Source organism: Vicia villosa, linkage group LG4 (genome assembly GCF_029867415.1).
Source record: "Vicia villosa cultivar HV-30 ecotype Madison, WI linkage group LG4, Vvil1.0, whole genome shotgun sequence".
NCBI lineage: Eukaryota > Viridiplantae > Streptophyta > Magnoliopsida > Fabales > Fabaceae > Vicia > Vicia villosa.
In genome coordinates, this window is record NC_081183.1 from 168,981,785 (window position 1) to 169,053,873 (window position 72,089).

The 72,089-nt window shown below is 33.7% G+C and overlaps 3 protein-coding genes and 1 long non-coding RNA gene across 4 annotated transcripts; 3 read left to right on the forward strand and 1 right to left on the reverse strand.

Annotated features, from left to right (window-relative positions):
• The first annotated feature begins 3,185 nt into the window (after positions 1 to 3,185).
• On the forward strand, positions 3,186 to 6,901 carry LOC131595854 (transcription initiation factor TFIID subunit 11-like). Its single transcript, XM_058868357.1, has 4 exons — positions 3,186 to 3,602; positions 3,693 to 3,780; positions 6,092 to 6,191; positions 6,355 to 6,901. Exons 1-4 carry the CDS (start codon positions 3,292 to 3,294, stop codon positions 6,480 to 6,482), a joined length of 627 nt encoding a protein of 208 aa, XP_058724340.1. The 5' UTR covers positions 3,186 to 3,291; the 3' UTR covers positions 6,483 to 6,901.
• Positions 6,902 to 16,612: 9,711 nt separating this feature from the next.
• On the reverse strand, positions 16,613 to 20,762 carry LOC131595855 (3-ketoacyl-CoA thiolase 2, peroxisomal-like). The gene is made up of 14 exons (XM_058868358.1): positions 20,583 to 20,762; positions 20,245 to 20,321; positions 19,717 to 19,801; positions 19,490 to 19,616; positions 19,306 to 19,404; positions 19,157 to 19,224; positions 18,919 to 19,026; positions 18,577 to 18,654; positions 18,368 to 18,500; positions 18,179 to 18,275; positions 17,729 to 17,852; positions 17,546 to 17,654; positions 17,023 to 17,106; positions 16,613 to 16,934 (listed from the first exon to the last, which is right to left on the reverse strand). Exons 1-14 carry the CDS (start codon positions 20,679 to 20,681, stop codon positions 16,828 to 16,830), a joined length of 1,395 nt encoding a protein of 464 aa, XP_058724341.1. The 5' UTR covers positions 20,682 to 20,762; the 3' UTR covers positions 16,613 to 16,827.
• Positions 20,763 to 27,016: 6,254 nt separating this feature from the next.
• LOC131595856 (probable voltage-gated potassium channel subunit beta) lies at positions 27,017 to 31,288 on the forward strand. Its single transcript, XM_058868359.1, has 4 exons — positions 27,017 to 27,783; positions 27,871 to 28,014; positions 28,614 to 28,778; positions 30,894 to 31,288. Exons 1-4 carry the CDS (start codon positions 27,220 to 27,222, stop codon positions 31,005 to 31,007), a joined length of 987 nt encoding a protein of 328 aa, XP_058724342.1. The 5' UTR covers positions 27,017 to 27,219; the 3' UTR covers positions 31,008 to 31,288.
• A 7,263-nt stretch (positions 31,289 to 38,551) lies between these two features.
• LOC131600231 (uncharacterized) lies at positions 38,552 to 40,597 on the forward strand. The gene is made up of 3 exons (XR_009283072.1): positions 38,552 to 38,877; positions 39,641 to 39,728; positions 40,186 to 40,597. It is a non-coding gene; the product is annotated as an uncharacterized LOC131600231 (long non-coding RNA).
• Positions 40,598 to 72,089: the final 31,492 nt, after the last annotated feature.

Below are 72,089 nucleotides of genomic sequence, written 5' to 3' on the forward strand. Positions count from 1 at the left end.
GTGACCTTTTTGACTCTTTTATATTAATAAATTAACTATAGATTGATTGTTTGGATGCTAAATCTGTCTCATTAGATGAAGATGAAAATTCAACTCAGAATCCGTCAGTTAAATTGTTGCCGGAGATAAATGTTGAGTTGAATCCAGATCCGTCAATAAATATAGTTAGACATGGAAAGCATCTTATCATTGCTAAGCATGAAAAAGTAAGCAAACAATAGTAATGGTAATTCTAAGGTTCTATATAGAGGAATATTGGTGTGTATGCAATATTGATTTTTTTTAAAAGGCAACTTTTATTATTCTCAAACTAATAAAAAAACACAAGTACATAGATAATAGATTGTCCCACAGTGTCATACATATCTATCTTAAGCACGTACAGTCTGCGACACTTAAAAAAGAAATATTATAGTTCAGCTACTCACTACACAACAAAAACAAATTACAAAACTGAGATAATGCAAATCAAGTCAAAGTCTAGACTTCACATACCTCAAATCCTCATAAGCTGCACTGTCTAAAGAAACTCATATGACTAAACACACGTGACAATGACATCGTTTCAGATAATTGTCTCTACTCTCTAGATTCAAACCAGTACAACCTTAACTTTTGTTTTTCAGTTAAATGTGTATAGCTCTCATCTTTTTACTTTTTTTTTTTTTTAAAGAAGTGAAATTCAACCATATTTATTTGAATATCATTTAATAAACTCCATGGTCAGATAAAAATTTGTCCAATGCAACAACAAAATTCTCCGCTCCGTTAAGCCAACTCAGTTGATAGCTGTGAAGGATATCTAGTGTAAGAAAATAAGTTCGAATCCATGATATTTCACTTGTTTGTTATTAAGGGTGAATTTCAAATACTAGGCTACTTAACAAAAAAAAAAAGTCGAACATGATTTTTGTCTCTAAAAAATTTATCACACCTACAAAATTTTAAAATTTCATAATTTTACAAATTTATTCTTTAAATTTAAATTATAAACATAGTCATCTCACAATACAAAGTAAAACAAAGTAAAAAATCAAATTAAATTATAAATATAATTATCACACACAACAAAATAGTATAAATTAAAAATCCAAACACACAACAAAATAGTACAAATTAAAAATCTAAATAAATATTGAACAAAGTATAATTGTAACAAAAATTAAATAATAAAATAATTGCAGTGTCTAATAAATTATTTTTAAGAAGGAAAAATTATTCAAAATAAGATTTGAATAAAGTTTACTTATATTTTAATATAATTTTTTTAAAAATTATCAAAATAGTGTTGTTGTGTGTTAGAAAAAATAAAGCAAGCATTTAACCCGATCGCTTTTATTGGTTTTGGTTTGTTCTGACCGATTTTCACTGATTCAATAGTATATCTGATTTAGTAATCAGACTTGACCAATGAACCTTAGAATTTTCGGTTAGACCGGCTGGTTTTGTCCAGTTTTTAAAACACTATTTATTACTTTGTTTGAAGGATTGAATGAAAAAATAAAAGAGAGATGATGATAATGTCTCTTAGTGACAAATTTAGGATTTTATTGACCGAATCTTAGATTCACTCGTGAATAACGCGAGTTTTAAATATAAAATTTTATCATCTTTATGCGACAGATTTATGAATCAAACTATCCGTCTTTGTTTAATCTATTAATATAAAATAGTAAAAAAAAAAATTAAGTTAAAATATCATATATTTAAAGGATGATAAACTTATTTAACCATTCTTTTTCCTTCTATTAGACACTTTTAAACACATTTACTTGGAAATTAAAAAAAAAATCTCTCTAAATCCTTAATTATAAAACTCATTTTTTTATAATATATTTTACAATTTTTCACCAATGTTAATAACTTTTTGAGTGAAGACCCATTTTGGCCCCTCACAAATATTACACGAGTCAAATTAGTTCTTCACAATAAAGTAGACCCAATTTAATCCCTTATAAAATTTAACCGGATCATATTAGTCCTTTTGTTAATATTTTTTTTAAACCGGTTTTTTCCTAGTTTTAAACCGTGACTGGACTGCCACATTGGATTTTATTTATTTTTCATTTTTTAAATATTAAATTGATTTTTATTTTTAATTTTATTTTTAAACAATTATAAATTAATAATATAAAAAAGTCAAAATTGTTTCTTATAATGAGTTGAACTCAGGCCCATGTGGTTAATCTTAAATAATTCTAAATTTAAAATACAAAATACAAAATTTGTATCAATATGGTCTCGAAGTTAAGTCTCTTCAGATTAAATGACAGTCAATTTAATACAATAGAAATTGATTTGTCTATTTATAAATGATAGTCACTTTACTAACAATAGAAATTGATTTGTCTAGTGGTTATTGATAGTCACTTTCCTAATTGTAGAAATTGATTTGTCTAATTGTAAATGATAATCACTTTATTAACAATAGAAATTGATTTATCTAGTTGTAAATGATAGTCACTTTACTAACAATAGAAATTGATTTGTCTAGTTGTAAATGATAGTCACTTTATTAAAAATAAAAATTAATTTATCTTGTTGTAAATAATACTTTACTAACAATTGAAATTGATTTTTTTAGTTGTAAATGATAGTCACTTTATTAACGATAGAAATTGATTTGTCTAGTTGTAAAGTGAAAATCATTTAACTTGAAGGGACTTGGATTTGAGACCTCATACGTAAAAATGTATGTATAGAATTTTTTTTTTAATGTTAGTAGAAATCATGAAAATTACTTGTTTAAAAATTACTTTATAAGAACAATTTTGGCTTTTTTGATATTATTCATTGATAATCGTTTAAAAATAAAATTAAAAATAAAAATTAATTTAGTATTTAAAAAATAAAAAATAAAAAAATCCAACGTGTCAGTCAAGTCACGGTTTAAAAGTATGAAAAGAACCGGTTTAGAAGTAGTAAAAAATGATTTGAGAAAAATATTAGTAGAAGGACTAATATGATCCGGTTAAATTTTGTAAGAGATTAAGTTGAGTCAATTTTTTTGTGAGGGACTAATTTAACTCGTGTAATATTTGTGAGGTACCAAAATGGGGCTTCACTCTAACTTTTTTTTAATAATACCCCTGTTAGATTTTTATTTTTAAAATATATTTGTTTACTATATTTTTAATTATAAAATTAAATACATAAAAATAAACAAATTCATCATTACAAGGGAACAAACGAAGTGAACACGTGCGAGATCCATCACCATTGTGTAGCTCTAAACTAGCAACAATTTCGCTACAACTTCCTACAACATCCAAACCTTACCATACCGATCTTATGAGTTCAAACAGAATGAAGCAATCAAAAGATCCATTCGAAGCAGCCTTCGAGGAATCGCCACCAGAATCCCCAATCGAAACCGAACAAGACCCAGACGCAGACACTGAAAATCCACCTTCCAATTCCTTGATTTCACAATCCACACACACTCACGAAGAAGACAACCAATTCAAAAACACCAACTCCAGTAACAACGCCGCAATCGCCAAGAATAAAGACGAAGACGATGATGAAGAAGAAGATAACATGGATGTGGAGCTCGCTAAGTTTCCTACTGCTGGTGATCCTCACAAAATGGCTAAGATGCAGTCAGTAACTTCGTTTTTTCTTTCTTTATGACATTTCGTTTTTTATAAACCCTAATTTTTCTTCTGTTATTTTTGTTTGTGAATTTTTAGGGCTATTTTGTCGCAGTTCACTGAAGAGCAAATGAGTAGATATGAGTCGTTTCGTAGAGCTGGATTCCAGAAAGCTAATATGAAACGGGTATTTCTTTCACTTTTTTATAAATCATTAATTTTGTGACTAGAATATCACCCATTTTCAATCTAGTACTTAAACTATTTCAATGGGTAACTAGTCTCTCAAATATATTAAATATGTCAATTTAGAGTTTATTATTGGGATGTTATCAGTGGGTTTTAAAAAACAATCCGTAACCGCGAAAACGGCCGTGACAAATTTACTTGCCGATATTAATACCGTTATTTACCGTTTTTATGTTAAAATACAAATTGTAGTTAATTCACACGGCGACAATTGCAATCAATGTCACGACACTTGTGTCTTGTACCGACCAAAATTGCGAAAATCTTTGCGTGTCAGCAACGCGACTACCTCTTTTAAAACTTGAAATATTATTGAGATTATTTATTATGTTTATATAGTTTATTTAGAGACTCAATTGGATAGAGTGATATTTTAGGAACCAAATGAATGATTTATTTTTTCACTTTTACTCTTCAACTGAAAATTTTATGGGACTGTGTAAAATCTGTTATGTTGTACGGGACAAAATAAAAATCAACACAAGAATAAAGTATGTTGCATTTAATGTGTAGTAAGACTCACAAGATAACATTAGAAATGACAATATTAGAGAGAGTGTTGATGTAAGACATATAGTAGAAAAGATGGTGAAAAATAGACTTAAGTGGTTTGGGCATGTAGAGAGAAGACAGGTAGATTTTGTAGCAAGGAAAGTAGATTAGATGAAGAAGAGTCATACAACTAGAGGTAAAGGAAAACCTAGAAAAACTTTGAGAGAAGTTATTAAAAAAAAATTCGAGATTAACGATTTGGATATAAACATGATCTTAGATATAACATTATGACAGAAGTTGATTCATGTACCCGACCTCACTTAAGTGGGACAAGGCTTGGTTGGTTTTTGTTGTTGTACTCTTTTTTCTTCTTAATTTTTTTGCTATTGCTTCTTCCTCACCACGGAACAAAGTTCTTATTTTTAATCTGGATACACGTTAAGGGGAATACTAACAACCCTCACTTTAGTACTCTCTTTCTTAGGGTGTGTTTGAATTGGCGGTGAACATAATTGATTCTAGCAAAATTGAGTTTTGTAGAATTGATTTTAACAGAATTGAGTTTAGCAGAATTGATTTATGTTTGGATACATTTATGTAAAAGTGAGTTGAACAATAAATTTCAGTATAAAAATCACCCAGAATCAATTCTGGAGGTAGAAGCTACAAATTCTAACTTCAAGTAGAATCAATTCTGGAGGCAGAATCAATTCTACTTTTGATAAAACAAACATCTCAAAATTACCCAAAATTAATTCTACACTTCTAGAATTGATTCTAGATCTTCCAAAAGCCAATCCAAACATGCTTGTAGATACCATCATTTTGAAAATGGGTCTCCTATAAAATGGTGGGACTTACGTCAATTTCACTTAATAGAAGAGAGAGTGTTAGAGTCTGCCCCTCTACAATGAGTGAGTGGATAGTAAAGTAATAAAATCAAGGGGTGTTACTTCTGCAAGCTTGTGATTTATTTTGATGTGTCTCTAATATTAACTATTGATATGTTCATCAATGGTTAATATTGTTTTACTTCAACTTTAAAGTGAGATGCTCAATATGGAAGTGTCGGATGTTTATTTTACATTCTGTTATGGGTTCTTGGACAGTGAATGAGTCAGTGAGTGACCTCCAACTTCTTCCCAGAATATCAAACAAAAACAGCATTAGCTTATTAATTCATGTTTAAGTTATTTATTTCTTGATGCTAGGCTAGGCTGATATTGTATCCTTGAACATAAATCGACCTTCAGCTTTCTGTTTTCCTTCATCCCGAACTGATTGGGTAATTTCTATTTCTAATTGCAAGACTCTTAAATGATCAAACTATACCACCATAAACACATGACATTGTTGAATAGAAATTTTTTAAACTGTTGAGTTCGGATTATTTATAGTAGCTACAATTGGTTTGATCCTCTCTGGTTTTGGAATAATAGGATATTGTCCTGTAAGAGAGAATAATACAATATTTTTTGCATAGTTGATTGGATGTTTGTAGGGTAGGGTCCACTAGTTCTAATCCAATGCTTATAGTCAGTTGAGCTAACCTAACTCCGACTCATTCTTTCTGTGTATATTATTCAACAATGGTTTCTGTCATATTCGGCTGTGCATCGATGCTTCTTTTGAACTCATGTTCTTCTACAAAAAGTTTTAGAATGCCATTTTTGCATTGGTAATTTATATTATAGTAAATCAAGATTGCTCACGACACTCAAGTGACCCCTTCTCTATTGGTTGCCTGAAAGCAGTTATTAGCAAGCATCACTGGGTCTCAGAAAATCTCTATACCAATTACAATTGCAGTATCAGGGATTGCAAAGGTGTTTGTGGGTGAAGTTGTGGAAACAGGTATTAGTTTTCTTTTACAAACATAACATGCTTCCTTTTAATATAATTAGTAATAGAAAAAGGCAAATGAATAACATAGTGACCAGTCCTGCACATAGTGTGTTTCCAAGGTAAAAATGTTGCAGTGTATTATTTCCATTAATCAGGTACTCTATCTTTGCAGCTAGAATGGTTATGAAGGAGAGGAAAGAATCTGGACCAATCCGGCCATGTCACCTGAGAGAAGCACATAGACGACTAAAGCTTGAAGGAAAAGTCTTCAAGAGAACAACCTCGAGGCTATTTCGGTAATGAAACGACTATGATCCTTGGTATCATATGTTTGGTTACAACAGTAGCATGCAGGCAGGAAAAATATTTAATCCAGCCTATCCAGTCAAGTGGAATGAGTGAATCAATGTTGGTAGGTAAAATGGGCAAGTCTTCTGCAAAATAAAATATGTTATGGACTTGGCAACATAATTTATTTCTAATTGTGTCAAATACTAATAATCAATGCTTTTATTGTATTACTACCTTTTCCTCCATCAACTAGTAACCCTAGCAAGTAGAATTTTGCTATTTGGTGTTTAACAATGAAGATCATTGTGCAAGGATTCAAAGGAGTAATTTGTGTCTTGTGTATCCTTGTTTGTACATAATTCTTAAAAAGGAGTAATTTGTGTGAATATTTGCCTCTAAAATAGTTTGATGCTAGTCAGTTTATGGCTTATAGATGAATCAACAGGAAATGGCAATTGGTACACTTCCAAATTCAATTTTTGTTACATATTAAAGTTTAACAAATTTTTCAACTAGGAATTTTGTGGTCATCAAATTAATAGAGTTCATGAACAGAGAAAATTTAAATACATTTTCTCTGTGATTTTTATTATTTTTAAATGAAAATATGACAAGTGTATAATTTTCTTCTATACATGTCTAATTTTCTCCTATTTTTACTTTCTAAGCTATTTAAATACACTTATCATATTTTTAATAATAAAAATCACATTTAAAAAATTGTATCTAAGTTTCCTCCTTCACAAAATAGAAGCAGATAAAAAAATACATTCAATCCACTCCGCCAAGCATTGAAGATGTATGTTTTGACAAAATTAATCACAAATAGTATGCATTAACAAATTGCCAAAGTATAATAGACCAATTATTTAAAGGCCAATGGTTTAATATTTTCCTTGGAAATTGTTAATTATGTCCTATACTATTACTCACTCAAATAAAAAGTAAAAAATATCTATCTCATGCCAATCAAATTTTTAAAACCTGAACGTACCACACTACAAACCCAATATCAACATCATGCCAAAGGCGAGTAAATGGATTGAGATTATACAATTCGAATGTAACATAGGGACATTAAAATTCTGACGTTACCATTTAAGGTGTGCAAAAAACCTTTCCCTCTCCGTTTTTCCCTTGCAAAACAATTTCTCTCAAGAACACCACAGCTCTCACAAGTTTGGGTTCAACATTTTCTTTCAATATTACTCCTAATCATTCATACCAAACATTTTCATCAACTATTACTCCTCCCCATTCAGGACAGACTGATTCATCTCTCACATTTAATAAGTTTCTCATTCATTTTTACTATGTATGCTTTTGATGCATACAATACAATTCCTTAAATGATTCTAGTTAAAATTCACTAGGTTACATCCAATACACACTACTTATGCTACATAGATTACAACCTTCATTTGAATCAACCGAGAAAATCCAAATTTCAAAATTTGTACCCACCCCTATGAAAATCCTGATATCAAAATCCGAATGCTAATACAGATTAAAAAATTTAAATTTTAATGCTTGTTATTCTTTTTGTTACTCTGTTTGCATTTCCTAATGATATGTCTTGTGTTATATGAAAGAAAAATGGCTGACAAGCAATCAAGGTACTGACATGGTTGGTTGAGTCAACAAGCTTTAGTATGTAGGGAGAGAGTCAAATCGTTGTGAGTTGCTGAAGAAATATCTTGGGCTACTGAGGGATCGTCTTTCGTGGTCATGTATCTTCGACTCATGACGAAGCACGTGTTGCCCCTTTTATGCTCCTGATGTTGCTGTACATGTATATGACCCACATCCTACAGTCGAACTTGTTGCTGCCACACCGGTGGTTTTTCTGGAGGTCCAAATGGCATGATTCAAATTTATGTACACCATAATGCTAGGCATGTGTGAGAATGAGATGTAGCTAAATATTTAATTTTTTTAAAAACTTCTATTGTATACAAACTGTATTTTCTGACGTTGATTCTAATTTTTTGCAGTATCGTGACACACTAAATGTATAAATCAAGCCAAGAAGATAGCAAATTTTCCCGAGTCAGATGAACCTTGATTTCATAACGTATTGGAGCTATCTCGTATGAAATACTTCTTATGTAGGACAAAATATGGTTATATTCATCATAGTCTTTTGTTTGCATTTGTTGAGAGATGATACACAGACGTCATCATTTTATCTTCCCATTAGTGAGATGAGCATCACCATTAATAATGTATCGTGTCTCCTCCATCTTTCGAGAAAATTGTTAGACCACTCCAACATTCATAGACTTGAGGCACTGGACCTAATGGTGCCAAAAACAAGAGTTGGTACGCGTGAGACCCTAAAGGAGATAGAAGACACCAAAAGGTGTCATGCTAAATTTTCATTCCTAATAGAAAAATATATCGACTATTTGAATGCAGGTGTAAATGTTATGGGTGATGATGCACAAGTTGCCTACCATAGACAATATATGTTGCAGACATACTTTCTGATTTTGGTTGGCTTGAGCATATTTGTAGACAAAGTGAGACCTGTGTCGATATTTTCTACCTTAGATACTTCTTTGACTTGGAGTGGATTCACGTATATAATTGGGGGAAACTTGTTTGGTTTAACTGTACTCTGAATTAGCTTAAAGTAGTAAATGAAAGACAAGACAGATGAGTGGATGCAACTGTCTATTTTAGGCCATTAATTTACAAATCATTTATTAATTTCATACTAGTTCTACATTCTTACTGATATTTCATCTGAACTATTTTCACTCATGGATCCTTTAACACTTTCCAAGTATTGTCGATTGAGTGTCGTAACTTATATGACACCAGTTCTAGAAGAAGATCCCTTGGGCCAATTCATCAAAAATTATTAGAAGAGAAACAAACACAGACTAACCATGCCGTGGATGTATTATATATAAGTCATTGTATTGTTGCACTTGAAAGAGATGCCATAGTTAGAGGAAAGTTTCGCAAAGACACTCCTAAGAAAGTTATTTTGGATGTGATATTATCAAAGACACGATTTGCATTGCAATATAGGAGACATATGAAGAACAACATTAGATATACTCCATAGTTATATTTTAATTTTTATTTTGATGTAATTATTTTAAATTACTATTATAAATTATGTATGACTTATGATATTCATAATTGTCACTGTAATTTATACCAATAATATTCTCCAAGAGTTGCATGCAAAGATTAGAATCTGAATTCCTCTCTTGTTATAAATATACCAGGAAATAGACCAATGATAATGTCTCCAAAGTGTAAATGTAGATTAGAACCCGAAGTTACTCCTCTATTATCAAATATACCAAGAAGTAAATAGTGTCCTAAAGATGTATCCGGAGAGTGGAATCTAAAATCATCGATTTATGAATTTTTTTTAGATAATCAAGTATTGAAAAAATACACAAATAACCATGTTTCGGTCAAATTTACGCAAATAACCAGATTTCTGGAAAAGGTATAAAGGAGACGCCAATTGAATTGGCTCCTCCTCTTTAAATTTACATGTAGGTGCCAAATGAATTGGCTTTACCATTCTGACTTTTTTCCCACGTCAAATCAGATGGCGCCACCTCATATATGTTGCATGTAGGCGCCAATTCATTTGGCTCTTATGTGTTTTCGTGATTTCTATAAATAAAACATCATTGTCTCCCACATTCATCACACTTTCTCACCTTCTCTTCTCTTCTCACTCTCCTTATTTTGTGTCATGACATCTCCCATAATTTTGACGAGAGACGGGTACGTTATTTTCTCGGCCACCAAACCTCCGATGAAAATGAAATTTTGGAACATTCATTCCATGGAGCGTCTAAAGAGAGAATTAATGCGATGGTTAGAGGGAGACATCGAAGATGGTGAACAAATTAGAAGGATCCAGAGAATAAGGACAACCACTTCACTTGCAACTGGAAAACCTCATTGTTGGTTGGAGGAAGTCAAAACAGACAGAGACGTAATCTCGCTGATGCACGGATTTGATGAAATTGTTTTGACGGTTGTAATTTCTTAGCTATGTTGTTGTGTTGTTGCTTATATGTGGCATATTGTGTTCTTATTTTAGTCTTTATGACATTTAATGTCTTGTTTGTGTTTGATATGTTGTAACAAATGTTCTTAACCTTGCATCATGGCGGTTTGGTAAATACAAAGGCACGCTACTCATAGTGGTTGCACAGAATGGTAACAATAACATTTTTCCAATTGCGTTTGCTCTTGTCGAGGGAGAGACTGGTGGTGGTTGGAGTTTCTTTCTCAAGAATCTCCGAAGGCACGTGGCTCCGCAACATGGTCAATGATTGATCTCCGACAGACATGCCTCTATTGAGAGTGCATACAATAATCCTGCTAATGGTTGGCATGACCCCCCTTCAACGCATGTCTACTGCGTTAGACATATCGTACAAAATTTCATGCGGGAGATTAAAGACAGAGCACTCAGAAAATCAGTTATGAATGCGGGGTATGCATTAACACAACCTTCGTTCCAACACAATGGCACGGAGATCAGATTGTCAAATCCAGAGGCATGTAGGTGGATTGATAATATCCCAGTGGAAAAATGGACAAGGTCATACGATAATGGACAACGATGGGGCCACATGACAACAAATCTTATTGAATCAATGAATGTTGTCTTTAAAGGCATACGAAACCTCCCAGTAACCGCTTTGGTCCAATCAACATATTTTAGGATGGCTTCATTGTTTGCAAAAAGAGGTGAAATGCGGAATGCGGTATTACAATTAGGACAACTATGGAGTGAAAGCAGCTTGAAATTTATCAAGGTAGAAAGTACCAAAAGCACACACTCATCATGTGACAAGATTCGACCGACATAACCACAACTTCATTGTCAAAGAGACAATTGACCTCAACGAGGGGCTGCCAAGACAAGAGTATAGGGTTATGCTACCATCTCGTTGGTGCAATTGCGGAAGGTTTCAAGCCTTTCGTATGCCTTGCTCTCGTGTCATTGCGGCATGTACGTATGCTCATCTAGATGCACTACTACTTCTATCACCCATTTACAAGGCAGAGACTTTGCTCAACATGTATAACAACGGCTTTCCAGTTGTAGCGAAACCAGATTATTGGCATGTGTACGAAGGAGACATAGTTTGACACAACGAGCAAATGCGAAGGAATAAAAAGGGTCGTCCCAAAAGCAAGTGTATCGCAACTGAAATGGACTCCCTTGACAAGCTAGAAAGAAAGTGTGGTTTGTGTCGTCAGGTCGGACACAACCGAAAAAATTGTCTCACTCGTGCTACTAGTTCGACAACATAAAAACTGTATTCACATTATTTGCACCTTTTTTTTAATGTCAGCAAAATATTTTTCATTAAGAACATTTGTTACAACATGTCAAACACAAATAAGACATTAAGTTCCAAAAAGACTAAAACAAGAACACAATATGCCACATATAAGCAACAACACAACAACATAGTTAAGAAATTACAACCGTCAAAACAATTTCATCGAATTCGTGCATCAGCGAGATTACGTCTCTGTCCGTTTTGACTTCCTCCAACCAACAATGAGGTTTTCTAGTTGCAAGTGAAGTGGTTGTCCTTCTTCTCTGGATCCTTCTAATTTGTTCACCATCTTCACTGTCTCCCTCTAACCATCGCATCAATTCTCTCTTCAGACGCTCCATGGAATGAATGTTCCAAAATTTCATTTTTATCGGAGGTTTGGTGGCCGAGAAAATAACGTACCCGTCTCTCGTCAAAATTATGGGAGATGTCATGACACAAAATAAGGAGAATGAGAAGAGAAGATGAGAAAGTGTGATGAATGTGGGAGACAATAATGTTTTATTTATAGAAATCACGAAAACACATAAGAGCCAAATGAATTGGCGCCTACATCCAACATATATGAGATGGCGCCATCTGATTTGGCGTGAAAAAAAAGTCAGAATGGTAAAGCCAATTCATTTAGCGCCTAGATGTAAATTTAAAGAGGAGGAGTCAATTCAATTGGCGCCTCCTTTATACTTTTTCCAGAAACCTGATTATTTGCGTAAATTTGACCGAAACATGGTTATTTGTGCATTTTTTTTAATACCTAGCTATCTAAAATTTTTTTTCCCTATTTATTACCAAATATACAAAGAAATGTGTCAAACATATTGTCCGATGAATGTATCCGAAGAATAAAATTAAAATTCACCCATTTGTTATCACATATACACATAAATGTGACAAAAATAGTATTCCAATAGTGTATCCAGATACTAAAATCCAGATTACCTTATGCATATATATACCTAATAAACATCTAATATATTTAGATTTTTGTATTTTGGTGCATTCGAATTTTAATATGAAAATTTCTTTACCCACCTCCCTATGGGGGGTCACCCCCAGCGAAATTCCCAAACTACCCCTGCTTCGGAAATGAACTTCCGAAGCGCTTTTTTTAAAAAAAATTTCCTTGATTCGGAAGTTCATCTCCGAAAACACCTCATGGGGGGGTGCGTTCGGAGATGAACATCCGAAAACACCTCATGGGGGGTGAATTCGGAAGTTCATTTCCGAATTATGCAGAAACTGTGTTTTTTTTTATGTTTTTTCTTAAACGCAACCGCATTTTAATTAAACGTTACCGGCAAATAAAATAAACAATAGATAGACTGAAAACACTAATATGATAAATAAACAAAAAAAAATACTAATATGAAAATATTATATACAAACCGAAATAAATAAAAATAGTGTGCTAAATATACAATCCAAAATCAAAAAATGAATAAACCCCACCACTACTGGGTGTGCCTAACCCGCTCACCCTGGGCCCTCCTCTGCCGCCTGTACCCCGCCGCACGGCCCGCATCAGTGACAATGATCTCCATCACGGCGACTGCCTCTGGTCCGCCCTGATGAATGACACCTCGATGCAACGCGTCCCGCCCAAGCATCTCTATCCGCTGGCAGATCGGAAGGAGATCAATGGTGTGGTCATCCTCCGCCTGCCGGTTCTCCAGGATCTCCTCGTGTGCTGGCCTAGGAGCGCCGGGAACGTCGGGTCTCAAGAGAGGATGGGACACCCGGTAGAACCATGTGACGTACTCCTCCACACTGTGCCAGTCCTGGGTGACCCGCATGCGACGGTACTCCTCCGGTACCACATGATGCTGCCACTCCTCCCATATGGCAGTGAGTTGCACTCTAGTCACTGTGTCAGGAGCAGCCTCGAAGGGTGACCTGGGTATGATCTGCACGAACCCAAACTGCCGCATGCACCGCTCCGGGAGATACCGGACCATGATGCCGGTCCCGCATGCCAACCAGCCTGAATATAGAGCAACCCCGTCGAAGGGGACAACCTGAGCATAGTCGGCGAACGGCCTCCAGGTGACGTCGTCGTGCATCGTGCGGTCCAGGTACAGGCGGTATGGTCCCACCGCATCGTTCCCCCTCTGGAGGGCGTATCTGGCGGCCCTGGGCATGGCGTCAACGTACGCAGGATCGATGTGGAAGCCGTGGATGCGGGAGAAGTAGGAGATGATCCAGCTCTGAAACACAAATACGATAATGTATTAAAAATAAATACGAAACATAAATAAATAAATAAATACGAGAATGTGTTAAAATCAAACGTACCGTAAGCAGAGTGCAGGATCCGACCAGCTGCCTCGTCCTCCAGTTGGAGGCCTCATTCAGCTTCTGGTAGAGATATGCCAGAGTAGCTGCCCCCCAGTTCCACTGGTGAACGGTATCCAGGTCCATGAAATAGCGGAGGTAGGCCACGTCGACGTACCTGGCGCTCTTGTCCACAAAGCATGCAGCGCCTACCACATGCATGTACCAGCACCGAAGAGCGCAGCCGCGGTGGTACTCCCTGAATAGGTCGTTACCCTCCTGCTCGGCCTCGACCGCCGCGTCCAGGTGGAACTCAAAATAGAGGCTCAGTGTGTTGAACCGGACATGAGGCCCAGAAGTCGAGACGCACTCCAGGTGAGCAACCTCGTGCGGCAGGCCCAAATAGTGCATCATCCACTCAATGGCCTCGACGCTCTGGATCCTGGAGTGGTCCAACAGGGGCCCCCTAATAGGCAGGTGGAGAAGACACTGGACGTCATGCAAGGTGATAGTCAACTCCCCCACCGGCAAGTGGAAAGAAGACGTCTCCTTGTGCCAGCGCTCCACAAATGCCCCCTGCATGCCGGTGCTGATGGTGGTGTACCCGGTCATGCAAAGCCCGCAAAGCCCTAAACCTCGCACATGGTCGTTAAACCACTGAGCTGCTGGTTTAAACAGACCGAAAATCTTCCTGGAGTGGTTCACCATTTTCAATGGCTCTCTCTCCTGTTACAAAAAAAAACAAATAAGCGAGAAATAAGCGGTAAAATTATAAAAAATGGTGACAAATAAACGGCTAAGTTAAAAAAAATACCTCTCCCTCCCAGATCCGCCGAGCGACGTGATCCTGGTAGTGAATCAGCAGGGAAGTGTCAAAAGGCCCTCCCGGAAAGCTATCCACCTCCTGCTCCTCCTGCTCCTCCTCCTCCCCGACTGGAGGGTCAACATCCGGTATGACCTCCTCCTCCTCCTCATCCTCATCCTCCTCCTCTCGCTGGCGGGAAGAAGATACCCGAGCCAGCCTACTCCTAGAGCCTGAAGCAGATGAACTCTCCACCAAGTCCTGTGGAACGCGGACACGGCGTCCCCGTCCCTGCCCCCGTCCCTGGGTCGACGCCAGATGCGCCGCCGCCCGCTCGCTTCTAGCCGACGCAGTCTGGGACTCTCTCCCCTGTCTGATGCGTGCTGGCTGGTCTGACATGATCCTGTAAACAATCGAAATCGATTAATATGCGAGACAAATGAAAAAACAAAAAAAAATGAACTTCTGGTACAGTTCGGAAGTTCATTTCCGAAAACTGGGATGGAGGTGTTTTCGGAAATGAACTTCCGAAACACCCCCACCCAGAGCTTCTCTGCAACCTCCAATGGCAGACCCAAAAACCTAAACCAAATCCATTTTTTTGCCTACTAAACATCCTAATATCAGTACTAAGCTATCTTAATGTCATTTTTTCAGATTCTTAACACCCTAATATAGTTTAATCAAATAGATCTAAAACTTGAAAAAACAATGATAAACTTACCAATTAGTGTTTAATGATGAGTTTGGTTGAGTTTGGAAGAAGAGTTTGGCTACTTCACACTTGCTTCTGCAGAAAATTCGCCTATGGAAGTGTTTGATGATGATTTGGGTAAATGATTTGGGGGAGGGGGAGAGTTCTGCTTAATCTGCAGAACGCGTTTTATTTCAGAAGTTCATTTCCGAAATTGTAGTTTCGGAAATGAACTTTCGAAATAAGACATTTTTTTCAAAAAAAAAGGCGCTTTCGGAGATGAACTTCCGAAAACACCTTTTTCGTGCATTTCGAAAGTTCATTTCCGAAGTCAGGGGTATAATGGGGTTTTCACCAGAGGTGGACTAGAAGATAGGGGGGTGGCCAAAGAATTTCTCTTTTAATATTCGGACAATGCTAAAGGTTATTTTGAATTTCTATAAGATTTAAAAGAGGTAGGTAAGATGTAGTGAACGATTCCCTTTTCTCTTCTTGAGCATGTTAGTTTGGATCATTCATACTAGACTGTCTCTATGTTATCAATATAATGGCCACTTGTTCTATTTATTTCTTAATGGTTTTATCACATTTTCATCTTCATTTCAATTAATTCTGTAAAGATTATGGTTTTTAAGCACCCACAATTAATCTTCTTCACACTTGCTAATATTCTTGGTCACAGTTTCACATTACAGAACTCAAACTCAAGTCGTTTCAAGTTACAAACAAACCCAATATTTACCAAACAGACCGATCTACGTTTGCTTTACATATTAGCTTTAATATATTATAAAAATTCTGACTTCAAAAATAATTAAAATAAAACTAAAATTACATGCTCCAAATGATAATTACATTTTTCGTTTGCATATAATTTGTAGCATTCGACAATAAACATATTTTCTTCTTTATTATTTTGCATAAACTTCTATAAACTAAATAATAACCAATCCTTGTTCAAATCCAGTATACTGTCACTCTGATGTAAAAGGGTAAAATGAAGTGATTACGTTATTCAGAAAAACATTTCTCATTGAAGAAACGTGATAAAATATGCTATTGCATTATTAGTTTTTCCTTTCATACAATAAAATTTTACCAAACCCAGACTCTACTGGTAAGGTCAAAACAAAAAGCTTATAGAAATCATAGAATTATTGACCAGTGATTGACACAGAACAAAGCTTTTATTCTAATTTCTTAGTAGATAATATTGACCAACTAGAAACGAGTACTGCTTAACTAATTCTAGCGAGCATCCTTAGTTAAGTAAAGGTTGTCTCCTACGCGGGCGTTGCGAAGCTCATCAACAGAATCACCTCTCTCAAAAACAGCAGCTGCTCCCATTCCAGTACCTGTTCAAAATTTAAAACAACCAATATTAACTATGATGTTTTCCAAATCATTCAGTCCGTACACACACAGTGAGAATGTGGAGTGTACCAATGCACATAGATATTACTCCAAATCGACAGTCCTTGCCACGTTTCTTCATTTCATGTAAAAGAGTTGCTACACATCGAGCACCTACATCCCAAAAAATATAAATTAAATAAATAGAAATGCATTTGTACGCTGTATTAGTTTACGACATTATAGCTCAATTCCGAGTTCTTACATTTCATAGCTCTATGTTCAAGGGCACATTAAAGTTTTGTTTGAAAACAAATAAAACTATTTGGTTATTTTAGCTATAGGTGAGATCTTATGCGGCACCAACACTTTAGATACAAGTATATTATGATAAAGCTTAAGTATCATATACTTCTATTTTCTTAAATTATTACTGGTATGTTCATGTCAGTGTTGTGTGTTAGCATCAGTGCTTCATAGGTGAGATCTATCTCGCAAATATACTGGTAACTTTCAAAACAACTGATACAAGTATATGATAAAGCTTAATTAATCAGCTATGATGTTGTAGCTTTTGGAGCGTGAAAATAAAGGCCATTGACTTGTGGTATACCTGTTGCTCCCAAAGGATGCCCAATTGCCATTGCACCTCCATTAACATTGATCTTTTGTGAATCAAGTCCTAGCTTGTTACGGCAATATACGAACTGGGAAGCAAAAGCCTGAATATATATAAATCATTGAAGTTAGTACATAAACAAATGGTGAGAAAAAAAAGGAAAATAAATATAAATACCTCATTTATTTCAAATAGATCGATATCATCAAGCTGTAGGCCCGCAGCCTTCACAGCAACTGGAATTGCAGCAGCTGGACCAACCCCCATGATGGCAGGGTCGACACCAACTGCGACAAAACTCCTATATATGATAACCAACAAATAATATTCTTCAGATTATAATAAAGAATTTTCCATAACAATTTTGCAATGCCATGGAAAAGTATAGAAAACTAGATGCTTTTTTATTTGTTTAGGAAAGTAGATGAAATAAGGCCGAAATAGGAAGGAAATAGATATAGGAAATTTAATCAGGTGAAGTATATAATCACATTGTTTAGCCAAAACAAAAGAAAGTACAATACTCAGACAAATTACCACTGATTTGATATTTGTCTAATCAGTGCACCAATTTAAAATCGGTATATATTGTCAGGGATTATAACTTTTATGTTACCAATTAAGTACCTGAATACACCAAGAATGGGTAGCCCTTTTTTCACTGCAAGACTTCTTTTCATCAGCAGAACAGCCCCAGCACCATCACTCACCTGGCTAGAATTACCTAAAACACAGACATCAAATCAAATGATTAAATAATGTAATAATAAACAAAAAGAAATTGAGGAAATGAATCGCATTTTTATGATCTTATACCAGCAGTGGTGGTTCCGTCTTTCTTGAATACAGCTTTAAGCTTTGCTAGGTCCGCTAATGTTGCGTTAGGTCGAATTCCATCATCAACAGAAATGGTGACAGATTTTTCCTCGCCAGTTTTTGGGTCTACAATCTATTGAAGGAAAAGTCTAATTCAGTACCTAATACTTTCAAGGAAGATTCAATACAACCTTTATGGTGGAAAATACCTTGGTGGAAACTGGTATGATCTCATCTTTAAATCTACCAGAAGCAGTAGCTGCGGCAGCTCGCTTGTGAGACTCAACCTACCAACAAGATTCAGTTTTTAAAAGAGAAATTGAGAAAAGGGGAAAATATTATTAATTAAAGTAACACTAATGACTATGACTGTTTTACAATTGCCCCCGAGGAGATTTGAACTCGGCCCCTAGAGGCTAGGGCGTTAAAGTTTACTTACCACTAAGCTAACACCTCATATACATCAACAAGACCCAGTTAAGGTTAGCTAAAATTAAATAAAAAATAAAAGAGAGAACTTAATGTTGCATTTAAAGATATATTCAACTTACAGCAGCTTCATCTTGTTCTTTCCTTGATACTCCAAAGCGATTAGCAACATTTTCAGAGGTGATCCCCATTGGAAGAAGGCAGTTTTGGGCTTTTTCAAACATTTCCACCTGAGACAACAAAGAAACATGATGACTTTGTAGCCCTTAATGTTTTATTTCCAGATACCAAAAGTAAAAAAATAAAATAATTTACTTAATCTCCAAAAGGACATAAAGTTAGGAAAAACAGGAAAAATACCTTAGGATTCACTGATCCATCCCACGCCATTGGATTAGTTGTCATGGATTCCAAACCGGCACCAATACCTAAGCAAAACATAGTTAAACGTTACAAAATATACAAAGTACCATCACAAGAAATACAAAACAATTTGATCCACCCTTTACCAATGTCATAAAATCCAGCCCTTATAGCAGCAGCTACATCAGCAACAGCTTGGAGCCCAGATGAGCATTGCCTGTTAACTGTCCTAACCGGCACGGTTTCTGGATGGCAAAAAAAAAACATAACATGTAAATAACTAATCACAATCATTGATCATGTTCAGTTACAAAAATTATCTAGACATACCGGGAAAACCAGCATAAAATGCAGCCATACGACATTCACTAGCTCTTTGAGATCCAGGTCCCAACACAGAACCCACAACAATATCACCAACTTCACTTGGGTTCAAGTTGGTTTTCTCTACTACAGCCTACAATGAAACCTCGTCATCAAATTCACGCGGATGAATATATATTAAGCAAATTATGAACCAAAGTAGCAAATAAATAAGAAATTAAAAATAACAAAACCTTCAAAACAGGAGCTAGGAGATCATCAGGATGAGTGTCTTTGAATCCACCCCGCTTAGCTTTGCAAAGAGCAGTCCGATATGCACTGCAAGCATATAAAATAACTACCCTTTAAGTTAAAAATTAAGAGATCCCTGAAACACATTGCTTCTAACTCATAGTCAAAGCCAACAAGACATTTAGTTAATAAACATCTATCGTATAAATGTTTTATGTATAAGTGGTATCTACAATTGAAGATAAAATGAAGAGAATTTCCGGATAACCTCTATATAACATAAGTTGTTTTTATAGCTAGTCTATGGAGCTCTTCCAAATCCAATCACTTACTAAGCCAAAAATATTGTTCTGGCCTATTAGTATTACAGCTTATTTTTATAAGCTCTTCCAAATCCAATCACTTACATAAGTGGTTATATCATAACATAAGATCAAACAAGCTTTTTAACACAATTCCTATATCAATTACAGTATCAAATAAAAAACACATATTTAATTAAAAGAAAACCGATTAATAGCTAAACTCACGCTACAATCACTACATCATCTCCAAATGAAGGTGTCCTGTGATAAGCAGCACTATCACCCGCCAAACATGCGGAAGCCTGGAAATCAAATATTCAACATACAAATCAAAATCCACCATAACAAATTCATCACATACATGTACATCTATATATACATACATAAACATACAGATTCAAGATCAAAACTCTGATAAAATTCTAAACTAATAACAATCAAAAGGTAATCAATTTTTCACAAAAGCATAACAAAAAAGAAGGAAAAAAAGGAGAAACAATGAAAAAGCGATAAAATCAAAGCGAAATCGAGAATCAAAAATCGAAAAAGAGGAAGAAACAAACATAGAGAGAGGTGGAAGATGAATCGTTGTCATGGATCGAAGACGAAGAAGGATTGAGATGTTGAAGCAAAACTTTCTGTCTGTGAATCGCTTTCTCCATTTTTTCGAGTGAAAATCGAATCGAAACTGAATTATTCAGAGAATCGAAGAATGAGAAATGAAAATGGACTTTGCTTTCTCTTTACGGGTATTTATATTTACGATTTTATTTATTGTTATTTGTTGCCGGTTATAAGAAGCAATCGGAAAATACGTTTTTTATTTTGGGATGATAAAACTATATTTGTTCTTATCTTATCTATTGATTAGTTACATAATTAGGATGGGACAAAATAAGAAAAATAAGTTGCGAAAAGAATATTTATTTTGCGTGTCCCATAAATTTAAACTTTGTGAATTGCTTTTAATTAGTAATAATAAATAATAAATGCATTTATATTTAATAAATATTAAATATGACAACCATTATAGGATGACAAAACTGTCAATAAAAAAAAGGAGACAGAAGTATATATGAGAATAATTTTAATTTATGTGCACCAAAAGATATGTCATTTTTAGATTAATTTATAAAACATTTCTATGAATGTTTACTTGATTAAATGTGCTTAACAAAAGAAATATCATCCATGAAAACTGATTAAATAAGAAATTACAAACATATTTTTTGGCAAGTTGATATAGTACGGTAAGGTTGTGACTAGAGAGTGACGTTTGATGAAGAGAATGAGAACTAGTATCTTCATTTTAACTTTTTCATTTGTGGTATCTCCGGCATGATTTTACATTTGCCACTCATTTATTTGACTTATTATCACAAATTGTAACTTATACCCAAAACAAAATTTTAATTACTAAGCGATGTATTAAAAACAAAAATACTATTTGTGTAGGTGTCTTAAAATAAAACTGCAACGAACTCAAATGATTGGATTTGATTGCACGTTTATGTAATGTGAATGCACATTAATGTATATAAATTAAATTAAATAAAAATATTAATTAAATATTTTATTTTATTGATAGATTTTATTTGTTGGAAGTAATTTTATTTGAAGTTGTTTACACATAAGATAATCGACTGTGGGGAGCTGTCAATGATCATGGTGAGTTGAAAGTATCTTAAGAGTGGTTGAATTAAATTTAATATATACGGTGGTGCTTAGGGGTGGCAAAACGGGCCGCCCGCCCCGCCCGCCGCCCGCCCCGCCTAAAGCCCGCCAAAAAACGAGCGGGGCGGGCATGCCCGCCAAGTGAAATGGGCACAAAAATCATGCCCGCCCCGCCAAGATGGCGGGTTGGCGGGCGGCGGGCTTGCCCGCCTATTTTTATTTTTATTTTTTTTTATTTTTTTAAATAGATTAATAGGTTTTTTTACCTTTAAATTAAATTTTTCACTTAGTTTTTAAAACAATTTTTTATAAAAACAAATTTGACTTAAAGAATATTACATAGATTTACGAATAAATATATATAATAAACCATCAAGAATTGAAATTACTAGAATTAACTAAAAAAGAGAGAATTTTGGAGGAGCGGCGGGCTTTGGCGGGCGGCGGGCATTGGCGGGGCGGGCTATGGCGGGCGGCGGGCTTTGGCGGGGCGGGCTTTGGCGAGCGGCGGGCCTAAAATCCCAACCCAACCCGCCATTTTTTGGCGGGTGGCGGGCCGGCCCCGCGGGCCACGGCCCGTTTTGCCACCCCTAGTGGTGCTTGTACTGGTAAGCTCGCATGTTGTGGTGGAATAGTGCGAGGTATTTATTGCGAGTGCAAGGGTAGTTTTTTCTAGGGGTGGCAATAAAATTCATTAAGGGAAAATCCATCCAATCCATCCAATAATTTATCCATCCAATCCATCCATCAACCAAATAACTATTTAACGGATTGGATTCAATCCATCCATTTAACTATATGGATGGATTCAAACCATCCATCTCATTTAATAAATCCAATGGATTTTTTTTAGTTTCACTTAAAATTTTCATCTAACAATTGCATTTTTCATCAATAACTGCTGTTAATTTCTTCTCATTGTTCAAGTAAGTTACTAACTTTTAATGATAATAATAATAATTTTATTTTTTATTTCCACTATCGTGAAATTACTCTTTCTCTCTCACGTAAACAATCATGTTCATCACCAATTAAATATCACCATCACTTTTTTCACTCACTTTTGTATATATTATGTATATACTTTTGTATATACTTTGAAAAGCACCAATTCATTTGAATTGGAAATCATATTTCAAAATAAAATTGAAAAAATCTATAATTCAACACAGTAGTTAAGTATTGAAGGAGAAATAAGAATGCAAGGGTGTCATAATTTAACAACGAAGAAATATATCATTCTAATTATTAAACGAAATTGTAAATTCATACAAAGATAAAAAAATTAGAAACAACATTAGAAAAAAAGAGAAAAATAAAACAGAATAACACTAACAAATAATTATCAAAATTTATCTATCAAATATTATAAATTATAAATAAATATAACATAAATATATTATATCTATATATTGTAAAAATATTATTATAGAGAAATTAAAAAAAAAAAGTTTTTGTAAAGTTTTAAAATCTAAATTATTAGAAAATTAATTAAAATATTTAAATAAATGTTTTGGATGGATGGATATCCATCCACTATAAAGATGTTAATGGATGGATTGGATTGGATTTTAACCTTAATGGATGGATTGGATTGGATTTTTTAGATGAAGATTTAATGGATTGTTAATGGACTAATGGATTGATTGGATCCATCCATTAGCAATCCAATCCATATCCATCCAATCCATCCATTTTGCCACCCCTAATTTTTTCAAATATTTGAGTAATTGTAGTGCAGTTAGAGTGGAATTAAGCAGTATCCTTAAAGGTTTATCGTATGTTAAGGTAGAGTTGAATGTGGAATCTACTTTAGCCATTCACATGATTAGTTCATGCAAAGCTAAGATATGGATAATGCAGCTTTGGTGAAATTTTTTTTTGAAAAGGTTGAAGATATTCATTGAAGTTAATGTGTCTCAAACTTATCATGAGGCAAATTTTTTTGTGGATGCTCTTACTAAATTTGGGACTACAAGTAAGGAGGACCTGTACTTTGGAAAAGATATCCCGGTTTTTATCGGGCCCTTTGTGTTATAAGATGTTTTAGGAACTTATATTCTAAGGTCCATTTTGTTGTAGTTACCACTTTTTTTTTTTGTTTGTGTTTAGCCCTCTCTTTTACCAATTTTTTTAAAGTTGTTAGCTAAATGGAGGCGAGTTTCAAGTAGTCGAATAGAATATATGTTTGGTTTGAATAAATAATTTATTTATGATTTAAAACAAACATTTATCATGATGAATATGATGAATGCTTATGTATAGGCTATATTTATAGCAAAGAAAAAATAAAGTTATTTTTGTATAGATCTTTACTTATTTTCATATGTTATTTTGAAGAGTTTACGAATTCAACATATAAACAATGTCATAAATTATTTTTATCTATTAAAAAAATAAATAATTGTTTTATAAATTTTTTACAGTCTCATAAATTTTATGTTAATAGATAATTCAAGTAAGTCAAAAGTTCAAACAAACCTATAAACAAACTACACAAGATTAACTATAAGTTATCAAAGTCTTTCTCAATTCCACAAAGGTTTATGTAGGCTGAGGAGGTGTTAGAGTTAGTAAAAGACATGTGAAGTTTACTAACTTGTCTGTAGCTCCGCTAAATTGAGCAACTATTTTCACGAAGGTATGTTCTAAGATAATAGTGCACACATGTATAATATAAATAGAAATAATGTGATATAAGGGGGAGAGTGAGACAAATATAGAGTGAGTTTTGATCTTCAATAATGTATGTTTATGTTATACGATGTCAAAATTAATGTTTCAATTTAGAAAAAATGAGTATAAAAAAACTTGTAATATTTTAAAAAACGGTTTTATAAAATCTATTTTAAAAAATACAAAGAAAAAAACCCATTTTCTAAAAGCTGAAACAAACATGCCCTTAATCTCGTAATTCTACCTTTTCGATCAGAAAACAAACCATCAATGCCATTTAAACGGCTATAGTTAAATTCAATCATAATCTTTTTAATAAAATTGCCTCTCCATCACCCTTAATCAAATCGCTCTTACGTGCTTGAGGGATTGTTCACTTTCACGTCTCTTGCTTAATTACATATCCCTTACATACCTCATGCTTAAGGGATAATGTCCTTTCATGTTTCTTACTTAACCACTTCGCCCCTATAAGTCTCATGCTTGACTGTCATGTATCTTTCTTAACCACTTCGCTCCTATACATCTCATATTCAAGGGATTATGAACTGTCATGTCTCTCGTTTAACCAATTTTCTTTTATAGAGCTAATGTTTAAAGGGTTGTGGATTGTTGTATCATAATCTAAACCTAAGAAACGTCAAAGTTTGTGTCTCATTAATGCCTTAATTATTTGTAAGTAGGACATAAATGACTAAAAGGAAATAAGGCTAGGCCATATGGCAAGCATGAAGGAAAGCTTGCCATGTCCCCCCTGCTTTATTGGGATGATGTGTCAATCACATTCCAAGCAACTAACTGGACTTTGTTGTTCATAACAAAAGAGCTATAAGTCTTACTGATTGACTAACCATGTCCCATGTATTAAAGGGATACTCCCACTACTAGGTCAAGACGATATTGCATATGGCCGAAGTTATAGGTAAAAGAATCGATATCCCTTAATAAGCCATAACTATAAATATCTAACTCAATAGTTTGATCGAATCATCACATATCAAAAATCTAAAGATTGTTGCTTGATTAATCATATGCATGGGTACCTCTATTGTATTCACCACAAGTACATAATCATATCATATTATTAGTAGGAGTGACTAGCAAATATGCATGTCTCTTTTAAAAAAACAAGACATGCAAAATAGGGAGGAAAAATGGAACCTTGGCTTTGACCACCTAAAATGGCGGGCTAAACATACATGTCTGATCCGTTTTCATATTAATAAAGTTTAAAAATAAGAGTCTGTCTTGTCTGTCCCGTTTAGATTCACACCTGTTAAAAAATGGGACGAAACACATTAAGTAAAACAGGAGAGTTAGAAACGTTAACTAAATCCGTTAAAAATATCTGACACTAAATAGGTAGGCCCGACCAGTTTTATTATCCTAAGTAATAAAGACCTATTTAGTATTGGATGTATGACTTTGAAGCAAGAAAATCACATGTCTTTGAACAAATTTTATCAGTTTAATCAATTGTATACACCAGATTATGTCACGTGTTATATTTTTATTTTAAAAAATAAAAAACTCCTACAATAGTAAAAGAACTCAAAATAATGTGTCCCATGTCTTCATCTCACACTTACATCTCCTTTAACCTTTCATGGTTGTTGCACCTCGTTCCCTCTCCTGTTTCAACTTCGACGCCGTGGTTTCTTTTTCAACCTTTTTTGTTCTTCTTCTTTATGTTATAACACTAACCCAAATATTAACAAATCGACAACATCAATGGCAGCGAGGGGGACAACATGTTGACAAAAGGTCAACGATAGAAAAACAACTGAGTAACAAAAATTATCAGTAGTACGCAAAAAAAAAAGTAGTGGTGAACGACAATTACTACTAGACATCATGATCGTTAGAGGATCATAAATTATGAGAATTATGGTTGTTTTGTTTAATAAATATTTAAGTTTTATTTTTTAAAAAATAAAATAAAGACAAAACACATGGTATGTGATACACACGATTGAGCAAACATATGAAATCTACTCATTGACATGTAATTTTTCAACTTCAATGTTATTTAGAGCAACTCCAGCGACAGTTTTTCACGCATGTCCGCCAAAGTAGAGCAACAAAAAGTCAATTTTTTCAACAATTCAATGGATGGAGTTCGCCAACTTGAAATTGGCGTTGCTTTAGCAAACGACTGGCACAAATGATAAAGAAGAATATTAATTACAATATTTTAATCAGTAGATATCAAATTAACATTTAATATCAATTATGGCAATAAACCCCCCAAAGGTTGGCCTAGTGGTGGAGTCTTGGGTCTTGAGAGTGTGCTCCTCTCAAGGTCCTGAGTTCGAATCCTGTCAGGTGCTATCAATCCTTGCGTGGGCCAGTCCATACAAAACTTTGCGTGGACGGTGAGATTGGTCCCTCTTAGATTAGTCGCCTGCAAGGCCGGATACCAAGATTGGACCCAATATTAATTCTTTAGACTTGCAAATTAAAGTTTCTAAAAATATTGGACCCAATATTAATTCTTTAGACTTGCAAATTAAAGTTTTACCATTGGAAATACAACAATTTCTAATTAGATTTCTTTAGACTTGCAAATTAAAGTTTTACCATTGGAAATACAACAATTTCTAATTAGATTTGAAATTGGTAACAACAACAACAACGTTGTGGAATCGGATTCCTTTTCCAACACACGTGAAAACATGTACTATCTATCCTTTTACATTTCTTGAGTAGACACATTGTAGTAACCGTCTTTCATTTATATCATCCAGATCTAAGTACACAAATATTCCAATCCTCACCCAAAGTACCCACCACAAACCGCCATAAAGCCCCCCATCACACTCTCTTCCTCTCCTCCCTCCGATCAACAAGATGCAGTACAACAATCTCGGCCGATCAGGTCTAAAAGTAAGCCAGTTATCCTACGGAGCATGGGTAAGTTTCGGCAACCAACTCGACGTCAAAGAAGCCAAGTCCCTCCTCCAATGCTGCCGTGACCACGGCGTCAACTTCTTCGACAACGCCGAAATCTACGCCAACGGCCGCGCCGAGGAGATCATGGGACAGTCCATCCGTGAACTCGGCTGGAAACGCTCTGACATCGTCGTTTCCACTAAGATCTTCTGGGGCGGTCAGGGTCCCAACGATAAAGGACTTTCCCGGAAGCATATCGTGGAAGGCACGCGCGCTTCGCTTAAGCGGCTTGATATGGAGTATGTGGATGTTATTTACTGTCACCGGCCGGATGTTAGTACTCCGATTGAGGAAACGGTTAGAGCGATGAATCATGTTATTGATAATGGTTGGGCTTTTTATTGGGGGACTAGTGAGTGGTCTTCGCAGCAGATTACCGAGGCGTGGTCGGTTGCGAATCGGTTGGATTTGGTTGGGCCGATTGTTGAACAGCCTGAGTATAACCTCTTGAACAGGCACAAGGTAAATTCATTAGTATAGTATATTTTCTTTATTTTAGTTCAACACTTAATTGATTTGAGTGTGTGAATGTGTGGATTTGTGTTGCAGGTTGAGACTGAGTATCTTCCATTGTACTCTACTTATGGATTGGGTCTCACTACATGGAGTCCACTTGGATCTGGAGTCCTCACTGGAAAGTACAAGAAAGGAGTTATTCCCGCTGATAGCCGTTTCGCTTTGGAGAATTACAAAGTAATTAACTTTTCAAGTGGTTTTTTGTGTGTCTTGTGATTGAATTTTGGAATTTAAAATGAATTGGTTCACGACATTTAAATGTAGATTGAGAGAGCATGGTAGAAGAGGGAATGATTTGGGTTTATGAAGGGACCAATTTAAGTCTTTCTAGATGAATATGAGAGAATTCAAAGAGGAATAACATAGGGACTGGTTTGGGTTGGTAACTGGAAAGAGAGATCATTATATACGAGATTTGAGTCTATTGTGTTAATGACTGATTTAAGTCTTTTTTTAGTATGAACAAATTCAGTGTTGAAGAAGAATACAGGGACTATTTCAGCCCAAATTTTTTGACATATTGTTACTGTTTTATAAGGTGAGATTGTCTGCCATATCAACATGGTACCTGTGTCCATCATCAAGTTATTAGTCTATTGGATAGAACTAAACAGAGGGACTAATATATTGCTCATTTGTAATGATTGATTGCCTTCTAAAGTTACATAGGTTGTGACTTTATTATTGTATGATGGATGGGAAGGAATTTTGTCGTCCCTTTTGTTTAGGTTACTGATCAATTTTTTTCTTTTCCCACTTTTTCTCATGTGTTGTAGAATCTTGCATCTCGATCATTGGTTGATGATGTGCTCAAGAAGGTTGATGGTTTAAAGCCGATAGCAGATGAACTAGGTGTGCCATTAGCACAACTCTCAATTGCGTGGTGTGCTGCTAATCCTAATGTTTCGTCAGTTATCTGCGGTGCTACAAAAGAGTCTCAGGTTAGTTTTCGCATTATGAAGACATTTTTTAAGGACATCATTTAGGTATTGAGAGCAATTTTGTGTTTATTTATTCCATCATACATTCTTTTCATTCTTGATACATTATGCATTTAGCAAGGAATACTGGTTGCTGGAAAATGTTTAGTTACTTACGTCGAGCATTGGCATGAGATAACTCAAACTTTCTGTTATGTGTTATTAATATGGAGATGTATTCACTTATTACCAAGTGTGTGGAGTTTGGAGATGTTCATTGTTTTCTTAATATCGTGAAAACTTTTCAAATAGAAGTGAATGAAACTAGTAAAAGACAAATAGGGGCAGTTTTAGTTTTGTTTCCATTTTCTGGTTTCACTGGTTCTTGTATAAATCTGTGACAACAGGAAATAAAATGAAATCAAAGTGATGTTTTTGTTATTGAAAGCGCTAACAAGAAATTAAAACACAGTGGAAAAAAATTAAACAAATTCTATATATGGGTATTGCCCTGTTATTAGCTGCAAGCAAATTTTAAATAAATATAATTTGAGGCAAAATACTGATATGTATTCAATGAAACAGTACAATCAAAACTGAAAGTACAATCAGTTATGAATGGAGATCCATTTAGGAATTTAACTAGTATTAGAAAGGTTAAAAAGTAGCAGCAAAATAGAAGAGAAAAGAGAAGGACTAGAGTACTAGAGAGAAAGGGTGTTAAAGCATAACTATTTCCACACCCTGGTAATTTCTTCTACCTTCCTTATATCACACACCCCTCTGCATATTTTCTGTTACCTTTCTTCTCTATCATACTCCTCTGTGATTTTTTGAGTTCCTAGACCAATAGCCACCTGTTCCAATTCGCCACTTGATTTTGTGAGGCCAGTTGGATTTCCCCATGAGCTGTAGCTTCCATAATATTACTTCTTATATTGAAGACAACCTTGTCTCCAAGGTTGAGTTAAGGAAATTTGTCGTGTAACATGGCTCTCCTTCCTAGAAGCATTGTCAATAGCTAAGCCGTCCCCTTGAACCAAGACTTGAATCGACGGGGTTCAGGGATCTGCACTTCTGAAACAGAAGTACTGTAGATTGGGGCATCTATAATGAATAGAAAACTTATCCTCACAAGTGTAGTAAAGGCCACTTTCTCTGCCTAGGATCCTTTCTGATGGTGTCAACTGATTTCCAGTCTAACTCCCATTCTCTCCCACCCTCAATAAAATAACCCTACACTGCAAAACTTCCCCACTAAGTCCTCTCTCAAAGTGCCGATCACTAGAGAGCAATTCAAGTTCCGCCTCACATTTTGAAATCTGATCTAATGTTTCACTTCTTTTCCTTCTCCTCTCATATAGACTTGAGTATTCTGAGCTTTGGAGTCTGGTCCGTAACATAGTCAGTCATAGAAATGGTATAGGTGAAGTTTGAATAACGTAGCACGAGGCGAATCATATAGGGATGTTCCAAACTCTAGCTTTAGAGCTCTGGTGAATGCATTCCATATGGACTGCAGGAGTGGAGTAATAGTCAAGATATGCTCAGCTTTGAAGAGCCAATGCAAAATATCAGTCCATTGAATTTCAGAAATCAAGCGTAACATTTCTGAACATAAGTGTTGTGGTGAGGGTGTAGTAGAGGTCGTAGGTAATGGAGCCAAAATTACAGAGCTTAGATGTAAGGAGCTCAAGTGTGATTTCAAGCAATTCAGTCAAAGCAGGTCACTAATGCAGTGTTAGAGTCTCTAACTTAGAGATACTCAGCATGATGGCTTCCACTGTCCTCACACTCACATTTTCTTTCATGAGTGCAGCTGTCAAGGATTTGAAAGAAAGATTACACCTAGGTCTTAGACCAAGAAAAAAGAAAGAAAGAAGCTTACATATCTATACCCATTCATATATAACCCTTATCTTAATGCGGTATAACTTGCCTGCAAGAATGGACTTCACCATTATAATTTTATATCTTCTTTCTGTTTTCCTTTGCTTAGTTTCAGGAGAACATGAAAGCAATTTAATTTCATTCTTAATTTGAGGCATAACTTGCGTGTAAAAATACACTCTGTATTCTTTGCCATTGTAAATTATGTTATCTTATCTTATCTATTTTATTTTATTTTTTGCTTAGATTCAAGAGAACATGAAGGCTATTAATGTCATTCCACTACTGACTCCTGCTGTGATGGAGAAGATTGAGGCTGTTGTTCAAACCAAACCAAAGCGTCCCGATTCATATAGATGAATTCAAAGGTTTTCATATGCTACACGACATATATGTGCATTCATTGGGAGGTTTCATGATCCCATTTCATGGGATTGCAACTTTATGTTAAAATTAATTGTTGTTATTGATGTTTACTCTGGTACTGAATATGCTTTTTTATTTTTGGGTTTGAATTTTCCCAATGGGTTTTAGGAGCAATATACTCCAACGATTTAGGACTTGGGTTTATATTCATGGTTTTGATAGTTTCTTTTCTTCGTATGTTTGGAGTTTGATACAATCCACCAATTGTTTCTCTCGATCCTTGTAGTTATCTCTGTCATGGGACAAGACATGATTAATAATTTTAGCTGTTTGAAAAATGAATGGGGTATACTTTTATTTCACTGGTGGAATATAATTGAAATGCCATATATCTTTAGCTGATGATTCTTAAAATCTAAAATGTTTCCTTAATGGTTTGTTTGTTTGAGAGGGAGTAGTTCACTCTCTCTCACATAGTGTTGCAGTTTGTTGGTCACTATTGAACTGTTAAAAGTATAAAGAGTTGAAGGATTTCAAAAACTTAAGTTTATTTCTGATTAGGAATAAACTTTAGAAGAATAATATCCGACTATTTGTACTATTGAGAACTATTATTTACATGTGGATTAAATTAAGTAACTTTCATCTTAATAACATATGGATCACGATTGTGGAAGATATTTTGTTGAACTAGTTTTCAGCAAATGTACTCTTAAAATAACTAGAGAAGATAATCGAAATTACTTCAAATTTTAGTGGTTTAAGTCATTTTTTGATTTAGGTCAATTCTTAGTCCATTCATCACCTCCAGCAATCATTCATCTCACTTCAGTTCGACTTAACCATTATAAATCAATAATGTTTCCAATCTATTTCTTCCTCCTGTATGTTAAAACTAGATAAGTAGATTCTAAGACTCAATCAACCTCACCATGATAATGACATGAACGCTGGCCACCACAAAAAAACTATTGACAATCACTGAGCTTCTCATGGAAGGAAAAGGGAAGAGTTTGCAAATATTAGTTTATAGAATGTCATATTGGAAAAGGGGAGAGTTTGCAAATATTAGTTTATAGAATGTCATATTTTGGTAAAATAGAGAGAAAAAAAAATATTGGAAGTGTGAAATAAAATTATGGGGTGGAGTTAACGATTAACAACTGCCTCTTTTGTACATTGTTTTATTAAATATTCTAAAAATTATATTGAAGGACGGTTTTGGAAGATTTTGAAGGGTTTACATAAATTTTCCAAATATCTTTTAAGTTGTTATAGTATTCCTAAAATTAAAAATTTAGTGATGATAATGACTCTTTTATCATTCTAAACAAAATTATTTTTTTAAAAAATGTCAAATATTTTCTTATATTTTTTTAAATTTTTGTTTTCGGAAGCCTTCTCATCCCCTTCCTTTCAAATTCGCAAATAAAGCCTAAATAATTTTAATAGGTGGGCCTATCATTGAAAATGGGGCCTATTATTCAAACATTTTACGTTTCTCGTTTCTCATTTGTGCTTCAGTTGTCCTCGAGTTTTTTACATGCCACTCCCCACTCATACATGGCACCCTGAAGAACTATGCTTTTATTGTTATGCTTTGTTTCATATTTTCGAGTTTTTAAAAGTGTAGTCTATTATCAGATTTTTTCATATAATTCCGGATTTTTTAATGTCGTGGGGTTCTAGATGATTTTATACTGCAAAAAAATACAAGAGTTTTTGAGTATCTTTGAAGAAATATTAGATTTTTTTAAAATATCCAATGAAAATATGTTATTTTCTAGAAAGTGTATGATAACATACTAGATTTTTCATCTACTTGATACATTTATATCAATTTTTTCAAAAAATTTGGTACAAGACAATTGGTTTTGCCAAATTGTCTTCGTAACTACGAGATTTTTTTTTATTCTCTTTTTATAAGATTTTTTTACTAAAAAGAGTACAAAATACTCTCTAATCAATAACAAATTCGGGATTACTTCTCTCACACTAAGTGACGGATAAGCACTATATGAATAATCTAAAAATGACTCTATGTATCCGCAAGTACATTTTCTGACACATTTATTTACACCAAATCAATGTGTAACCAAGCAACAAATTTATGGGCGGCTGACTGGGCGTGAGAAATCTCTTGTTTGGCTGAGAATTTCGCGTTTGGCTGGATCTGTTTATAGAATATTAATTCTAAAAATTGGTTTCTATAGGGATTGAACCCAGGACCAATTCTTGACATTCGTTTTAAGTTTACTTCTTAAATAATATATTATATATTAACGTTTTTTATTATATATATATATATATATATATATATATATATATATATATATATATATATATATATATATATATATATATATTAACATCAAAGTTTTTTATTTTACATTATAAATAATATATATATATATATATATATTAACATTAAAGTTTTTTATTTTACATTATAAATAATATATATATATATATATATATATATATATATATATATATATATATATATATATATATATATATATAAACATATGATTCTAAAAATTATTTTAACTCAGTATTTTTTTTAACATTTTATATTATATATATATTAACTGAGTATTTTTTTTTAAAATTATTTTTTTGTTTTAAATGTAATTAACGTTTTTTATAACATTTTTTATAATGTTTTTTATAACATTTTTTCTATAACGTTTTTTATAATATTTTTTCATAATTTTTTTTTATAATGTTTTTAACGTTTTTTTTTACTCAGTATATAACGTTTTTTTATATAATTTTTTTTTTTTGATATTGCATTTTTTAAACATATTATTTATTTATAACGTTATATACTAATTTTATATAATATACTGGCCATATAAATTTTATATTAACGTTTTAACATTTTATAAATATTAATGTTTTAACATTTTACAAATATTAATATTTATAAATATTAACGTTTAAAATTGTATAAATTATAACGTTTTACAAATTAATATATTATATTAAAAAATATTTTTTATAAATTAACGTTTTTTATAAATTAACGTTTTTATATAACGTTAATACTGTGAGAAAATATACTAAAACATAAAAAAAATTCTTATAGTTAATGTATAGTATATAAAACTATAAAAAAAAGTAATATAATAAAACTGAGCAATATTAATTCTTAATAAAAAAATTCTTATAGTTAATAAGAAAAATACTATAAAAAAATGTTATATAAAAATATGTTAATATAAAACAAAAATAAAAAAACGCAATTTATAAAAGAATTTTAAAAAACGCAAATAAAAAAATGTTACATACTGAATAAACAAAAAAAAAACGTTATAAAAATAATAATATAAAAAAATGTTATTTAAAAAATGTTAATATAAAACAAAAATAAAAAAACGCAAATAAAAGAATGTTACATACTGAATGAAAAAAAAAGTTATAAAAAAAATAATATAAAAAAATGTTAATATAAAACAAAAATAATAAAAACGCAATTTATAAAAGAATTTTAAAAGAATTATCAGTTCATAATAATCAAAAACTTTAAAAGTTGAATTAGAAAAAACTCCAACTTAAATATTAGAAAAAACGTTAATATAAACTAAATAAAGGCCTTCATAATCAATAAATTGTTGTAGCTTAGTTGGTTGAATTATGTCTTGTTAACCATCCAATACATGGTTCGAACCTTGGCTAGGACAAAATTTTTAATTGGTTTTTGCTTATTACATTAAAATAACAAGAATATAAAATACAACTTGGAATAAAAAAATATTAAAAACGCCACGTCAGATGCCACGTAGGAAGATTCCCCAAGCCCAGTCAGCCAAACAAGGGATAGGGGGTTCCAGAAATGGAATCTGTGTTTTCTAAGGGGGGAATCTAACAAAAAAACAAAAAAATTTAATAGAGGGCAAACTCAAAACTCGCCCATATGACAGGGGGGTGAAAGTTATTTATCCTTTTTTTTTATAAATACACCGATGTAATAGTTATTGTATTATAAGTATAGTATCATAATAAATATTTATCAATTGAACCATACACTGAATATACTGTCAAAATAACATAAAAACGTCACATGTATTCAAAATGATAGTCAAAATAACAAACTAACAAAGAATAGTACTATCCATAATCTCTAATACAAATACAATAATACTACGTATGTTAGACACCTTGTACCTTCATTTTCTCTTGTACTCTAATGTCGTATGTGCCTTAGTAAGAATGACATCTACAACGGCCCTCTAAGAATTGCCTTTTAGAAAGTCTTCTGTCTATACTTGCTCGTGCTAGATCTATAATATGACGACATGCAACTAACACATCAACAACCTGATCTACTCTAGCGTACTCCTCTAATATCTTCTGATGAGCTGGCCTAAGTGGATCTCCCTCTACCTCCGATGTTATATAAGGATGTGACACTTTGTTATACCACTTGACATAGCCGAATGCACAACTCCAATCGCTAGAAGCTACGACACCCCGTACTTTAGTCGGTACCAGGTGATTAAGGAAATCATCATACATGACATTTACATCTATATAGGGTATAACGGGAGGAACAAACACGATGGATTCTTTCGAAACAACCTCATATACACAAATTGACGCATGATTTACTCAGCAAGATGTGACCCACAAGCCAACCATATAGAGTAAAAGGTTATATCATTCAAGGTACGCGTCTGACGGGGAAGGTCATACAACCGAAAGTGGACATCATTGTGAACTATGCGACAAATGCACAAGCATTTGGCATATCCTTAGTATAATGATCAACATATGACCAGGCAGATATACGTGGGAAGTGCTGGAGAATCCATGCCTGAAAATGGCACATATGAATTCTCAGTAAAGGCGTAACACAATTGTCATGAAAATGGTACATAAACAATAAAGGGTGCAAATATATTATTGTCAAAAGCAGACAACTAGTTGTCATCTGTTTAGTTTTTCAAAGATAACCTTTAGCTAACTTGGAGTACAGGTAAACCAAATAAGTGCTCCCCTAGTTGTACTCATGAATCCACTCCAAGTCACCGAAGTATTTGAGGTAAACCACATCCACGTAATAAGTATTCTTGTCCACAAATATGGATGCGCCAACCAAGTACAAAAGATATGGCCTCCATGCATTTGATCTATGCTGCATAATCTATTCATCATCACCATCGGCCTACTTTGCTATAGCCAGGACGTGTGCACACAACCTTTATAGGAATCCAAATCTAGCATGACACCCTCCGTTATCTTCTATTTCCTTCTAGGAATCCTTTGGCACAACTCCCAAATACGTCACCATCATATCCAATGCATCAACTCTCTTAATTCTGGAGTGGTATAATAGTCTTCCTTCGATTGAAAGATGCAGCAGGCATGACACATTCTCTAGTGTGATGGACATCTCACCATGTGGAAAATGAAAAGATGGCGTTTCAAAGTGCCATCTCTCAACGAACGCTGAAAGTATACCATGATTAATAACAATATAAACTGGTCATACATAAACCTCGAAGCCCAAATAGCTGCATCACATTGTAAAATCACAACTTTGCAGGCTGATGTAGCCTCGGTATCTTTTGACCATCGTTGATGAATTTTAAAGCATCACAAGATTGTAGAAAAATAAATCACGGTCATAAAGTTTGAATATATAACACATATATTTCAAAGAATAAATACCTATAAATTTTACCTCTCCATCTTTTACATGTGTGGCAACATGGTCTGCATACAGAGGCAACAATAAGAAGTCATATGGATCTCCTCAAAACTCCCCAGGAACGGATGCATGGACAACATGTGCATCAACCGGGTCTGGTGGGGCTTTTGGGGCAGCATGAGGTGTTACATGCCTCCTCTGAGAAGACGAAGCCAGAGATGCCTGAGCCTTAGAGGTTGACGCCTCCGCATCAAATGAGTTGGAACCGACTGGTGGTTGTGAGGGTCAAGCTCTTTCCCTACGAACCAATGCATGCTGTGACACTCTATCGTGCCTCAGTCGTTCTTGGTTGTCAACCATTTTAACTACAACTAAACCAGACGAGCAATACAAAGCAAACAAATCAAACTTAGATGAGTAACATTGAAAATCAAACCAAACAATATAGACAGACCAAATATGGAAATACATTTCCGGATTCTTTGAAAATCAAATTCTAAGTACACTTCCGTATTATCCTGCAACTCAGAAAAATGAAAATAGCATAAATGCAAGGTATACAAAATGCAAAAAAAACACATTGCTCAATTACGCTACCTAACAATGACTATAACTACCTATATATTAATGTAAATTACACAACCTATTGTTCCTATTTATAAATGCATGTATAAAAAATCAAATATTTGGATTAAAAAACTTACCAGATGTGTAGTTGATGTTAGACACTTCGATTGATTGGATGTTGAGAGTATAGAAACTTGAAAGTGACTTAGGAAAGTTTAAAAGTTTGAGAGAGTTTGAGAGCTTGAGTGAGTTTGCTGGAAATGAGGAAGGGGGTCTGAAGCTTTTTTTATTATACTTCGACCGGAAATGCACTTTCGTAAGTTATACATATATTTTTCCGTATTATTATGTTTTTAAAATGAGGGTCTAGTTCACTTACAAATTGAGTGTGAACTGAAGTGTGTTTGAAACTGTATTTTTGAATTTCATGAATATTTTTAATTTTTTGCAAGAGTGCAAGTAATTCACTATTAATTACAATTATAACGGTAGTTTAAGCCCAAGCCCAGTATCAGCATCAAGAGAGAATAACATTGATTGCAATTGGTATTACTATTTTTTAAAATTATCAACTATATGGTTATTTTGAAATAGAAGAACTATTACTAAAAAATACAAACAAAAAAAAAAAGTTCTTATCCAACAAAGAGTCAAAGACTAAAAAGATCTGTTAAAAAAAAAAAAAGACTAAAAATATGTCTTCTTACAAAGAGAAAAAAAAAGTCAAAAGAGGAATATTTGTGAATTGGAGAGCACCGCGGCATATATTTCAAATGTGTTCTGGTAAACTCATATTACCGCCATTAACCAATAAGGTTTCCCTCTTTTACACTTTTTTCTTCTTCTCATTTTCTGCAATAGTAAATTTAAAATAAAGTATGCAATTTGCAGTGTAGGAGAATAAAGGTAGACTGATGGTTCCCATTCAACTCTAAATATCCACCAATCACTCCCCCAACCAAAATTCTTTGGCAAATCAGACATGTTACATTAGGTGAAATTTACATGTTTAAAAGAGTTAGGGACCCGGTTTCAAGAGAATTTAATGTTTAAATCGATTAAAATATGTGAATGAGTTTGAATTGAGTTTGCATATTTTTGTGATAAAATTCAAACTAACACTACAAGAAAATTGCTGTTTAGCTGGGTGATTTTGCCAGGTGACATACACCTTGCAAATTATTGCAGTTGCGGGGTGCAAACAACCTCTCAACCCAATTTTTTTTAAAATATATATATAAGTGTATTTCCATCTCGCAACGAAGGGAGGGAAGTTTGAAATTTTGTGAAAAACTTTTGCAGGGTGTTAATCACCTCGCAAATATATTTTAAAAAAATTAATGGAAAATCAAATATAATCACTTTTCATTTTCGTTTCTCACACTCTGTGAACACCCAGAAAAACCCTACAGCCATCCTCTTCACCTCAGGGCACCGCCGTCTTCATCCCAACACCATCCTCTTCACCCTAACGCCGCCAACGTCTTCAGCCCAACACCATCCTCTTCACCCCAACGCCACCACCGTCTCAGCCTCTCTCTCTTTTTTCTGCAAATCAACACATCAAAACAACTTGTATTGCCTTGTTAGATTTGTCTATCATTGTCTTCGCTCATCTTCTGAAGCAATACACAAATTAATGTAAGCTATTGCACTTAATTTTAGGGTTTGTTTGAAAATAGTTTAACTGTATTTTATTTTGTCTAATTGAATTTTAGATTTGTATGGTTGTTGCTTTAAAACTTGTTGATGCTACTAACTAATTGAAGAAGATTGTGTTGTTATGTCTGTAGTGGAGAGAAACTTAAGCCTTAGGTCTAAGACAAAAATGAGAGCAATATAAAGTTCCATGCTGAAAAGGATAGAAACCCAGCGAAAATACACTAATCGATTCATAAAAAGAGGAATATGGAATCTATTAATAAGATGCACATCATGTTGAATATTAAAATGCCAAAAATTTAAAATCGTTTTAGCTTGAAAGGAAAGTGGTCTTGCAGCATTGAGATTCATTGCAAAATGTTCTTCATATTGTTTTAATTATGTATGTTTGTATTTGCAAGTTGGGAAGATATATTCAATTGGTCACATCTAGTGAGGATGATTCAGTGCGCCTCTATGCCAACAAAACAAATAAATAACTTACTGCACCTATGTTTTCTCCCTTTAATTAAGTGGGGATGCTTTCTAGCTTGCTGCAAGTTTATATGATTTACAGTTTCCTATAGCAGTAATTTCTATAACTAAGAATTTTGGCATATCTAAAGCATTTTATATGATTCATAGCCTTGTTGTATTTATATAGCTGATGAAAAAGTATTTATATTATAGCTGGTGAAAACAAGAGTTTTCTTCATTCCAATAAGTTTCATCTTGTCATAAATTGATTTATGTCTTCCTGTAGCTTTCCAAAATCCAGCCATGGTAGCTCTGTTAGTTCTTGTACCTGTTGGATACTTGCAGCATCTGTGAAAAGGATTCTGGAAAGACAAGTGAGTTTTTGATATTTGCTCTCTATTTGATTTTGATGATTTGATGCTTCCATCATCTAATTCCTGTGGTCATTGATAAATTGTTCAAGGTGTTTTGCCAATTTTATATGGTTAGGTAGTGGAAATGAGATAAATGGGATAAGGATGCATTATTTTAAGTGTGGATGTTCTCATGAATGATTATTTATTAGCATTGATTTATAAATATCACAAACTGAGGTTTTATAGCAATTAGTGTTTAGTGACTTATAATTCTTACATTTGAATTTGCTTTTCATATGCTTACTCTCTCAAAGGCTGTCATTCTATTTTGAACAAAATGACATCCTTCATATTCTTCCTCTTTTTTCTGAAAAAAAGATAAACAGGGGAATACTTATTTTAAAATTATTTGCATATATAATATTTTCACTTTTCTGTGATCTAAATTCTGATTTTTTTCTTTTTATGTTAACAGGCAGCCACAAGTCTCATCTGTTAGTGTAAATTTAACAACAGAAACAACAATAGTCTGGCCTGTATCTGAAGCAAAAACTGCACCAAATTGGCAAAAGAAATTAGGGAAGACACTTGCAGAACATTTAACTAGCAGTGGTTTCAATTCTTGCCTTCGAGGTATCTTTTTTAGGTTATTATGTAGTGTACTTTTACTTTCATGTTTTGGTGTTTGTTGTTTGAGAAAAGGATTTTCCTTGCTACTTACTGATTATCTAGTTCCTTGCTTTATGCATAATCATCATATAAATTACATGTTTGGTTGCTTAATTAGTATTTAGATTTAGATTTGACTTGAAATTGAATGAAATGAAACATAATTTTGGAAAATTCTGCTATACATTCTGTTACACATAGCTGTACCTTAATTTTGGAAACAGGTATGAAATAGATACAAAATTGGTATGAATTTGTGAATGAAATATGTATGCATTTGTGAATGGAAAGAAGTAACGTTTCATTGTCTATATACTTTTTTGCTGCACAATATTGATAATCTACTATGATCCTTTTGCTGCTTGTTCAAGTAAATAAACTTATGCTCAAACTTAGCTAATTATTGAAATGATAATCTACTACAATAATTATAAATTTAATATTTTTAAAATTTTTTGAATTTTAATTATTTATTATATTTATATTATTCTAAATATTAATTTTAATATTTAGAATAATATAAATATATATTTTTTATTATACATGTTACTATTTGCCATGTGATTCTCACCCCGCAAGTCAACTGTACCACCTACTCTGACACAGCTGTGCACATGGAACGAAGTTGTCTGCAATTCTAGGAAAGCGTGTTTGCGGGGTGAGAATCACATGGCAATGTTGCGGGGTGAGAATCACATGGCAAAGTTGCGGGGTGCAATTCCCCTTGCAAAATGTTGCGACTAACGTTTTTGCAGGGTGAGCGTGTCACCTCGCAAATGTTACGTTGCAGGGTGGTATTTGGCTTTGCGGGGTGATTTGCACCTGGCAAAATTGAGTTTTTTTTGTAGTGAAATCAAACCGAAATATAATAAGTTGATTTGAGTTGGATTGATTCTATACAATATAAACAAATGTGCAAAAATATTTTTAATTATATCAACTAATTTCCATAATAATATACAATTCTATTTTTTTTTTAGTTTTTTCATATAAGTTGTTAATGTAACAAATGACATCGTAAGTAAAATTTTAAAAATTTGTTGTTCGAACCAATTATAACATCGAATTTCATTGATTTGATTAAATTTTTTCTCGAACTAAAAAAAGTGTTTAATCCAACCACCATAGTTTGATTCGAATTTATTCGAACAAATGAACACTTAACTATTTCAAACCTGCAACATTATACTTACATTTAAAAAAGAATAAAATCTCATCCTCTAAACTTTTTGATAAAAAATATTGAAATTTGCGTATTTTTAGTAGTTATTTTCTCGTGTACAAATTTATTTTCTCAAAGTTTTTATTTTTCTTTTTAAAACTATGAGTTAAAGAAACAGCTATTCTTAAACTGGGGTTTAAATAAAATATTATGTTTTTGGTTTATTTTATTAATTTTATTTTACCAGCTATTCTACTGTATTTTTATTTTTGTGTGTGTGCTAAAATTTACTTATTCTTGAAGTTATTTATTATGAAAGTTTTTAAAAGTGGGTTTTGAAAACTTTAAAATATAGTAATTGAAAATAGATTCTTTAATTACTTCAAAATCAAATCCAAAATGGACCTTTTACATATGTTATTATTATTGAAAAAGTTGTATAACAACAATTATGATTTTTCCCATTTAAAGATATAGTAAGATAATATAAATGTTGACACATGTTCAATCAAATATATAGTGTTTACACCATTGGTTCCAGCTAGTACCTCTTTATGAGTGGCTTACAAATAAATTGACCTTTTTTTTTTCTATAATGAAAATGGTAGTTACATTGTTTTGAATTGTAATCAAATAAGTTGGTGATTAAAAGTATAAAATGATGGATAAGTGAATAGATATGATTAAAGAGTACCCAATCCAATACAATTGTGTAATAGAAGTAGTTGGAGGAAAATAGTGAAGCATGTGTAAAAAGTAGGAAGAATAAAGAGAAATTGAATTTCCTGCGAATGCTCCTTAATGAACGCAAGGCATTGTTGGAGGCCATGTGATGTGAGTGAGTGAGTGTGCAATGCATGTCAACCGGTGGGTGTTTGTTGGGTAAGCAGTACAACACAACAATTCATTATTTCTTGTTGTTTGTGGGTCCATTCTCATTTCTCTCACACAAGAATGTGTATCTAATTCCTTAGCAGCTGTCTTGCAATTCCATTTGTTTGGCCGCTAATTACATAATAGTACATGTAGCCATGTAGGAATGTCCTCTCTGGATGGATAAGGAGGAAAACAGGAAATTATAATTGGGTTCTTATTCGTTATGTATATCATATGTAATAGACCTGATTTACACGATATGTCTTTACCAAATCTCTTCAAAATAAGATCTCAATGTGAATGGATGTGCTAGAGTTTGAGAATGTTTAAAATTAAAGTTTTAGAATACGTATGTTTTTAACCAGTGTTTATGTAGAATTTGAGATTGTTTAAAAATAATGTTTTAGAACATATATGTTTTTAACCTATCAAGTTCGACTAAGTTTTTCTTTGCCTTCTCTAAATATGTTTGGTTGTTCTCTTCTCTTCCTCATATCTAAACGACCACTACCATTGATGCAGCCTCCGGTTTTGGTGGTTTGACGGCCTTTTGGCCACTCTGCTCTAACTCTAACTAGGGTTGAGAGCTGTCGGCGCTGCATATGTGGTTTCTTAGTGTAAACTGTACTCCCTCCGGCCATTATTATAATCAAAGATTCTATTTTTAGGTTCATTGAGTAATGAATGTATCTGGTCTATATAAAAGACAAGATACACTCATTATTCAATGAACCTAAAAAAGAATATTTGCTTATAGTAATGGCTAGAGGGAGTATATGTTTTCGGAGAAACTCACGAGACATTAGCAAGCTATGGTTTCAATCCAACTAGTGTGTGTTCCTTCTTTTTCTACTCGTTGGTGGTTGGATTCTAACAACAATTGGTCTGTCTGGTTCTGGGTCTTAGCCATCACTTTTGGGTTTCATTTGTTGGAGCATATGATAGTTAGGTTATTTTCAACCTCTAACTCATTTTCCTTTTAAATCAAAGTTTTTGATGGTGTTTGTGGAGGTTCCTTCGTTTTCTCTAGTGGGTTTCTTAAACGACAGTGGTTTTGCCATGGTCGCAGGGTTAGTGTTATAATCTTTTGGCTATCTGATTGTCTCCAAACCTGTTAAGATTTGCAGATTTTAAGATTTAAGGTTTTCCTCCCCCGCGTTGGCATCAACTTAATATTTGTATCAGTCATCGTGATTGATGTTGGCTCGATTTGATATTTGTATCATTATATTTGTTTGATGTTGAATGTTTGGATCGAAAGATTCCTCTTACTTACTGTACTTTATCGTATGGAGTTTGTTGATTTGTGAATCAGTCCATGTTGGCGGTTGATTTTTTCTCCGTCTTGAGAAGTGAAGGCTCACACAATTTTTTTATTATTATTTGGTTTTGTGTTCGTATACAGGTTTGTTGATAGTGACTGATTTGTGTGTGCGTTTACATTGGTTTATTTTATACCACTTTTGTTGTATTTAAGTTATCTATATACCTTTTTGGATCGATTATGTGGTTTGACTAGGTATGGTTTATGAGGTTAATTGTTATACATTGTCAGTGTAAAATACTTTACACGGTCGGTGCATCACAATCACTCATATATAATAATTTTTATGTAATTAAAATAAAAGTCAACAACTAACAAAAATCTAACGGCTATAATTAACTGATAGTGTAAAATATCTTTACACTGTCGATGCATGAGTATTATTCTCATGGTTTATATCCCTAATATTTATATTTTCTTTATTTTATTTTATATATTTGAAATTATTAAAAAAAGGAGTTTTTTGAAAAAATAAAAGAAATTTAATCTAAAAAAAACTATTAAAATTATTATTTTATGACTCAATCTCAAATAAAAAATGATATTGGTAGGGACAAGTCAATGTCTTTAACGATTAAAAGTATATCTTATACAAGAATTGAAGAAAAACGAACACAAGTTGTGCCACTACCTTTTTTTGGATGTTAAACTCAATTCACTTAAAAATTACGTTCATAGTCCTAGGAGACACAATATTATTATGCATAAACCTTTGGTATCTTTGTAATAGATTCACTGTCTCTGGTGCTAAGAAAGCAAGACTGCCAAATGTAAGTAGTATGAAAACATGTTGATTGTCTGAATACTTTTTCTCATGTTTGACCAATTTACTTGAAGCGACTTTTTGGATTGCCTATCCGACAATAAAACCTCCACTCCTCAGTCCCATAAGTAGAGAAAGCTCAATCAAGTCCACACATGCATGTTTCCCTTATATCCACAATATTTATTATACTAAGTGTCGATCTTATGCTTTGAGGGTCAGTCAAGAAATTTATAAGTGTCTCTTTCTTCATAAATACTCACCTATGTTGAAATATATAAAATAAGGCATCTCCAACAAATTCATGTTGATATTTGAATCCTTGAAGCTCCCTATAATGAACTATGTGATCCCGAAATGTATCTAAACATACCTTATGACAAACAGGGAAAATTACGTCAAAAGGAAATTAGGGAATCTAGACGAGATATCTAAGGAGAGTACGATACTCTACCTGTGACATATGTTGGCCTAATTCATCAATAAGAACAACTATAAAAAAGATATTGAGCATGTGTTACTTGCGAACAACCAAAAAGTGCTCTATGTCACGTGGTCATGTTAAATTTTACTTCCATGTCCTAAACACTTTTACTAAAAAACAACACTTGCCAAAACATGTTGAACTTTAGTGGGGACAATGTCATTTCCATTAAAACTACTAAGATTAAAATATAGGGCCATTCCACTAAGACCATCCAAAGCTCTGACAAAATCAGAGTCCATACCATACATCCCAATGTCTCTCAATATATGAGCTTGTAAATTTACGTGTGCGAAGAAATGAAAATTCATCTTTTTTTTGTGGTGTTTGGGAAAAATTATACTCTATTTACCCCATTACAATTTTCAACACAAAATATATCATGTACACCATGCGTGAGTTATGTAAGAATCATATATGCAAGTTACATATAAATGTGTATATATATGGTGTTCTCCTAGGGAACCAAAAATACATGGTGAATCGATGGAGTAGAGTCTTGATACAGAGAAGTATATCCCCGCTGCGATGACGCGAAGGTGGATATATAATGTTAGCACTCCAAGATCAAAGTCGGCAAGAGAATAAAGAGTAAAGTAAGTTATGGTTTAGATAGAATATATTAGGTTTCATTAGGGATTCCTTATATATGGGAGGCGGTTATGGATATTCCCTTCCTTTTCAACAAGGAATACGAGAAGCCTTTTGATGACATAGGTGTGGATTCAGTGTGGAGCTCTAGAGAACAATTACATTATACCTTCAATACATTGGAGGAGATACTTTGGAATGATGATTAGGATTTCCTCTTTTGGGAATGTGACTTGGCTCAGAACAGTTTCCCCCAAGACTTTCCATGGCGCAACAATGGGAAGTCTTTCAGAAAACTATGTCGGGCATACCATGTTGGATTCTCTATTTGGAGGAGTGAGAAAGTTTTGTGATCCAATGTGAGTGATCTTGGAAACAAGCGTATTAAATGATATTCTCATCATTGAAACATCTCCCACGCTTGTTCTTCCACGTGACCATAGTCTCTTAAACTAGGGCGTGATACTCCCCTTTAGGATGCTTAAGTGTACTCGAGTGTTATTACAATATCAAGGAAAAACAAACGGTTGTTTTTCATCTACCCATTTAATTTTATTTAGGACTATTGGTTTACCTGTATTGCCTTAAGATATAAAGGTTACCATACCTTTCTAACCATATTTTCACTCTTTATTTAATTTTAGTTAGGACTATTGGTTTACATGTATTTCCTTAAGATATAAAGGTTACCATACCTTCCTAACCATATTTTCACTCTTTGCACAAATTGTACTCCTTTTCTTATTCTATGAACTCTGATTTCTTTTCCCATGAGCACTGGTGATTCTTGTTCCATCTGTTTTTAAAATTCTTTTAATGATTCATTGATCCTATAGAACTATCCGTTTTCATAATCGCCTCCTACACCTTCAACTTTTTCAGGTACCATTTCTCTCTTTGTTTACCGCTTATAGTTTTTCCTTCCTCGATTTAGTCATGACTAATGTGGGAAATGACCTTGAAAATGTTCTAGACATATCTAGTGGTGATGATGCCAGTGATGCTTCATCTAACACTAGAATAGTAGACCCAAAAATACCAGATGTCACAATTTTACCAGTTAATTGACCCACTGTGAACCTCATTGTTCTCACTGATAGTTTTGGTTCTGGTGGGGGTTCTATCAAACATGGTAGCGAACCCTCGAGCTCCCATCCCGACGAAAATACAAACGATTTCATTGGTCTTGTTACTAAAGATACTGACACTAATAAGTAACTATGACAGATTGTTGGTCGTGTTACTAAAGATATTGACAATAATCCCTTTAGTCTTGGCCAACTATGGCAGATTAGGGGCATGTTGAGTCTCATTGGGATGAGCCAGAAACTTGTCTCTTTATAAATTCATTTATATTTATGAATGGCTAGGAACCTAGTAATAAGTAAGTTAGAGATTTCCTTAACTTTTGAAGCCATTCCCTGATTCATGACAAGCATGATCTTTTTTATGACAGTTGGGAATACATGGTTTGAAAGGATCATTGAGGTCTCGTTATGCCTGTTGATGTTGTTTAGTACCACTGGGTCGATGCGGAATTAGTGAGATTAGTCTCCTTCTTTAGAAGCACATGGAATCTAGAGGATGCTTACAGAGATGTGGGATCATCCTCATTTTGGTCTATTTCCCATGTTGACCCCAATCAAAAGGATATGTATCTACTTTGATAGATGTTCCATACCTTTCTATGAATTTTTTTCTAGATTGAGATTTAAGTTGTCATTCAACATTTTCGATGAAGGGGGTGTTGAATCACTTGAGAATTGCCCCGCCTCAACTACACCCGGTAGCTTGGACCTTTTCAAAGTGCTCTAGTATTGGCGTGAGTGCCGAGAAAAGTGTCAACATTGTGGTTACTCTTCCATCTCTTCAACGTGAAGCGCGCTTCGGCCACCAGAGATCAGAGATAAGAACTGCTCTAGTTTCCTCGGACAGTGAAGATGTTTGACGTTTACCTTGAGAGTTGGAAAAACTTCAAGGACCATTGGTTTTTTGGAGACCCCCCAAAGTCAAGAGACTCACTCTTCTTTTTGTAAGAGTCACTCTTCAAGAAACTCATTTATTTCTGTATAAAGACAACATTAATAAATGTTGGGCCTAGAACCCCTTCTTTCGTGCTCCGTAACCATATGTATTCGCCTATGACCTTGAACCTAGAGGAAGAGTCATTGAAATATGAATATGTCACATTCTAGGAGAGTTTAGGTTATGAAGAGGCAGTTAGCCCTTCGAATGTACCTCCCCCACAAAAAAAAGGCAATACACATATTTGATTGTGGAAGCAACCACTATTCTCGAGAGAAAAGATATTTTTGACGAGGAGAGAGAATTATCTTTATGTTTGCCTTTATTATTCACAAAACATTTTTGTTAATTGTCTTCTTTATTTCGTTTTGCAGATAACTTGGGTGTGCTTGAGAAAACCTTCAAGAGGAAGAAGGTCCACCTTGCGAAGGATGCTCCCCTGTTTCCTCCTGTGACTCCTAGTACAACACAAGTTGAAATAGGAACATATAGGACCCTAAGAGAGAATGAGACTTCACTTACTAGGCAACGGTAATCGACACCAATATTCCTCTAGCGAACCAAAAATGCTTGGTGTAATAATGAAGTAGAGTCTTGACACAGTGGAGTGAATCTCCAGTGCAACGTTATAAAGGTGGACTTGCAATGTTAGTACTCCAACATCTAAGCCAACAAGAGAATGAGGAGTAAAGTGAGTTATGATTTAGAGAGAATACCTCAGGTTTCAAGTGAGATGCCATATATATATGAGATATCTCTATGGACATTCCCTGTCATTTTGGCGTGGAATGCAAGAAGTCTTTTGATGATATCTAACGGTAGACAACAACTCTTGACGTGGATCCAGTGTGGAGCTCTAGAGCAAAGTTACGTTATATCTTCAAAAAATTTGGATGAGAGACTTTGGATTATAATCAGACTTCTCTTTTTTTTCCTTGTGACTGGCTCAAAACATATGGTATAGGTGAAAAAGTGGTTTGGTTCAAATTATTTGATTAACCTTACACACTCTTAATTTTTAATTGCACTTAAGAGACATATAATTACACTATTAATGTTGGTTAGTTAGAACTTTAAATTTCAATCTGTTAGTCCAAATTTTCCATTAATTAATGGTTCAAAAGAGGTAAACAGAATAAAACTTTCTAATTATGCGTTTAAGTCTAACAAACAACTTATGTTTGTTTAGTTAACCAACCTAGAAAAACATGCTCATTTCATCCTATCTTCCACAAAAGACTACTACCAAATCACTATCATAACCCTAACTGCTAACCCAATAAACAGAAATAGTATACTCCAAATTTCAAGGTTAGTGACATTCAACATTAGAAGGGACACACACCAAACCTTTCGAGAAGAAGACACAACACTAACTAAAACAAGAGTTGGTAATAACTTAGGAAGCTATTTGAGTTACATTGTTAGGAATGTTAGTTGAAAAATGAAGTTTCTCATATCACCCTTACGTCATTGGATTAAATAAATTGGTTCAAGTAATAATTACCAAAATTTTTCCTCAAAATTTATAGCATCCAAAAGTTTAATAGCAAATTTAAAATCCATAATCTACCACTCCAATATTGTCACCTAATTACATCCAAGTTTTCAAACAAGAAATTTTAACAATTGAATTTTTTTTAAACAAATGTTATATATCTAGCTAGTATATAATTCCAAGTAGCCACCCTTAATTCTTAGATGTTGTCAATGATGAGTTGATAATGGTCATGGTTGCTGTTTTTTCTTAATTTTTTTTTCTAGTTTAATTAATCGTAGTACAGCATGTACCACATACATTATATGGTATAGTAGACTTTGCTATTTAAAACCAGGCCAGTTGTTGATGTCTTAATACTTTTTTCTCATTATTCTAAAATGGTGGCACAATTAACCGATAATCGTATCCAAATTTTAAAACACATTCACCTTATAAAGAATTTTCTTACTTCACTACACTTTTTCCTCAACTTAAATTCCAAAATAACCAATTAACTTTCTCTCATATATTCCAAATTACCTAATTTTCAAACAAAAAAAAATATATTAAAGTAATTGGCGATTGCTCCTATATTTAATAGGGCACACTAATCGAATTAACGGCTCTTTATTTTTAGTGAAATTAAATCAATTAATTATAAAATATCATAAAATTTTAAATATTTTTTAACAATAAAAAAAATTATGAATGTTATTGTTGAGTTAAGAAATAAATAAATATCTTTATTAAAATGTGTGATAGTTTAATAGCGATACATTTTTTAAAAATGATAAATGTGCATTTTTAAATAATAATATAAATGACATAATATAAATATGTAGTGCGGGTATGGGGTGGGGTGGGTAGTTAGGTACCTTTTCCCGTACTCATACTCGGTTATTTTAATGTGTAATTATCCATACCCGTATCCATTTTGCGGATTTTTACCCTACCCGTTATGGACATTTTTTGCGGGTACCCATAGAATATGAGCTAAATTGTCATCCCTAATTATTGTGAAAAATTGATAAACCTTTATGCATAATCGATTATTTCACCTCATAATCCACTATTAGGGTTTATAGTCGATTATTATTGACAAAATTAAAAACTTTCCATTTTGAGCTACTTAATCAAATAATCAATACACATAATCGATTATGAGCATTAATCGATTATGAGCATTTAAAAGCCCATGGATGATTTTCCTATTTGAGCTACATTTTCTCATTCTTCTCTCATTTAACTTTTCTCTACTATTTTTCTTTCACTAAAGATTTGTGCCAGTACCTTTATGAGTGAAATACTTTTGTGAGGTTTTAGTTGTACTAGTGTTCAACTATTTTATCAAGAGTGCGATTATCTTGAAGTCTCTTTTGGTTGGTTGTGGAGGTTTTCCGATAAAACCTCTATTTGATTTCCAAGATCAGCCAAGAAAATTCTTGTTCTTGGTTTGTGAGCTTAGCCTGTGAAAAAAATCCACTTTTGGTTTGAGGTATAAGCCATTGTAAAATCTCCCAATCGACTACAGTAAGGTTCGTGGACATAACATGGTAAAAGCTCAACGAATATTATAGTGGAACTCTCAAGAAGTTTATTTCTTGAAGAGAAGATAAGGCCAAGAGATCGACCGAACCTCTCTAAATCCTTAGGCAATATCTCTCAACTCTTTCTCTTTAATTTCATTTATATACTTTTCATTGCATTTCTTTCTTTTCATTTTCCACTACTATCTCTATTTTTAACTGAACTAACATATCTTATTGTGTTTAGTAATAGTCCATTTAATTAATCATGAATTTTGAATACCATAATTCACCCCTATTATGCTTATAGTCACTTGTTTAATAAGATTCACCATTGATTAATTACTTCATTTAAACATGATTTCTTCTATCTGATGAAGCTTGATATAACTTTTTTGATAGACGCCACCATCAGAGGGAATGTTTGACTTTGAGACCATCAGGGATTCAGCCGAATACTGCTTGACCTTGGTTTTGGCACCTTGATATCACTTAGCATAAACAACTTGATCACCTGGGTCAACTTCAGATGATGACTTCACATCACTATGTTGTTATTATAAAAAACATTGAGGTCATCCGAGTGTTGTAGATATTATACCTTTAAGCACATAGATCTATATTTTCTTTCTTTTTGGTGATGACAACACATCTTTCAGGAATGTGGATAAACAAAAAAATAAAGGTAAAGGATTTGAGTGGTTAAATTCCCTTGAAAAATATAGAGAGTATACCCTACTTCCCTTAAGAATATATGGAGCGTATCTAGTGAGAACGGGTAATCTTATTTGAGAGGGAGAGGGAGAAATAACAACCGTTTGATTAAAATAAATAGTTGAGATTTAATATCTCATCACGTGATCCTTTTTTTTTCCAACTGAAAAAAGTTGAGAAAAAAGGATCACATGTATAATTTAAACAAAATATTAAATGTCAACTGTTTATTTTAATCAAACGGTCATTATCTCTTCCTCTCACTCTCCTACACGATTACCCTTTCTCACTCGATATGTTCCTTTTATATATATATATGAGGAGGGATCAAATTACACCAATATGTTACACTAATAGTTACACTCATTTATGACCCTTGATATGATTTTAATCTAATGGTTAGAAATGCCCACTTAGTGACTCATCATTGTTTCTTAAAATAGTTTCCTCCTATTTTTGGTAATAAATAATTTTTTATTTTATCAAATCATAATTTATTTTTCACATAAAATTAAAAAGAGCTCTCCTACTTTTTCTAACAATTAAATTACTCTTCATTTTTTAAAATAAAACTTGATTCTAAATATTTTTATAAAAAAGAAAACGTGATTCTAAATAATTTTTATAAAACCATTCAAGATTCTTAGAAAAAAACTTCTTTTTATTTTAAAACAAATTTACTTTTTTATTTTATTTATATAAAATCATATTCTATTATTTAAAATAAATACTGAAATTGTACCAATTGTAAATAGAATATAAAATAATGTTCAAAATGTGTATAAAAAATTAAATAATGAATACATAAATTTTTTGTTGAGAATTAAAAAATTTATAAAATGAAATTGTTTAAAAATAATAGAAAATTTATCTGTTTTATTATTCACTTCATATATATTTTTTCGGGTTAATCGTTACTCATTATTTGTTAATTATTTTTATATTATACGATTTTGAATGATTTTTAAAAATATATCAATTTTGTAATGTAAAATAAGTAAATACAATATAATTTTATTTAAATAAAATAGTAAAATTTGTTTAAAGTTAAGAAAAAAATATTTGTTTTTAATTTATAAATAAATTTTTTTATTAATAAATATTAAAAATCACATTATTATTTTTTAAATTAATAACATTAAGTGAATTGAATGTAATTTTATTTTATTAATAAATTTGAAAAATCACATCAAGTTTTTTTAATCAACACGTTTTATTTTAAAAAATGAAGAGTAATTTAATTGTTAGAAAAAGTAGGAGAGATCTTTTTAATTTTATGTGAAAAATAAATTATGATTTGATAAAATAAAAAATTATTTATTACCAAAAATAGGAGGAAACTATTTTAAGAAACAATGATGAGTCACTAAGTGGGCATTTCTAACCATTAGATTAAAATCATATCAAGGGTCATAAATGAGTGTAACTATTAGTGTAACATATTGGTGTAATTTGATCCCTCCTCTATATATATATATATATATATATATATATATATATATATATATATATATATATATATATATATATATATATATATATATATATATATATATATATATATATATATATATAAAATAAGATCAATTAACACCAAGGTCATGACACCAATTCTTACCCGTTTATTATTCATGGTTAACATATATTTACTTAAAAATTAACACATGAGTTTTTGAAGGAATTTTATCTTAGCCTTTGGATTAATAATAATAAAGGGTAGGGGTGTTCAAATTTAAACCGATAAAAAATTTGAACATTATTGATTTTGTGTTTGAATTTTATTTTGAAACCGATCCAAACCGAACCGAACCGCGTATATACATTTTTATATTTATTTATTTTTTGTTAATATAATATGTTGTGTAAACTTATGATTCGGCGATACTTATTTTTTTATATTAGCTTAATTTAATCTATTTATTTTTATTATTTTATGTGTTTCAACATAATCAATCATCCTCATCTTATAATATTAATTTTAAATATTATATATTATATCAAGTTTATTATTTATTAGTTTTTTTTATAATTTTAATAAAATTATATTTTGTAATTTAGATATTAAAAAATTGATTCACATTAAACCGTATCAAATTGAATGGGATCGGATTAAATTATTTTAATCAATAATCCAAAATCGAATCGAGAATAAATTTATTTATCAATCAAATGAGATTTTACCCTCTAATTTTTATGATGAATTGAAAGTTCTAACTAACTTATAATATGTAGGTTTATGCGACATATTTTATCGTAATTAATTATTAGTTGGATATATGATAGATAACTCTTAGAAGTAAATAGAATTTGTAAACATCAATTTGGTTTATGTTTTTACTTAGGGTCTGTTTGGATTGATGGAGAGAGATGGAATAGAATGGAATGGAGTTGTGTTCAATTGTTTGGATTTACAAAAAATTAATGGAATGAAATGAAGTGTGATGGAACCCACTCCATCCAATACCACTATTTTAGCCCAATTTTCATTTCCCCCAAATTGGGGTGTATCCAATGGAATGGATCAATCCCAATTACAATTATAATTTTATCCTCCAAACTTTCATTTTAACCGTTTCTATTCCTTATTTTAATTAACGTGATATTCTTCTTTTCTTTCATTGTAACTCTTCTCTCTCACAAGCCTTCTTCTTGCAAAGAGTCTATTTTTCTTCTATCCTAACAAGGTATGCCATTTTTCTTCTATTTTGTTACATATATTTATGAATTTTTCTTTACCCACCTCCCTATGGGGGAAACCCCCAGCGAAATCCCAAAACTGCCCCTGCTTCGGAGATGCATCTCCGAAGTTATTTTTTTTTGTTCGGAAATGAATCTCCGAAAACATCAAAAATTTGATGTTTTCGGAGATTCATTTCTGAACTAAAAAAAATTCAAAATCCGTGCATATTTTCGGAAGTTCATTTCCGAAACTGTTGCTGCATATACAAATTTCCCCCCTTCACTTTTTCATCATTTTTCTCCAAAAACTTATCAAAACCCTCTCTAAACCCTATCAATCTCCATCAATTTTTCGCCCTAAAAGCAAGTTTCAAACCGTTGATCACGTTAAAGGGGGCATAGAAAGCTACAATTTCAGGTAAACATCTCTCATTTCATCCCCTATTTCACTACATTGATTCAACAAATTTATGCTGAAAACTGATATGGTTCGGAAGTTCATTTCCGAAATATATTACCTAACAAATTTCGGAAATGAACTTCCGAAATATGCCCTGGCAGTTTAAAAAAAAACAGTTTTGGCCAATTTTGCTAATTTTTGCATTTGCTAGGTATGGTGCATCCGGACAACATTGTGCAAGACGATGGAGTATTAAATCCGGAAATTGTCAACGTTAATAACGATCCGGTTATTGACGCTACTCCTATGATCAATGCGGTCGATGTTAGGCAACATTTTACAAATGATCGGAGCTTCGTTAGTCGAGAACAATTGATTGATTGGGTTCGAAACGAAGCTAGTAAACTTGGATTTGGAATTGTCATTTTAAGGTCGGACAACGGAAATAGTAGGCGGAAAGCTTTCGTTGTTTTGAATTGCGAACGTGGTGGTAGTTATGTGCAATCAAACCGTGTGCTAAAACACGAGGACACGGGATCGAGAAAGTGCGGGTGTCCTTTTAAGTTGCGTGCTAATCGGAGGGTTGATGATTTGTGGCGGTTAACCGTAATTTGTGGAATGCATAATCATGCCTTGGATGTCAAGTTACACGGGCATCCAATGGCGTGTCGTTTGTCCCGCGAAGAGAGGAATGTGATATCGGACCTAACGATAGTCAAAGTGGCGCCTCGCAACATACTTGCCGATTTGAAGCGTAAGAAACCGGATAGCGTTTCAAATATCAAGCAAGTTTACAATGAACGGCACAATCTCAAGGTTTTGAATATGGGCCCTCGGTCGGAAATGCAACAACTTTTGAAACTTCTAGGCGATAACAATTACGTTTCAAGCTTCCGAACCTCCGAGGACAAAGTTACCGTGCGTGATATTTTTTGGACTCATCCCGAAAGTATCAAATTGTTCAACACATTTCCAACCGTTCTAGTCATGGATTCGACGTACAAGACAAACAAGTATAGGCTTCCTCTTCTAGAGATCGTCGGTGTGACCTCGGCGGACAAGACTTATTCGGTGGGGTTTGCTTTTTTGGAGTGTGAAAAAGAAGAAAACTTTACGTGGGCCTTGGGAATTTGCAAGTCTTTGTTAGTTGATCAAGAGGTTATGCCAAACGTCTTTGTCACCGATCGGGACAATGCTTTGATGAATGCGGTCGATACCGTCTTCCCGACATCTACCGCTTTACTTTGCCGGTATCACATAACTTGCAACGTGAGAAGCAAGTTGAAACCCGCGGTTGGGACAAAAGATAGGTTGGATGAAAATGGTAAATTTGTCAAAGCCGGTGTTGTGGTTGATAGGATAATGGCGGCATGGAGGGGAATTTTGGATGCATACTCCGAAGAGGATTATACCGAGAAATTGGTACACTTTAGGTCTTTGTGTGGTTCCATTAGGACATTTTGTCATTACGTCGAATCCACCATTCTTGACAAAGTTAGAGAAAAAGTCGTGTGCGCTTGGACAAATCGGGTTAGACATCTTGGTTGCACCACGACTAACCGAGTTGAATCCGCACATGCGGTCTTCAAGAGGTGGTTGGGTGATAGTAAGGGAGATTTGTGTCGCGGGTGGGACACCGTGAATCAAATTCTTGAAAATCAACACAATGAAATTCAAACATCGTTCGGTCGGAGCGAGACGGTCACGGAACACCGGTATAAGGGCCAAATTCTATTCTCCCAATTGATTTACAACATATCTCGAACGGGTTTGAATTTTTTGTTTCATGAAGCTAAGCGGTCGGAGACCACGGGGGCGGATAGTTCTTTATGTGGGTGCACCATTAGAACTACATACGGCCTTCCGTGTGCTTGTATAATTTCAAAAAAGAAGGAGTTGAATTCACCAATACGCATGGATGAGGTAACCGACCATTGGAAGAAACTTCGTTTTGATGATTTTGACCCGCCGAAGGAAAATGACTCCAAAATCACCATCTCCGACGAGTTGGAAGTGATAATGGAGAAGTTTGCTAAGGCGGACGACACAACAAAATTGCACATAAAAGAACAATTGCGAAAGATCGCGTTTCCGGAGACCACCGATTTGAAACCGCCATCTCAACCGGTTAAGACGAAAGGTGCACCGAAAAAGTCAAAAATTACACAAGATGACAATTCAACAAAACGATCTCCTTCCTACTTTGAACATGTTGATTCATCGTTGCCGGAAATTCAAGAGACACCGAAGTCCACGTGTAGTGGTAACAAAGGAGCCCGTATTTCGAAGCCACCTCGCACACCGCCGATCAAAAAATCACCGATTGTCTACATTGATGAGATGCCACTTTTCATGCACAAATATATCGATAACATCGTTGATGTTGGAGGCGACGGTAATTGTGGATATCGGGCCGTTGCGGGTTTGCTCGGTAAAGGGGAAAATAATCACACTTTAGTCCGACGGGAGCTCATTGCGGAGTTGACTTCGTATCGGGATATCTACGGCCGACTATATGAAAATCAAGAAAAGTTTGCAAAAATTCATGATGCACTTGTTCCATCACTTACCGGTATCGCTCCGGTTTCGAAGTGGATGTCATTCCCCGAGATGGGTCATCTAATAGCAAGTGCATATGATATGGTGTGCGTCGATTTGACGAGGTTCGGATTATGTGAGACTTTCTTTCCACTTCATAGTCGACCGCCGTTGGACGCGTCGGGCCGCGTCATATGCATCGGGTATCTACGATCGCGACACTTCGTTCAAGTGTTTTTGAAACCGGGTTGTCCTATACCGGCTACTTCTTGTCAATGGACGGCACATCGTTCAAATGAGGCGGAGACTTGGCCGGATCCGTTCGTTGCGAGGATGGCGGAGTTTGAAGAAATGATGAGCAAGGAGCGCGAGCAAAATAGAGAGCGTTCGAAGAACGTGCCTATTTTCGACTTAGGATCCACCGATTGGTTCGGTGAATTTTAGTTCGTTCCAGATCGTTTTTTGTTTGTAACGATCATTTTTTGTATGTATTGTTGTTTATCATGTAAAATCGGACCGATTCAATACATATATAATATAAGTATGTTTTATGTCATCTTTGTGTAATTTATGCCTATTTTGAATGCTTTTGGTATTGGTAACACAAAACTGAATGCAATGCACAAAATTTGAAATTTGCCTCTGTTTCTGCATAATTCGGAAATGAACTTCCGAAATATACATGTCTGGAGCCTATTTTCGGAAGTTCATTTCCGAAATGTCCCCTGATGCAGGATAAGATTTGTTGGGCCATCAATGCTCCAATAAGTCTATAAATACCACACACTCTTCTTCATCCTCTTCACACCACAAAACACAAATGACACAAACCTACCCTCACCTAGCATTCGTCTACTTTGAAACCGGCTACCCGATGCCGTTCCAATTTCGCTTCTCGCGCGACACGCCGTTTGCGGAATTGATACCGTCGCTCAACACGCTTTTGCGCTATCCCGAGAATCGAAAGGTTGTCAAGCTCGAGTACCGCTCTCCATCGCTTAACGACGAGGGAGACATTAAGTTCACACCTTTTGAGATCAAGAACGACGAAGACTTAGCGGTTATGTGGACAATGTCGACCGATTTTCTTCGAAAGGCCCGATCGAGTTGGACGCCAAACTTCAAAGATCGGCGGACGACGTTATCAAAATGTTGACTCATCCCCACCTACCCGTGTTCAACAATATGTAACTTTGATTTTCAGTAATATTATCGTTGTAATCTTCACCCGATTAAATAAAGCGAATCGTTGTTATTTTTCATTTTGCTTCTGTCCAGACATAACTTCGGAAGTGCATTTCTGAATTCCATCATGGGGGGTGCGCTCGGAGATGAACTTCCGAAACACCACATTTTCTGAAAATTTAACTTTATTTCGGAGATGCATCTCCGAAATCAATTTTTTATATTAAAAAAAAACACTTTTTCGGAAGTTCATTTCCGAAAACACCTTTTTTGCAAAAAAAAGTACCGTTTCGGAAATGAACTTCCGAAACAAGGGGTAGTGTGGTAAATTCACTAGGGGTGGGCAAGAAGGTTAGGAGGTGGCTAAAGAAATTCTCTATATTTATATATGTGTTCTATTAAATCAAAAATCTTGATTTATTTTTATGTTCATATCACACTTTATTTTTTAATTTTTAGAAATTAGATATACTTTTGTTTCATCTTTATTTATATATATTCTTGATTGTGTGCTACAAGATAACTTTTTTCATTATTTTATGTTACAAGATGAATTATATATTTTAAGATTCTTTGTTGTACGATATGTTTTTGAAAATTTTCGTATACTGAAGGGAAGCAATGCAACGTACTGTGACAAGAGTCTTCTATCTAGTTTCCAAATATTTTGTTACCTTTACAAAACTATGTATATGTAATAGTATTGTTTATTCTATTAAATATGATTTTGTTGAATTGAAGTAAATATCGATAGCAGCATGAAACTTTTCAACTTCTACCCTTTATATTTTGATCTAGATAACAGTAGTCCAATAATTATATATTTTCATGTTATAATAATAATAATAATAATGTAGTTTTCTAACAATTCATATTTGATAGTTAAAAATTGAGGATTTCTCTTATTTGTATATAAATTAAATATATAATTAATAATATTTTTAAAATAAGGGGTAAAAATGGAATAAAAAAGTTATAATGCATTCCGCTCCGTCCAATATCCAAACAGTGGAAAGAGATATTAGTTCCGCTCCATCGTAAAATATCCAAACAATAGAATGAAACTTATATTCCGTTCCATTCCGCTCCATTATTCATTCCGCTCCATTCCATTAGTTTTAAACTATCCAAAGATAACCTAGGTTCTCAATTTAATTTATTAAACTTCTCAAACGTTTGACAATAAAAGCACCCTAACTCGAGTCAATTTTCTAAAATAATCCATTTTTCGTTCTCCATTACTTTTCTGTTAAAATTCTTAAATTAGAATGAAATAATCCTCGACCATAAATTAAGTATTTATAAACACAGTGTGAAATCCATCTTTGTGTTAGTGAGTTCAACTTTGACTGAAACAAGTCTAATCACATTAATGAGATGTTACATCTAAGAAAAACCAACAAAAGACAATTGAAAAGATAACCATGTGATATACAACATGGCATATAAACTTTATAAAGTGATTAAGACTTATCAGAAAAAATATCAATTAATTTATCGCCTCAGAAAAGAATCCAATCTATTTTCTTTTCCCATTAATTTAGGTTGAAATATTTTCTCTTTCTTATTTTACAAATTTAAGATAAATATTCGAATTTTGATTGAAACTAGGTTTAAAACAAACTGAATACTTCCAATTATTAAGGATACAAAATTCACTTTAATATATATATGTCCTTAGCCATACTTTCTATCCATATTAGCAACCATAGAAACTGTGTTATATATTTGTATATTTATGTGAAAGAGACATTCTTATACAACCTTATTTATATTTCGGAGCAGCACAATAAATAAGTGATACAAAGATAAAGAAATCTTCATATACAGTAGTATGAACTTACGATGCGGTAGAACGGAAGTAAATCGGTACTTCAACACTCAAGTTAGTAGATTAAAAAGATGTTGAGAAATGAGAATGAATGAATAATATTTATAGTGGTGCATGATAAAGCTTATATACGAGGGGTGATTAAAACATTTCCCATTTAGATGAATGTAATGCAGAAGACAATCTGATTAAATCTGACCGTTGCTGATGGACACGTGGACCACATCTGATACATATCTTTTGGAGAGAGTCTATTTGTTGAAATTCAAGTATGAGTGGTTAAGTCTCACGTCAATTAAAAATGGAGAAAATGTTTGGATTATATGAGAAATGACTCATACTCCTAATGTGTTAAGGTTTTTGGTGAATCCTGAACGTATAGCACATTAACACTTTCGGCGATTCGCTCTACAGACTCTCCAACAAGTGGTATCAAAGTTTGGTTTAGTCCAAGACTCGATCGGAGAGCGGGAGTGGATCCTAGTATGGATCAAGACTAGTGATCTAGGAACTGGATCCTAGTTGGGATTCAAGTGTGAGTGCTTAAGTTCCACATCGACTAAAAATGAAGGAAATGTTGAGTTTATATGAAGAAATTCTCATATCCCTAATACCTTAAGATTTTGGGTGGATATGTGATGTCAAGGTCTTTTCGATTATGAACGTATGTCTCCGGACTTCCCAAAAAGTGGTAAGACTCGATGGAGGAGCGGAAGTGAATCCTACTATAGATCAAGACTAGTGATTTTGGGGACTCACACTTGTGGGGGGATTTGTGGGATTCAAGTGTGAGTGGTTAAGCCTATTGACACTTCTGGCGCTTCGCTCCTCAGACTTAGGCATGACAATAAAACTCATACCTGCGGTTACCCACCCGAATCCGCCTCGAAGTTGACAGGGAAAACCTGCTTTGACTGGGTTTAGGTTCGAGTTTATGTTCTCCCTATTTATTTCATTATGTATATTATTATTTACTTTTGATAATTTAGAATATTATATATGTGGTTAGTAATTTAATATTTTGATATTTATTTATTATTTAAAATATATGTATTGAATTTTTAAAATTGTTTTATTTTATTATTTACAATGTAATTTGATTTTTGAAAAAATAAGTATTTTTATTAAAAAAAATGATTTCACTAAATGGATAATGGCGGAGCGGGGATACTTGAACCCAACCCGAACCCGTTTGGATTGAGTTTGAGTTTTGATTCGCCATCCTTGTTTGGGCTTAGGGCGGGGAACGAGATTGTTTGAGAATTCAGGTTTAGGTTTGAGGGAGGTAATATCTGTCTCCAATTCGCCCCGTTGCCATGCCAACACTTTCCAACACTACATATTTGCGCTCTACTGAATAAAATGGCGACTACTTACAAGATTAATAAGATAATACGTCTAAATTACAATTGGTATGACTTATATATGAATGGCGATTAAAAGCGCTTTTGTCCACCCAATCATGTAATGTGGAGAATCGCTTGATCAGATTTAACGGTTAACAATATACTAACAATTATAATCAAGTGTCTAATCTTTTAGCTAGGTCTTACATCTACGCTGAGTTTGTTCGATTGGGCCTTAGAATTGAATTTTTTCCTTGAACATTTAGTTGACCTGAAAAAATTGGCATGTAATTAAGAGTATTATAATGTTCTAATCACTTTAAACCGGATCTTTTATGACTTATTCAAAGTTCTAACTAACTTGTATTTATGTGACACATTTTATCTTAATTAGTATTAGTTTGATAAGATAGATAACTCCTAGATGTAAATAGAAGTTATAAACATCAATTTGTTTTTTTTTTATACTTGGTTAACTATCTCAATTTATTAAGAGAATTTATTTACCCACCTCCCTATCTTCTTGTTCACCTCTGGTGAAAAACCCAAAATACCCTCACTTCGGAAATGCATTTCCGAAACGCTTTTTTTTTTTTCAAAATTTGTCTTATTTCGGAAATGCACTTCCGAAAACACGAAAAAAAGGTGTTTTCGGAGATGCATTTCCGAAAACACCCCTTTTTTGAGTTTTCGGAGATGCATTTCCGAAAACACCTTTTTTTTTTTGGAGAGGGTGTCTTCGGAGATGCATATCCGAAATATTCCAAGACCAAATTGGTCTTGGAATGTTTCGGATATACACTCGAAAGAATTCAATAATTATTATGTTTCGGATATACACTTCCGAAAGAATTCAATAATTATTAAAAAATTAAAATCAAGGTGAATCAATACAATTAATAGGTATAAAATCAAGGTGAATGAATAAAATGAAGGTGAATCAAAATTTCCTAAACAATTTTAAAGTTAAAAATTATTTTACTAATTTATATAAATTAAAAAAAAAATTTAATTCCATAAGTAAATTTTGAATTATATAGAATTAAATATAAAATTTATTCATTAAATAAAATTAAGACAAAATCTTTTTTTAATTATTTTAAACTAAATAAAAAATTATAACTCATTTTTAATTATGAATCAGAGAAATATATAAATATATAATAATAATTATTAATTTTGTAAGTGAAATATATAAATATATAATATATAAATATATAATAATTAATATATAAATATATAAATATATAATAATTATTATAAATTAAAACACTCATTTTTTAATTTTTATAATTATTATATAAATATATAAATATATTTATAATTAATATATAATAATTATTATATAAGTATATAAATATATAAATATATAAATATATAATAATTATTATAATTATTATATAAATATATAAATATATAAATATATAAATTAAAACACTCATTTTTTTAATTTTTTTTTGTAAATATATAATAATTATTATAAATATATATAGAAAAGAGGACGCTCTGACGGCTAGGGCGAATGGGACGCGGCCGGCCACGTAAACCTGCGGCTCGTACTCCACCGGCGGTGGTTCATGTTTTCACACCATCGTCATCAACACTCACAGGCAATACAAGCAACGCACATAGGAAGATAGATACAACGGCGACACCAACAGAGACGCTGAATCTAGATCCCATCGTGGAAGAGACAAAGAAGAACCCGGCGACAACACCAACACAGATTGTGGGAGAGGGAGAGGTGAAACAGCCTCTACCATGGGTGGAGATTATTAAAGGTAACCGTATCGCTTCGAATGGAATTGAAATCACATACACTGCTCCTTGTATCGTGAATGGTGAGGTTGAGGTTACCATTGATACCCAGGATATTGAAACTGAACTACAATACTGGGAGAATTCCCTGGTAATGTATGTCATAGGTGAGGATTTATCCATGAATGCTGTGAGGAAATTTATGACTAGTGTGTGGAACTTCGTTTCTCTACCAGAATTGTATTACAATAATGAGGGATACTTTATCATCAGATTCAATTTGAGAAGTGATCGGGATATGGTTTTGCAGCGAGGGCCTTACACTATCCATAGGAAACCGATATTCCTACATGAATGGAAACCTGATTTCTCGATGAAAGATGATATGATAAGAACTCTTCCTCTATGGGTTTTGCTTCCACAATTGCCACTGATTTATTGGGGGGGAAAAAGCATAGGAAAGATAGCCAGTGCATTGGGGAAACCTCTTTTGACAGATGAATGTACAGCTAAGAAGTTAAGGGTCTCATATGCAAGAGTTCTCATTGAGATAGATGTCACTAGAGAGCTGCAAAAACATATCAATATCCGGAGTCCTAGTGGTGAATTGATTAGACAGGATGTGGAGTATGAATGGCATCCACCTTTTTGCACTAAATGTAATAGTGTGGGACATGAATGTAAGGAGCCAATGAGAAAAGAACCTGTGAAAAATGTGCAGAAATGGGAGCCAAAGCCAGGACAACAAGAGAAAAAGGATGAGCAGGAACAGCCTAGACTTGAGATCCACACTGAGGCCAATGTTGAATGGATTGCGGTGAAGTCTTCATTTAAAGGGAAGGGTGTGGACACGGGTGCTGGGAGCTCATCAGTGGCATGTCAGAATGTGTTTGACCTTCTAGGTGGAGGAACTAGCCTAGGAGGGACAGATAAAGTGCCATGATTGTGTGGAACGTGCGGGGCTTGAATAAAAGAGCACGACATGTGGAGATTGCAGCCCATCTCCGGAAGCATGGTGTGTCCTGTATTGGTTTGTTAGAAACTAGAGTCAAGTACAATAATTCCTGCAAAATCAGAAAGGTATTTGGTACTGGATGGAAGTGGATTGATAACTATGAGAAACATGAGAATGGTCGAATCTGGCTTGGATGGAAACAGGGCTTATTGGATGTTGAGAAGATTGATGCATCTGATCAACATATCCACTGCAAGGTTCTTGACCAGTCTGGTAAGTTTCAACACTGGCTTACTATCATATATGCTCACAATCAGTTGACAAACAGGAGAAATTTGTGGCAAACATTACAAAACTACAATTATCAGGAGCCTTGGATCCTCTTAGGGGATTATAACAATGTGATGAGAATTGATGATAGGATAGGAGGTAACCCTGTCCAAACTCATGAATTTAAGGACTTAGAGGATATGATGACTACTAGGGATTTGTTTGAACATGACAGTTTGGGTAGTAGATATTCTTGGTCTAACAAGCATAGCCAAGGGATGATTTACTCCAAGATTGACCATGTAATATGCAATGCAAACTGGTTCCTTCAATACCCTAATTGTGAAGTGGAATTCCTAAGAGCCCACATCTCTGATCACTCTCCAATCAAGATCCAAAAGACTAGACCTGGAGGGAATAGACAGAGGTATAGACAATTTAAATTCCTGAACTGTTTGGTTGAGCAGCCACAATTTAGGGACATTGTTCTACAAATCTGGAATGACAGAATGGTTGGCAGACCCCAGTATGTTTTATGGAACAAGTTGATGAAACTGAGACGTTCTTTGAAACAGTTGGCTTTTGGTGTGACTGAAGGAGTCAAGCAGATCCAAAGTGCTAGACAACACTTGGAACAGGCTGAGAGCATTTTGGCTTCTGATCCCTTCAATCAGAGCTATATCACTGATGTTCAACATTGGACAAATGAGATTCTCCATGCTACTGAATTAGAGGAACAAATCTTACAACAGAGAGCTAAGGTCACTTGGTTGCAGTTAGGGGATGGGAACAATTCATACTTCCATGCAATTATCAAAGGGAAGAATAAACAGACTGGGATCCTACAATTGGAGGATAGTCAAGGGCACCTGCTCACAGAGCATAAAGATATAGAAGCTGAGGTTTTGCACTTCTACCAAGAGCTAGTGGGTAAGGCTGCCACAAACTTAAAGCATGTGGACATAGTAGCCCTCAAAAATGGGAACCAATTGGAAGAAAGATATCAGATGGATCTTATAAAGGATGTCACAGACAAGGAGATATGGGAGGCCCTGAAAGGAGTGGGGGATAGCAAGGCACCAGGTTGTGATGGGTATTCTGCAAAATTCTTCAAAGCAACTTGGAGTATCACTAAGACTGAGGTATGTGCTGCTGTCAGAGATTTTTTGAGCATAAGAGGCTGCATCCTGCATTTAATTGTGCCTTATTGCATGCTGTACAACAGTGTACAAAATTATCTCAAAAATCCTTACCAATAGGCTAAGTCAGTGTATTGGAACTGTCATCCATGAGAGTCAATCTGCTTTCATCCCTGGTAAAGTCATACATGATAATATTATTATTGCTCATGAGTTACTTAGAGGCTATGGTAGAAGACATATCTCCCCTAGATGCACGATTCAAATGGATATCCAAAAAGCTTACGACACTGTTGAGTGGACAGCTTTAGAGGATATTATGAGAGAGATGAGTTTCCCTACCACATTTGTTGATTGGATCATGGTCTGCATCAAAACTGTATCTTACAAATATGTAATCAATGGCATCCCTAGCCCTAGCTTGCAAGCTAAAAGAGGATTGAGACAGGGTGACCCTATCTCACCTCTTTTGTTTGTTCTGGTAATGGAGTACTTGCACAGGAGTTTAAAAAAGCTGCAACATATACCAAAATTCAAGTTTCACCCCAAATGCAAGAAGATGGGGATCACTCATATATGTTTTGCTGATGACTTAATGTTATTTACCCGTGGAGATGTTTCCTCTGTGCAGGTTATGATGAATGAGTTCCACTTGTTTTCTGAAGCAACTGGTTTGTGTGCTAGCCTGCCTAAATGTAAGGTTTACTATGGTGGCATCCCTGAGCTTATTCAACAGCAAATCCTCAGTGTCACTGGGTTCTCTGCAGGCACCATCCCATTCAAATACTTGGGGGTTCCATTGTCCAGCAGAAAGTTAACTACCCATCACTGCAGACCCCTAGTGGATCGGATTCTTAGTAAGATAAGACACTGGACAGCTAAGCTGCTTAGTTATGCTGGTAGGTGTCAGTTGATCAAGAGCGTCTTGTTTGGTATTACTTCCTACTGGATGCATGTATTCCCCATGCCAAAAGCCGTTATAAAACACATTGAAGCTATCTGCAGGGTGTTCTTATGGAAGGGCACAACTGAAGTGAGCAGAAAATCTTTGGTGGCTTGGGACTATGTTTGTAATGCTAAGGTGAATGGTGGGCTAAGCATTACTTCCTTAAAATAATGGAACACTGCAACGATGGGGAAGCTGTTTTGGAACATTCAAGCAAAGGAAGATAAATTGTGGGTCAAATGGGTACACACATTCTATTTGAAAAGGCAGAATGCAGCTGACTGGCAGGCCAAGAACTGCTCGTGGATCATTGTGAATATCTTCAAAAGTAGAGATAGAGTGATGAACACGGAAGCATGGACGAAAGCAATCAACACGGGGAAATACAAAACTGCTGCAGTCTATAGGGATCTGCGGGGTGATCATGCTAAGGTTGATTGGCATCATATGCTGATAAGGAATATCGCGAGGCCTCGATCCAATTTTGCTCTCTGGCTCTGCCTGTTAGGTAGGCTAAGCACCAAAGACAGGCTCCTTAAGTTTGGCACTGTCACGGATCTACAGTGTGTGTTTTGTGATGGAACCGAAAATTTGCAGCACCTATTTTTTGAGTGCAAATTTCCCAACGATACTTGGAGTAAGATCTTACTGAGACTGGGTTATGATAGAAAGCCAGACAATTGGACAGTGGAGAAAAACTGGCTTATGAAGGAAACTAAAAGAAAAGGCTGGCGCAGGGAGTTTTTAAAAGTAGCAGCGGCTGAATGTGTACATGGCATCTGGAAACACCGAAATGAGATTATCTTTAGGCAGGTTCCCATTGATCCACAAATTTGGAAGAAAATTCTTTATGATATTTTTGTTAGGGGTGGTATGAATAGGAGAATTAGCAGACACATAGACATAGTTTCCTTGGATACATCTCCTTAAGGATTAAGGATGCATAATGCATCACCTGGATCTTCGGATCGGTTGTATTAACTGTTTTTGGCAATAATAATATCTTTATTCCAAAAAAAAATTATTATAAATATATAAATAAAAAATTATAACTCATTTTGTAAGTGAAATTATTTTAGATTTTTTAATTAAAATTATTTTAAATTTTAAAATATGAATTAGAATAAAAATATATAATAATTATTATTCATAACTCATAAATTATATCAAAATATATAATTATTATTATTCATTACTCAGAAATTATATCAAATTTATGATATATGAATTAATTAATATCCTAAAATTAATTTTTGGGATTTTTAGTTTTTTTTTTGTTTTTTCGGAGATGCATCTCCGAATTAATCAAAATCCCAATTTTTAGGATTTTTTCGAAAATGCACTTCAGAAGTCTGGAAAAATTTAGAAAAAAAAAAATTTCGGAAATGCATTTTCGAAGCAGTGGTAAAGTGGGGTTTTCGCTGGGGTGACCCCCATAGGGAGGTGGGTAAAGAAATTTTCTTTATTAATTGTCTAAAATAATCCGTTCTTCATAGTTTTCCTTTCTTCCCTCATTTTTGTTTTTCCTTTTTGTTTCTTCATATGACTTTTCTTTTAAAGTTCTTAAATTAGAATGAAATAATCGATATTTTTTTTGGATTTAATGGAAATACACCGACAGTGTAAAACAGTTTTATATGATGGGTAAAATCATAACCGTTATTTTTATTTTTTAATTTTAACTTTTTTTTTTAAATTATTTATAAAATATTTCTTTTTAATGGTTGTGATGAACTGACCGTATAAAATATTTTATAATAACCGTACACTACCTTTAAACTCTTTCTTTTTTTACATCATCATACAAGGATAAATTACTTTCTTCACATCTTTGCGTCACTAATTTTTCCTTCAAGCTCTTATTAAAAGAAAAATCATTATCAATACTATAAATAGAATGTTAAATAAATATCAGTTTTTAAAATGATTTTTATCATATTATTATAATTTTGTTTAAAAAGAATTACAAAGAATTTTTTATTCTTTTTAATAAAAAACTCAAATAAAAATTAATTTAAATATTTATTATTAAAATGTTGATTTAAGTATTTTATCATTTTACTATAACTTTTTTTAATATCAAAATTTGAAAAATCACTTAAATTTAAAATTATTTCAAATAACTTTTTAGAAAATTAATTTTGAAATAAATTTTTAAAAAATTGTGATTTCGACTATGTTTTAATCTTCAATAATATATATTTATGATATAAAATATCAAAATTAATCTTTTATTTTATTAAAAAAATTTAAATTTTTTTAAATTATTTTAAACTAAAACAAGCTGTCAATAATATATAACATATGCATTGAAATTTTTTTTTTATGAAAGTGACAGTGTGAAATCCATGTTAGTGAGTTCAACTTTGACTGAAATAAGTCTAATGACATTAATCAAGTGTTACATCTGAAAAAAAATCAGCAAAAGACAATTGAAAAGATAACCATGTGACATACAACATGGCATTTTAAATGACTAAGACTTATCAGAAAAAATTATTTCAATTTTTAGTTTATCGCCTGAGAAAAGAATCTAATCTATTTTCTTTTCCCATGTATATATTTACATTGGAATTTTTTTTCCTTTTGATTTTACAAATTTTAGAGAAACAAACAAATATTCAAGTTATGATTGAGACAAGGTTTAAAGCAAACTGAATATTTCGAATTATTAAGGATACCAAACTCACTTTATATATGTCCTTAGCCATACACTAAATATCTATATTTGCAACCATAGAAATGGGATAATATATTTTGTATATTTCTTTCACAACAAACAATTTTCCTAGTATTCAATATGTGACAAAGACATTCTTATACAACTTTTACGTATTTTCCCAAGCAGAATAGAAAATCGGTGATATAGAAATAAAGAATTTTTCTGATGCGGATACGTAGTAAAAGTTTATGTTGCAGTGAAATGAGAGGGAATCTGCATAATTAACAAAGCAATGTCATAATTAGTGAGATCAAGAGGGGTTAAGTGTTGTGATATAATTCAAGTTGTGTAATTAAAGCTCTAGTTAATTAGGGTTTAGAGTTTGTTACTTAGTATGTAAGTTAGTTAGTTGTATATAAATAGGACATCATATAATTCAGTTTTATTATTTAATAATATCAATCTTTATTTCATTATTTTCTCTCTTTCCTCACAAAAATGTCTAACACAATAATAAATTGGTATCTAGAGCTCCAATTAAGTTCTTGATCGAGATTTTAAGAATCACACGCCGATGATCGTGTTTCCGGGATTATGGGTAGTTAATCAATCATTGCAGAGATAAATGACACCAATGACATTATGAATTCTCTTCCAATCCTTGACGGCAAAAATTGGAACAGATGGAGCAAGCAGATGAAGTCTTTGTTCGATTTTCATGAAACCCTTGAAGTGGTCAACAATGGCGTCCCCGAGCTTGTGGCAATACAATCGATTCTCAGAGATTCAGTCACAAGGATGTGAAGAAGAAAGATTGCAAGGCTGATTATTGTATTTAGTTGGCGATAAATGTGGTAAATTTTGATTGGATTTCTCATGCTGAATCGGCGAAGGAGACATGAGATATTCTTGTCAAGTACTATGAAGGAGGTGATAAAGTCAAATTTGTTAAATTGCAGACTTTGCAACGACAATATGAATTGCTGCAGATGGGAGAACATGAAAAGATTGCAAGCTATATCTCGTCAATCTCAGAAGGGTTGTGGTGAAACCCTAACTGATAAGATGATAGTTGAGAAGGTAATGCGTATGTTGACCTCTAACTTTGATCATGTGATCGTAGTTATTCAAGAATCCAACAAATCTTGAAACCCTAAAACTGAAAGATTTGGTTGGTTCGTTAGAGGCTCGTGAGATTAGGATTGTTGAAAGGAAAGGGGTTCAAAATTCGATACAAGCACTTCATGCTCAGGCATGGAAAAAGCATGGTGATTCCAACATAGGCAACGATTACAAGACTCGGAACAAGAAGTCTTGGTCAAATCCTCACAAGCATAAGGTCGATGATATGGCTTCTGAATCCTCGAAAAGAGAAGGAAACTCTTATCAGAAAGACAAAGAAGAAAAAAGTATGCGATGCTATAATTAGGTAAAAGTGGGGTCACTTAGCAAAAATAATTAGATATAGGAAATATAAGGAAGCGACAAAAGGCAAGAACGAAGGAGAGAACCTTGCATGTCAAGATTCAGACGATTTTGATGATTTGGTGCTCATGTGGCTGTAGTTCTAAATGAGCATGTCGACTCTAAAATCTGGTTTCTTGACACAAGCTGCTCGAATCACATGATTGGTAGAAAAGTGTGATTGATAGATTTGGACGAATCGGAAAAGAGAAAGGTCGAACTTGCTGATAAAATCTCGTTGCAAGCAGAAGGTACTAGAAACATTGTTATTCAAAGGAGAAATAAAGCAAACACTATGATCAAATATGTACTCTATGTTCCTATAATAAAGTGCAAGCTGTTAAGTGTTGGACAACTGGTAAAAAAAAGGGTTGTTAGTGGTTATGAAAGATGGAACCATGGAACTGTTTCACACGAAGAATAATTTGGTCTTGAAATCTCCTATGTCTAAGAATAGGACATTTAAGACCATGATCACTTCAACTGAGGTACAATTCCTGAAAATAGTTGTCGACCACAAGATATTGTAACTAACATACCAAGTCTTGTGATGCCCGACAAACTCTTCATAGGTTTATTAGTAGGGAAGAAATCCTGAAAGTCTTTTGTTTCGACTATGCCAATGAGATCCTTATGCATACTAGAAGTAGTATATTCTGATGTATTTGACTCGTTTGAAGATCATAACATTGAAGGAAACATGTATTTTGTCTCATTTGTCGATGAGTATAGTTGAAAATTTTGGATCTATATGATCAAGCGAACAGATGAAGTATTTGAAATCTTTAAGAGATTCAAAATGCTTGTCAAAAACTAGTATGAAAAGAAGATCAAGGTTCTACGAACAGATAGAGGTGGCGAATACACTCCAAGATATTTGAAGAGTTTTGTGCAAAATATGGTACTGATCATGATGTAACTACTCCTTACATGCTTTAACATAATGGAATAGCAGAATTTAAGAAGAAACAAGACCATATTGGACATGGCGAGATGCATGCTGAAGTAGATGAATCTGACAAAATTCTTATGGGGTAAAATTGTCGCCACTGCTGTTTATATTCTGAATAGGTGTCCTACGAAGAAGTTGAAGAACAAGGTTCTTGAGAAAGTGTGGAGTGACAAATGACCATTAGTAAGTCATCTGAAGGTGTCTGGAAATGGTTTTTACAAGCATGTTTCTGATGCAAAAAGAAGGAAGCTTGATGGTAAAAGTGAACCTATGATTCTGATAGGATATTATACAACTGGAGCATACAGGCTGTTCAATCCAATTAATGAAAATATAGTGATGAGTCGAGATATTATGATTAATGAAAATTCTTCATGGGATTGGAATTCTAGTAATGCAATCAACAAGCCTTTTATTAGTTATGGATTTGACGAGGAAACTATAGTCGATGACACTCTTCTCAAAGTGGAAGTCAAAGTAGTGGCTGACATTCTTGACACAATCGAATTCGAAGAAGGTGTGGCTAGCACAAGCCAAAGACCTCAAAGAACCATAGTTTTTCCAGCAAGACTTCAATATTATGAAGTGAATGGTGATGATGAAGTCACACCAGATGGATAATTAGTTCATTTTTCTTTAC

What these genes read in the sequence shown, in the direction of transcription:
- LOC131595856 (XM_058868359.1), top strand. Translation starts at nt 27,220, where the DNA reads ATGCAGTACAACAATCTCGGCCGATCAGGTCTAAAAGTAAGCCAGTTA. An exon ending in ACCTCTTGAACAGGCACAAG is followed by an intron (nt 27,784 to 27,870) that starts GTAAATTCATTA and finishes TTTGTGTTGCAG; the next exon opens with GTTGAGACTGAGTATCTTCC. An exon ending in TCGCTTTGGAGAATTACAAA is followed by an intron (nt 28,015 to 28,613) that starts GTAATTAACTTT and finishes CATGTGTTGTAG; the next exon opens with AATCTTGCATCTCGATCATT.
- LOC131595854 (XM_058868357.1), top strand. Translation starts at nt 3,292, where the DNA reads ATGAGTTCAAACAGAATGAAGCAATCAAAAGATCCATTCGAAGCAGCC. An exon ending in CACAAAATGGCTAAGATGCA is followed by an intron (nt 3,603 to 3,692) that starts GTCAGTAACTTC and finishes GTGAATTTTTAG; the next exon opens with GGCTATTTTGTCGCAGTTCA. An exon ending in AGAAAGCTAATATGAAACGG is followed by an intron (nt 3,781 to 6,091) that starts GTATTTCTTTCA and finishes GCCTGAAAGCAG; the next exon opens with TTATTAGCAAGCATCACTGG.
- LOC131595855 (XM_058868358.1), bottom strand. Translation starts at nt 20,681, where the DNA reads ATGGAGAAAGCGATTCACAGACAGAAAGTTTTGCTTCAACATCTCAAT. An exon ending in GGCTGGATTTTATGACATTG is followed by an intron (nt 19,225 to 19,305) that starts GTAAAGGGTGGA and finishes TGTTTTGCTTAG; the next exon opens with GTATTGGTGCCGGTTTGGAA. An exon ending in CCCATTCTTGGTGTATTCAG is followed by an intron (nt 17,853 to 18,178) that starts GTACTTAATTGG and finishes TATCATATATAG; the next exon opens with GAGTTTTGTCGCAGTTGGTG.